The following is a 72089-nucleotide window of genomic DNA, read 5'->3' on the forward strand; positions in this document are numbered from 1 at the left end:
ACTATTCATCCTTGGACAAAATAATTTTATACACTTTTAGTCCCTGGCTTAACCGATGTTAACTAAGATGTTAACTTTGCCTCATCACGCTACCACGTCACTGACACGTCACTCCTCAGCACTGCCACATCATCACGACTTAATGCATTTTTTAGTCTTTAGATTAATAAAAAAATGACTTTAAGGATATCAACTAAATTGTGTTTACTATTTATCTCTGAACAAAATAATTTTATACACTTTTAATCCCTAGTTTAACTGACGTTAATTGAGATGTTAACTTTGCCTAGTTACGATGCCATATCACTGATACGTCACTATCACATCACTCATAATATCCACGTCTGCTGTCCATATTTTTATAAAAAAAAAAATAATAACGTCTAACACCTAGCCATGGTTGCCGGCAGCCATGTAGAGCCTCTTTTCCCTCTTCTCCTTCTCTCCTCATTCTAGACCGCTCTTGCCTCTACACCCGTCGTCGATTCGGCCATTGCCGGTCACCTCAGAACGACTGGGGGTCAGGGACCCTATACCCAACGGTTGGGGAACGGCTGGGGGTAGGGGACTAAGGTTCTGGGGTTCCTCGACCCTCAACAGCCGACGACCATGGTGGCCAGTTGCTAGACCGCTAGGTTCTCGGTCCCAGCCACGGTTGGGTCGAGAAACCCAGCCTCCCCATGACCGTGGTGGGGGAGCTCAACTGTGGAGATTTTTTTTTTTTATAAAAATATGAACAATAGACGTGGATATTATTAGTGACGTGATAATGATGTGGCAGCGTGATGAGACAAAATTAATGTATCAGTTAACGTCGGTTAAGATAGGGACTAAAAGTGTATAAAATTATTTTATCCAGGGATGAATAGTGAGCACAATTTAGTTGATATTCTTAAAACTATTTTTTTATTAGTCTAGGGACTAAAAAATGCATTAAGCCATGATGATGTGATAGTCCTGAAGAATAACGTGTCAGTGACGTGGCAGCGTGACGAGGCAAAGTTACCGTCTCAGTTAACATCGGATAAGTCAGGGATTAAAAGTGTATAAAATTATTTTGTTCAGAGATAAATAGTGAGCATAATTTAATTAATATCTTTAAAATTATTTTTTTATTAGTTTATGGACTAAAAAAAATGTATTAAGCCATTTTGAATAGCATTGTATATACTTTTGCATCATCCTAGATGGGAGCATCCAGCATGGCGGAAGACCAGCATTCAGCAGCAAACCAGGGGAGAAGGGGGGTCAAGCCCCTTTCCTCTCTTTCTTTCTCGTATTCCCTCTTTCCGTCTCTGTACCAATCTTGCCGTTTCCTCTCCTTTCGAATTCGCAAGAAAAAGGGATCCCAATATCCATCGTCGCCTGCATTTGCGCAAGAAACCGCGCTCTCGGGAGAGAGAGAGAGAGAGAGAGAGAGAGAGAGACATACAGAGGTCTCCTCTCTTCTCTCGCCCTTTAATAAGCAATCATTGCCAAAACTTGGGGGCTTTGTCTCTCTGTTATTTTTTTCTTCCCCGTGTGTTTATTGATATCAATACGAAAGTGTTGGATTTGGGTTCCTCTACTCTGTCTTCGTTCTAAAATTCTGCCCTTAATATCCTTGGCGTTCTTCTAGCTGTTAAAGCTCAATCTGCAATCCCTCCTCCCCATTCTTTAAAAACTGCAGTTAATGATTGTTATTGAAATTGTATTTTGGAGGGGCAGGAAAGATCAAGGATGCACAAGGGTGGGGTTCCCCCGCCTCCCGTGATTTCCGATTCCGACGGGCAAATCTTCACCCACACCCACTCCAATGGCTCGCCTCCCCGGCTCTATCAGCTCTGGAAAGGGAGCAACGTATGGTCTCTAAAGGCATCCTAAAAATTTTGCTGCATTGTTCTTTTGCGTGAGTTGCATTGTCAATATGGCTTTTAGAAGTTAATTGACATTGTCAATGCTGTTCAACTTGGTTAGAATAAGGTGTGATTGATAATGGCGATGATGATGATTTCTTTTTCCGTCTATAACGTGATTTATAGCTTTTACCAAACAACTATCTCTCTTATTTTCTTTGTCCTCCTTTGTGGTTTCATAATTCATACGCATTTTTCTTTTCTGTTTCTTATTTGTCTGTTAAAACAACCAACTTTCTCTGTCTATGAGGATGAAGGCATCACTAAACTGGAAACCTGGATTACAAGTATTCCCAATTAAAGAAAAGAATCCAAGATGAGTGGAACAAGTGATTTATTCTAAATTCTAGCTCCAATGAAATGCCAATTACCTAGTTAAATTATGTTGTCAGTTTGTGATACATCTGATCTGATTTTCATGTTGCCGTGTTTTTTTTGTTTTGTTTTTTTGTCCGTATTATTTTCATGTAAATGAAATACGGGCATGGTTACCTGTAGGTCTCGAGGCTATTTGGTTGTGGCATCTGTTTGTGTTATTATATCTTGATGATTTACATTTTCTAACTTATTCATTTTGTCATAGACATAAGGCTTACCATTTGGCTTCCTAACAGTTTAACTCCAATTTTTTTTACCTTGTGTGCTTAAATTACTTATCATTGAGAAAATAAAACCAAGGAATAAATATCGGAAGAAAAAAAGGATTTCTGCTTGCATGTTCATTTTTCATTCTCTGTAATTTTCTTATATTTTCCTTAATGAATCCAAGCAACTTACTCTTAGTAATCTCTTGCAGAGGTTCTTCCTTGGAGGCCGACTTATATTTGGTCCAGATTTCAGATCATTGTTCCTTACAATATCTCTAATTGTGGTTCCAGTAATCCTTTTTTGTGCTTTTGTTTCTCAAAGAATCGTCAATGAATTCCCACACCACATGGGTCGTGTTCTTGTAGTTTTCCCTGTTGCCTTCACAGCTTATGTGAGTTTTTCTTGCTTTACTAATTGGTTTGTCAATTATTGTGTACATGTACTTCAAAACTGTCTTTCTTCTTGATCCTACAAATAAGTCCATGAGAAGAGTCTCTCCAGAAAAAGGAAAACTTTATAAAATTAAGAAGTCATGCTAAGTTTCTTCAGTTGGTTCCAATACCCCGTGAATTAAAAATATATTGGAAAAAATGCAGCTATAGCTTTATGTAGTTTACAATTTTCAGGGACCATACCGAATAAAATTTTTCCCCTTTTCGAACTAGCTTTTGTGGTAGGAGAAGAAAATGATGGGAAAATAATTGATTTAATGTTCATGTACAGACCCATTTATCCCACCAATAGTATTTATGGTGTTGGGCAAAGATAATTTAAATGAACACCTCGTATTTGTATGAAAATTGTGCCAATTAATTAATTTGTTCAATATGTTTATGATTGCTTGAATGTTGTTTAGACCTTTATTTTCATTGAAAAACTTGCAATTGAATGTATTGGTTGTCAAATGTTGTCAGATTATTTTTCTTCTCTTTCTCACCTCTGGAAGAGATCCTGGCATTATTCCTCGAAATTCACACCCGCCAGAACCTGATGATGACCTCTCATGGATGTCCATAAGCTGGATTGGGAGTCAAACTGGTGGCCCATATTTACCACCACCTGTAAAAGAGGTTATTGTCAACGGGATGATTATCAGGGTCAAATATTGCCAGACATGCATGCTATATCGCCCGCCAAGATGTTCCCACTGCTCAATTTGCAATAATTGTGTTGAGCGCTTTGATCATCATTGCCCATGGGTGGGACAATGCATTGGGAAGGTATAACTAGTTAAATCTTTCCATCTTGAACATGTTTGTTTTGTGTTTCTTTATTTTCTCTTCTGTTTCTAATCTCATTTTTTTTGTTTAAAATAATTGGTTTTGTTATATTATTTATGTTTTGTGATAAAATAATTTGTTACTTCTTATCTACCTGAAATTGCATGTCTTTATATATGGTTTAAGACACTTGCTCTCTTTGATCACAATACAATTCTTCTTACTTAAAGCTTTTGAATCTTGGAGTTTTTTTTGGTGAGAAAAACAGAACTTAGTCATGGTGAACCTTCAAACCTACTTGAAATAAAAATTTGACTAATTGACTTCTCCAGCTGTTGTAGTAAATTTATATATGGTTTCTTATTAAGGTATGGTAAGGGTTTTACAAGTTTGGACGTGTTGTCTTTCCCAAGGAATGAGATCTCTTCCCTAATTAAAAGTCATATAGGACCCTAATGACCCATTGACAGTTCAAGCCCTTTGAATTAAGGGTCTAAACTTTATTAAAGCAATTACACCAAACTAAATGGACCCAATTTTCTTCACTAGGGTCAGTTCTTGGGTTTATCTAGGCCCATAAACACCTGTACCTATGCTTAAGTTACGTCTCCACAAAGTAATAATGCATAAATACATTATTGAACATTTATTTTTCTCTTTTTTGTTGATAGAAACATTATTGGACTTAATAATGAGTTTTTGTGACGCTAAGAATTCAAAAACACCAAGGTAATGCAGAGCTTTTAAGAGTGTAGGCAATGAGTCACTTAAAACATATAATGCATGAATAGCTTGTACAAAATGCAAAATGACCCTAGGGTATTATAGATTTGCTTTTTGATATTATTTTTTGACACCACCAATATAGGGAATTGGGCATCCTCAAGAGTGCCCCCTATGTTTTGAGTTCATTCGTGGAATTAGGATTAATTTGGCTAAGAATGAGATTATACTTAACAATGTTGTGGACAACATGCGTGTTTTTGTAACTTGCTTGGGAGCATAGTTGACTCCTTGCTGATTACCCATTCATAGTTTCCTTTGTACTGTTCTTTTAAGGTCAAAGGCTCATAGGATGGTTGGGGCAAGCTTTGCAAAGAAATGTGTGTTTTTAGAAGAGATAATACTTGTCTAAAGTGATGAGGCTTATTCTCACTAAGAATAATCTATCAAGGCTCCTACCTAAGCTAAATCTCCTTTTCCACTCTTGTATATAAGCTATGAGGCTTATATGATAGCTCTGTAAGGAAATTTCTTATGGCAAGATTTGCCAGTGAATTTAAGTACCACTTATTTAAAACAAGGTTTGGATCCCCTGATGATATTCCATATTATTCTAGTTCCATATGCGGAGTCAACACATAGACTTCTAAGCATATGTGGAATCATCACTCATTATCAAACTGACTTGGGTTGTTTCCAAACTCATTTGTTTCCTGGCAAATCTGGTCAAGTGATGAATTAAACCACATTGATGATGAATTCAGTTATTTAGAACCTGGAAACATGATTTTTGTGTTTGATTTTTTGCAAAAATCAAAATTGTATTCATTTTTGGAAATGAAAACAATACACCAAATGTGTTTTTGTTGATTCTCCTAGGATACACAGAGGAAAGGATAAGGAAGGATTAGGATTTGTAGCTAATCTAATATTTAATCTTCTTGTTTTTTTAGAAATTGCTAAAAATAGTTTAGGATACTTTCTTAATTCTAGTTTAGGATACTTTCCTAAACCTTGTATAGGTAATCTTTCCTATGTTGTAATTCCTCATCCCTATAACTAGGGTTGTGTTGTTGTGTGTAAAGATGAATAAATTCTCACATGGTATTAGAGCCTTCGTGATTGACTCGTGTTATCCTCTCATTTTGATTTAATTCCAGTGTGTCTTCATTGCATCATATTGTCTCCTTTCATCCTACTCGTTCAGCCAATTGATCCACCAAATATGTCAAAAATCTACAAGACTACTTCGTCCATGGCAACAGGAGAGGCTGTCTCATTCAATCAACCACCCAAAAATCCTCCTAACTGTGAGCTATCGAGAATGCATCATTCCTATCGCCTAGATGGTAGGAACTACCTTCAATGGTCACAACTTGTAAGGACTTTCCTAAAAGGTTGAGGGAAGATATCCCATCTGACTAAACCAGCCCCCGAGACTTCAGATCCCACATTCACAACATGGGATATTGAGGATTCCATGATCATGCCTTGTCTTCGGAGTTTTATGTAGCTATAAGAATCGAATTCTAACAAGGGTGAATTCTTCTTGAATTGAGGAGAATTAGGGGAAGTGAGGGGGAAGAACAGAGAGAAGTGAGGGGGAAACGAGAATTAGAGAGAAAGAGAGAGAAAGGCGGGAGAATTTTGTATTGATAATGATCTGAATGATTTGTGGAGCGGTATTAGTGTTCTTGTATATTGATTCAGCTCCTAATATTGGGCGCCAAGGCCCACTTGATCATCAATTACAAAGATAGTTTGAATTTAAAAATTTGGCCTAACTGCCTAACTACTCTTCTTGCCTAAACAATCAACTAGTTATAATCTCACCCGGTTATTGCAACTGTAATCCCGTGACAACAGCCTGAGGTAAGCAACAATTACATGTTTTATCTTTTGCAAAGGATATTTGGGAAACCGTTAAAGCGCACTTATTCTAAAGTACAAGATGCCTTGGTAATATTTGAGATTAAGACAAAAATAAGTGGTACTAAGCAAGGGTCATTGACGATAACCGATTACTATAACAAGATGAATGGATATTGGATTGAACTAGATCACTACTAGGATATTAAGATGGTGTCCAGCGAGGATGTAGTCACCCTTAATACCATACTTGAACGAGACAAAATTGTAGAGTTCTTGGCAGGTCTTAATGCCGAGTATGATCAGGTAATAATATAAGTTCTTATAAGAGAGAAACTTCCATCTCTCAATGAAGTTTTTTCTATAATCCGAAGTGAGGAGTATCAAAGCATAGCTATGCTTAGTGAATCCAGTTATGAGGGATTAGCCATGGTGACCAATAAAAAGGGGAAGGAACTAGATTCAAGTCTCAACAGGGGAAGTTTGACGTGCACCCAAGATCACAAAACCGTGAAGGGTTATGGTGCACCTATTGTAAGAAGCCAAAAGCGCACTCGGGAAACATGTTTTAAACTGCATGGGAAGGAGGCAGTACTGAATAAGATTGGAGGCTTCAGGAGCTTATCTTCTAAAAACCAAGCCTATCTCTCGAATAAGGAATAGGAGCAAGCCATCACAGGTAAGGTAGATTCAGCTACCACATCTGACCTAAGCCAATTGAATGCGGATGAAATCAGTAAGCTCAAGAGTTTTTTGAGGACAATTTAGGATGGGGACTTGCTCTCTAGCACAAACATGTACTTATTTTCACTCTGAATCTTTTACTGCCTCACAAACCAATATGAATGATTTGTGGATTCTAGATTCAGGGGCTACTGATCATATGTCCTATGACCTAAATATATTTGAAACTTATAAGCCGCTGGGAACTTCCAAAAGAATCACCATAGCCAATGGAAACTCAATTCCTATAACCAGTTAGGGGTAGGGTAACTCTTAGTCCCGTTCTTCCTATCAAACAGGTTCTGCATGTACTTGAACTATCTACCAATTTGATTTTTGTCTATCAGCTCACTAAAGATCTTAATTGCGTGTTATTTTTTCTCTTTATACACGTGAATTTCAGGCACTGGACACAGTGAAGATGATTGGTGCTGTTGAGAAGAAGAATGAGTTGTATTACTTGAAGAGAGATGGTGTTTTTCCTAAAGGGGATCATCCTATGCTTGCCTATCCATCTCAATCTACTTTTGCTCTCAATAACATATGGCTTCAACACTATCGCCTTGGCCATCCTCCTTTTACTTTGTTGAAAACTATGTTTCCTTCTGAATTCATCTTCATTGCGATGTGTGTGAAATGTCAAAGCATCACCGAGTGTCTTATCCCATTAGTAATAAATTATCTTCTATTCCTTTTTCCTTAATCCACTCTGATGTTTGGGGACCACCTAGGATTCTTAATTGTTCCTGGACTAAATGGTTCATATCTTTCATTGATGATTGTACTAGGATGACTTGGGTATATCTTTTGAAGGATAAGACTGCTATTTGCATTGTTTTACCACTTTTTCATAAAATAATCTCTACTCAATTTGGCTTTCCAATTAGAAAATTTTGCACTGATAATGCAAGAGATTACTTTAATCAATACTTACATAACTTTTTCCAGCAAACAGGAATTGTTCAGGAGTCTTCCTGCATTGATACCCCTCAACAAAATGGAGTGGTCAAACGAAAAATCAAGCATCTCCTCAATATTACTTGAGCCCTTCTCCACCATCATCACGTTCCTAAACAATTTCGGGGAGAAGCAGTTTTAACAACAATCTACTTAATCAACCAAGTTCCATCTAAACTCCTAAACCATCAAAGTCCATTCCAATGTTTATCTTCCTATTTTCCTGATATTGGTCTGCATACTCCTCTTCCTCTTACAATCTTTTTCTGTGTGTCATTTGTTTATATTCCAAAGCATCATAGGGATAAACTTGATCCTAGGCCCTTAAGTGTGTCTTTCTTGGCTATTCTTCTACCCAAAAGGGTTACAAATGCTATCATCCTTCCTCTAGAAAGTTCTATGTGTCTAATGATGTTACCTTTGTTGAATCTTAATTCTTTTTTGGGTCCTTTAGTCTTGGTCACCAGGGTAAGAATATACAGTATGGTGACTAAGGTGACCAAGGTGTTCTTCCCAACTTGGATTTGGTTCTTATGGGATCTAGTGAGAGAGAAGTAGTTGCTGCTCAATTTGACTTACTTGCTCACCCACCTAGCTCAAGTGAGCAAGACTTACCTAACAAAGTAGAGCAGCCATTGACCGTGCTTCCATCCTCGGTCAGGTTTAAAGTCTCTCCCTATGTGTATAAGAGAAGATCACAGCCATTTTGCATTCTTAGCCTGGGCTAACATCAGTTTCCAACTTGAGTACTGAAATCACTCATCCCTTGATTACTTCTAACCCTATTCCTAACGACTTGGATCTCCCTATTGCTGTCAGAAAAGGGATTAAAAGTTGTACTCAGCATCCATTGGCTAACTATATTTCCTGTCATCGTCTTTCTCAAAAGCATAAAAGCTTCATGACTTCTATAGATTCCATTGTCATCCTTAAGAAAGTTGATGAGGCTTTAAAAGATCAAAATTGGAAACAAGCTATGCAAAAGGAGATGAGAGCTTTGGAGAAAAATTAGATTTGAGAACTAGTGCCCAGACCAAAGGGGGTTACTCCAATGGGCTGCAGGTGGATTTTTAACCTTAAATACAATGTAGATGGTACATTGGAGAGATATAAAGCTCGGTTAGTGGCTAAAGGTTACGCTCAAACCTATGGAATTGATTACCTAGAGACCTTTGCACCTGTGGCAAAGATGACAACAGTCCGTATACTGTTGTCTCTAGCAACGTGATATGGATGACAGTTACAACAACTTGATGTGAAGAATATTTTTATTCATGAGGATTTAGAGGAAGAAGTATTCATGGAACTACCACCAGGATTCAATAAAGGAGACTTGGGTAAAATATGCAAACTTAAAAAGACACTCCCTGGCCTTAAGCAGTCATCAAGATCATGGTTTGATATATTTTTTAAGGCAACGAAACACATGGGATATCACCAAAGTAGGGGAGATCATACACTATTCATTAAGCATTCAATGAAGGAGAAGGTGACAGCTTTACTGGTTTATGTGGATTATATAATTGTTATAGGTAATGATATTGAAGAACAGAGAGTCCTAAAGGAAAGTTTGGCCTAAAATTTTGAGATTAAGGATCTTGGTATACTCAAGTACTTTCTAGGAATAGAAGTGGTCTATTCTAAGGTAGGTATTTTTTTTGTCTCAATGCAAGTATATTTTGGATTTGTTAAAGGAAATAGGTCTGCTAGGATTGTCACGACCCTAGGGGTAAACCAGTATTTGTTACCCGGAAGTTAACCACTTGTATTAGCCTTTAGCTGGGGGGTTAAGTGGTTAGGAGGTTAGCTAATTGTACAACAACCTAGTTTCTTTGCTCAAGGCTGCCCATCAAAGTTAACTTTCTGCCTTTAATCTCCACTGTGACTTTCAATTTGTTAAAGTCAAAAGTCAAAGGGCTCGCAGTCCTCATCCAATCTACCTTGAGGACAACGTCACAACCACCCCATTCAAGAATCCTCAAATCTACTGTAAACTCCTATTCTTGCATTACCCATTTGAATCTCATACATTTATAATGGCTTTACATTTTACTCCCATTCGCTACAGTTATTGATAGGGGAGTGGTTACTGTCAATGAGCACTTAAGACTTGTAGTCGTGGCCACACTAAGGAAACTGTGGACGCTTCCACTATCAATTAGCACCATTAGTCTCTGTTTATCCACATGGCCCTTCACCTTAATGATTTGACCCATGAGACTTACTTTTAAAGCATGGAAGAATATTTCCCCTCCTTCCTCCCCTTGAACTTCCTCTTGAATTCCTTCTTCTTTTACAACTTCTTCCTCGTCCTTCTCCCCATCCAATCCCTCCATGTTCATTACCTGTCTCTTACATTGGTGCCCAGGACAGTATTTGTCCCCACATTTGTAACATAACCCCAATTGTCTCCTCTACTCCATAAGGTTGTTCTTAGTACCATTGTTATTGTGTTGTACTTTAGTTGCTGCTTGATTAGGCCCTGTAAGCATGGACCTAAAGTTCCCTCATGCTTGCTGTTCGGCTATAAAGCTCAGCTTATATGAGATTTTGTGCTTCTTGAAAATGGCCTCCAACGTTAGTTCTTGTAATTGTGCCTTTTCAGCTGCCTGCCTCACTGATATATGCATCATCATCTTCACCATTGATCTTAGTTCCTCCCTCAATCCACTAATAAAGTTGGACACCAAGTACTGTTTTGCTAACCTTGGTTGCACAGTACATACTATGGATCTTAACTCCTCAAATTTCACTTGATACTCCACCACCGTGTCACGATCTAAGCCTGAAAATTCCTTCTTTCTAATCCGATGAGAATTAGAAGGGCTCTCGCATGAACAGAGAGCAGAAAATAGAGAAGGAATACAGGACAAAGAGAGTAAGAACGAGGGAGAAAAGAGAGAAGAAGAGAGGAAGGAAATCAGAATTTTGTAATATTCTCGATAAAAATCCATCCACGAAGGATTTGGAGAAATTATACAAGGCGCTTGGAGGAGTGTATTCTCCTGCCAAGGTGGGCCCTACACCCTTCATGGTTGTAACAACTTGCCTACACCCTAATCTCTTGCACATGGCAACCCGTGGCTAACAAAAACTAACTGTTATAACAGTAATTACAATAGTAAAAAATTAAAATGGCTATAACTTTGGTTCTTCTCGTGACATTTTCCCCTTTCTTTATCAATTTCTTGTCCTTAAGAAATACTGAGGAGGCTGACAGTCCTTGGAAATTGCTTGAGCAGATCAGGGAGATACTCCCAAGTACTGCTATCAGCCGAGCTGTCTTGCCATTTAACCAAGACCTGAATAAGAGGAGCCCCATGCTTGTACACCACCCTCCTCTCCAGTATAGCCTCTAGTTCCACCATCTTGTTAACCTTTTTAGGAAGAATAGACAACGCATGACTCACTAATTGTGTGCCCACTAACCTCTTTAGGAGGGAGACATGAAACACGAGGTGAATTTGTGACCTTGCTGGAAGCTGTAAACGGTATGCTACCTTCCCCACCTTAGCCTCTATGGGAAATGACCCATAATACTTGGGACTGAGTTTGGTCACCTTCTCTTGTGTAATGGACCTTAAATAAGGATACCTCAATCTCAAATACACCTCTTCTCCTATTGCAAACTCTCTCTCACTCCTTCTCTTGTTGGCAAACTGTTTCATTCGATTTTGAGCTAATGCCAACTCCTGCTTCAGCTATTGTGACACCTTCCTTCTCTGCTGTAGATAATCTTCCACAGTTGCCACATTAGATCCTGCCCCAACCGTAGGCAAGACAGGTGGTTTATACCCAAATAAGGCTTCAAATGGGGACATTTTGAGTGAGGAATGGTGGTTAGTGTTATACCACCACTGGGCCAAAGACACCTATGCCACTCTTTCAGTTGTAAGAAGCAAATACACTTTAGGTAGGTTTCGAGGCTTTGGCTCACCCTCTCGATTTGCCCATCAGATTGGGGGGATGGGCCGTAGATATACTCAATTTTGTTCCCAAAGCCTTCATAAACTCCTGCCACATCAAACTGGTGAAGATCTTATCTCGATCTGAAATGATGGACTTAAGAGTCCCATGTAGCTTCACCACCCGATCCAAGAAGGCCCTAACCACCTCCTGAGCTGTGTAGGGATGAGTCAACCCTATGAAATGGGCAAACTTGGTTAGCCAGTCTACCACCACCAATATACTATCTTTACCTTCAGACTTGGGTAGCCCTTCCACAAAATCCATGGACACACTAGACCATGCTTGGTTTGGAATAGGCAAGAATTGCAATAGCCCCGAATAAGCTATTGCAGGTGTCACAAGCCAGCACAAAGCCCTTAACTTTTGTCTTCATCCACTTAAAAAAAGAAAAAAAACTTTTGTCTTCATCCTTGGCCAATGAAATAGCTGCCTAGCCCCTAGGTAGGTGTTTTGAACTCTTGAATGCCCCTCCAAGGTAGATTCGTGTAGAGCTTGCATTGTCTTCCTCTTAAGTTATGCCTTGTCCCCAATCACTATTTTACCCTGGTACCTCAACATATTGTCACGAACCTAGGGTTCGTGATAGGTTAGAAGAGGAATTGGAAGGAATTGAGGGAGGGAATTAAGGGAGAACAGGATAGAGAAGAAGATTAAGGGGGAAATGAGAGATAGAGAGGGAAATTGAGAGAGAATGGTAGAGATAATTAGAATATCATTTATCATTTCAATCATGCTCTCTTCCTATAACAGTGGCTTATTTATAGCCCACTGCTCTTGCACCCATGTGCAGTCCGTTTGGCCTCAACCATGCACCCATGTGCATAACAACTGAAATTCTAATAAATTGCAAAATACCCTCTTAACAACTATTTATATCCCTATTACAATTTTGTCCCTCTATTGCTCCTAGGGTTATGACACTTACCTTCTGCCAAGGTATATCCATTAGCCTTTTTAGCCCCCACCATCAGTCTTTCCAACAACTCCTTTACCTTCTCATCTCCCTCATAACTGTCGACCACCTCTCGGTACCACTCAGGAACCACCAAGGTTGTAGCGATTGAACTCCCTTCTTCGTGGCACCTGGAAAGAGCATCGACTACTATATTTTCTTTCCCCTTTTTCTACCGTATCATATAATCCAAGCCTATCAGCTTGGCCATGCCCTTCTTTTGCAATTGTGTTTGTAGCTTTTGTTGCAACAAAAACTTCAAACTTTCACGATCTGTTTTAATTATAAATGTGCCCCCTTCCAAGTAATGCCTCCACTTGTCAACAACCATCAACACAGCTATAAATTCCTTCTCATATATGTTGAGCCCCAAATGTTTAGGGCTTAAGACTTGGCTCAGGAATGCCCATGGTCTTCCTTCTTGCAGCAATGCTGCCCTAATACTTGTCCCACATGTATCTATTTCTAGAATAGAGGGCTTGCTAAAATCGGGCAGCCCTAATATTGGAACCCTACTCATCAGTCAAGGGTTTGCTAATTACTCCATAGTCCTTCACAAACTAGCAGTGGTATCCGGTTAATCCTAAAAACCCCCTTAAGGCCTTCACTAAAGTAAGCCTTGGCCAAGACACCTTGGCCTCTACCTTTCTTGGGTTTGTACTAACCCTATTTCTTGATATGATATGCCCCAAATATTCCACCTACCCTTGACCAAATGCACATTTAGATTTCTTAATAAAAAACTGATTAGATTTGAGGATCTCTAAAGTGGTTCTGAGGTGAGTTAAATATCAGTCAAAAGTAAGGCTATAGATTAGTATATCATCAAAGAATACAAGTATAAATTTTCGAAGATGGTGCTAAAAAATTCTGTTCACGAGGGATTGAAAAGTGGCTAGGGCATTGGTGAGCCCAAACGGCATCACAAAAAATTCAAAGTACCCATGGTGAGTCTTAAAGGCTATTTTGTGGATATTCTCGGATTTCATTCTAATTTGGTGATAACTTGAGCATAAGTCAAGCTTAGAAAATAATTGGGCATGGTAAAACTCATCCAAAAGATTTTCCACCAAGGATATAGGGACCTTATCCTTGATGGTCATGGCATTAAGTAGGCGATAATCCACACAAAATTGCCATGATCCATATTTTTCCTTGACTAATAGGATTGGGGAAGCAAAAGGGCTTTGGTTAGGTTTAATGATAGATTGTTGTGGCATTTCCTTAACCATTCTTTCAATCTCATTCTCTTGGATTGGGGGATAATGATAAGATCTAATGTTGATTGTCTCGGTATTTGGTTTTAGGTTGATAGAATGGTCAAACATTCTGGTAGGGGGAAGGGATTTGGGTTCAATGAAAAGGTCCTCATACTTTTCCAGCAATTTATTAATGAAATCTAAATGGTATACCTGATCAGGCATCCCTTGGGGCATGCTGACTGTCAGGTAGATCTCTCCTTGCACCCTTTTGTCGTTATGTTCTTCCTCTATGGCAACAATTGAAAAGAGATGTGCCAACTAATTCCACTTCCTTCTGAATACCCTCTGCAGCCTTTTCCTAGAGATCATTTTGCAAGTTCCAGCCTCTTTTCCCCCTAATAATGTCATATTCCTTCCTTCTTTCTCAAAGGACACCTCCATTCGGTTAAAATCAAAGCTAATGGGGCTTACCTCCTTCATCTAATCGACTCCAAGAATTACATTGCAGCCCCCCAACTGTAGTAGTCTCAGATCTTCCTAAAATCTCTCCCCCTGCATTTCCCAACAAAAGCCATTGCAAGCTGATTTGCTCATCACCCGATTGTCGTTGGCTATGGTCACACTCAAGGGTGGTGTCCCTGTGAATTGACACTTCAGCCGTTTGGTCTTGCTTTCATCAAGAAAGCTATGGGTGCTCCCACTATCAATTAGGATCATAAGGTTGCAACCCTTAACTTGTCCCTCCACCTTAATGATTTTATCGTTGGCTACTCCCTTAAAAGCATGAATTGATATCTCTCCATTGTTCTCCTCCCTAATCTCCTTATAGTCCTTTTCCTTTGCCTCCTCTTGTTCATCCTCATCATCCCTTTCTAGCAAGAGACTTGCCTTTTGCATCGATGTCCCGGATGGTTTTTATCCCCACATCAAAAGCAAAGGCCAGCTAATCTCCTTTGCTCCCTTAGTTGCTCTCCATAAGGAACTGAACTTGACCCACCACATTTTTCACCTGGTTATTCCCTTTCACCATATCTCGGTTATAGCTCATTCCTCTTACGTTGGATGTTTCCAGAACCATCCCTTTCGGTTGCTGTCTTTGCTTCTTCAATAAGGCCTTCACTACCATCTCTTGTAACTGGGCACTCTCAACTGCTCGCTCTACGGTCTGAGGCCTCATCATTTTACCATTGGCCTAAGCTCCTCACTAAGGCCACTCATGAAGCTTGACACAAAATAAGCTTCCAAGAGGCAAGGGTTATGGTTGATCATAAAGGATCTCAACTCTTCAAACCTTTGTAAGTAGGCTCCCACACTTCTAGTTTGTCTGAGTTTGTTGAATTCCTCTATAATATCCACCATACTCTTCTCCTCAAAACGCTCACATAGTTTTTCAGAGAATTATTCCCAAGTATAATCCTCTCTCACCCTCAGACACCCTTGAAACCATGCGTCTACTACTTCATTGAAGTATGCAGTGGCTAATGTTACCCTCAGCATCCTCAGTATGTTGTACCAATTAAACAATCTCTCACACTTCCTTAACCACCACCGAGGGTTAGTTCCCTCAAATACTGGAATCTCCATCTGAGGCATGGGAAACTCCCAGATGAGGTGGATTAGGATAGTCGTTCCTATCCCTACCCATCATTCTTTCTAACTCCTTCTCCGAGTCCACCTCAATCTCCGAGGTCCTATTTCCCTTGTTCATTCTATTCCCTTGTAAAATTGGTTCAGTCCTCTCTCTAGGAGGGAAATCAGGAGAGACCCTTACCGTATTTTGGCGAGTAAACATCATCGTGAATTGCTATATATGGGCTCCCATTTCTTCCTGCAACCTCGTGATTGATCCCTTCAACCTCTGTTCCAGCCCTTCCATCGAACTCTCCAACTAGAGATGGCAAAATGGGCCCGGCCCGACGGGCTGGCCCGTTGGGGCTCGGCCTGGGACCGGGCTAGGGCCAGCAGTTTGCTGGCCCATTTAAGGCCGGGCTGATTTGGCCCGGCCCGCTTGGCCCGGCGGGCCAAATGGTGGCGGGCCGGGCTGGCCCGCTTGGCCCGCCGGCCCGTTAATCGCCCGCGGCCCACAAAACCCCCCCCACCCTCAGCCTCGCCTCTCTCTCGCCCTCGCCCTAACCCTAACCCTAACCCTCGCCCTCGCCCTCGCCTTCACCCTCGTCTCGCCCTCGCCCCTGGCTCTCGCCCTCGTCTCGCCCTCTGTCATTCTCGCCCTCGCCCTTGCCCTCGCCCTCGCTCTCTGTCATTCTCGCTCTCGCCCTCGCTCGCCCTCTGTCTCGCCCTCGCCCTAACCATCGCCCTCGCCCTCGCCCTCGCCCTCGCCTGCGCCCCTGTCTCGCCCTAGCCCTCGCTCGCCCTCGCTCTCGCCCGCGCCCTCGCCCTCGCCCTCTGTCTCGCCCTCGCCCGCGCTCGCCCTAGCCCTCGCTCTCGCTCTCGCCCGCGCCCCTCGCCCGCGCTCGCCCTCGCCCTCGCCCTCGCCCTCGCCTGCGCTCGCCCTCTGTCTCGCCCTCGCCCTCGCCCGTGCCCGCGCCCGAGCCCTTGGCCCGCGCCTCTTGCTCTCGCCCTCGCTCTCGCCCGCGCCCTTTATGATATCAAAAAAAAAAAAAAAATTTGGCGGGCCCGTGGCGGGCCGGGCTAGGGCCAGCAATTTGCTGGCCCGTTTTTAAGCGGGCCGATTTGGCCCGGCCCGCGGGCCACTTGGTGGCGGGCCGGCCCGGCCCGTTTGCCATTTCTATCTCCAACTTGCGATCCACTGCCATGATTGCTTCATGGTTGCGAGCACTCCTGAACTCCAACTGATCGATTCGGTTGGAATTCCGACATTGTCGAGCTGACGTGTCGCAATTGCGACTCGAAATTCTTCATGAAAATTCCTTCCATCATTGTCCCCATTCGAAGCTTTGTTTGGGTATAAGCCCCCCTTACTTCCTGCTATCCAAGAGATTACTAATGTGGCAGTCGTAGAAGATCATCTCCAACAAAGGCAGGAAATTTTGGGACAACCAAAGAGGGATCTAGCTATGGCCCTGAATAGAATGAAATAACAGGCTGATAAGGGAAGAAGCGAGAGGGAGTTTGCAGTAGGGGATGAGGTATATCTGAGAATAAGGCCAACCCACATTCGGGCATTGACTTTAACACCAGTAACCAAGCTGAGCCCCAAGTACTATGGCCCATTTTCTATCGAGGCTAAATGGGGTAAGGTGACATATCAACTGCAGCTACCGAAAAATTCTCGCATTCATCTGGTGTTTCATGTATCGCTATTGAAAAGAGGCGTTGATGGACAACAGGTGAGTGCAAGTTTGCCTCAGGGTACTAGCAATAACACGCCTCAGGCAGAACCTACAACTATTCTAGATAGAAGGGTGATTTACAGGCATGGAGCCCCCATAACCTAGGTGTTGGTGAAGTGGTCTCATCTTTATACCACAATACATGAGAATATCTCCCTGATTTGCTCACACAGTTCCCGAGGGTAGCTAGTCTACTTTGTATTTCTTGAGGACAAGAAATGTTTCATAGGGTGGGTAAACTATCATGTGCTTCTTAAATAAAGGGGGTGGGAAAGTAGAAGTAGCCGTAGCACATGGTAATTAGCAGTTGTATAGAATCTTGGGTAGGAACTATTCAAATTGCCCGCTTGTTTGTCCACTTGGTTGGGGAGGTCAGTATAAATACACAATGATCTCACTTGAAGAGGCATGAATGAATTGAATCCTGAATTTTCCTCTAAATTCTCTCGCTCTCTTTTTCTCTAGAATTCCTTGCAGAATTCTTGAGATAAACTTGTCAACTCCGTTGGATCTGACAGGAATTTGGCGTCTTGGCGAAGTAAGAAGCAAAGTATTGTGGCTAGGTTTAGTGCTAAAGTAGAATTCAGGGCCATGACTCTCAATCTATGTGAATTGTTATGGCTAAGGATTGTTCTAAAGGATTTAAAAGTCACTACCAATAGACCAATCAAGTTATTTTGTGATAATCAATCGGCCATTAGTATTGCTCATAATCTTGTGCAATATGACATGACAAAGCATATAGAGATAGACCGGCATTTTATAAAGGAGAAGTTGGAAGCAGGTCTGATTCATATGCCCTATATTCCCTCTGAAAAACAATTAGTTGATCTACTGACAAAGGGACTAGCTGCTAAAAGATTTGAAGACTTGGTATGCAAGCTGAGAATGATAGATATTCATTCAGCAGCTTGAGAGGGAGTGTTGATTCCTGTAGGATACACAGAGGAAAGGATAAAGAAGGATTAGGATTTGTAGCTGATGTAATCTCTAGTCTTTAATCTTCTTGTCTTTTTAGAAATTGCTAAAATCAGTTTAGGATACTTTTCTAAACCTTGTATAGGTAATCTTTCCTATGTCGTAATTCCTCATCCCTATAACTAGGGTTGTGTTGTGTGTAAAGATGGATAAAAGTATTCCATTCTCACAGTTTTTATTTTCCCCAAAAAAGTGAATGGAAACAAAAAACTGAAAAGGGTAGTAAAATCTGGTCAGAAGGGTTTGTTGCTATTCCCTTTTTTGTATGATTTTCTTTAGCTTTCCACTTATATTGGTCATCATTTTTGCTAGTTTTCGAATATATAACAGGGTTAGTTTTTTCTATGGAATTTGCCAATTCTGAGATCTGGCTGAAAGAATAAGAGGATTCATATGCCTCTCCCTTCTTAAGTATAACTGGATTAGTGTTATATGTAATTTTTTTTGTTTAATTCTTTTATTTCCCTTACCAGCAACGGAAATTTTTCATGAATGCCATGCATTCAATTATTCAGGCTGGACTGTAACAAGACACAACCATGATCATAAATCAGGTGGCTGTCTGCCATCTAGGTTGAGATACTGTGGTTGTGGGCAACATTATCTTGCATAGCTCCAAGAAGAAAAGAAAAAAAAAAATCCATCTAAGTTACTTCTAATGGATTAATATCATTCCAGTTTCCTATTTTCTGGTGATGCAACGTCTCATTGCTTTGACCAGTGCCCACTAGGGACCTTCGGCTGCTGTCTGTTAGATATTTTTGAATTGTTAATCATCATCTGATCTAAGCGCTTAAACTATTAGATAGAAGGTTAATTTGATCTTTTATACTATTATTTTACTCTTAACAGATACCATTGCTTGAATATGGTGTCATTTGATGTCTAAAAATTGAAATGCTGCATATTTGCATTTACTTGGTATTTGGCCTTTGGATGGTTGACCAAAATAAGAGTGCTTGGTGGAAACATATATAATGATTGATTTTGACTTCTTTTTTTTTCATATATTTGTTGGCACTCCAATTTATGGTTATTATTTGACATTCATGATTGACAATTTGTTATCATTTATATGACTAGGGTCCATGAGATGATTGTTCAAAATCAATCCATTGTTTACTGTTGTATGTTTTTTCTTCTACTACTTTTCTTCCATGTTCTATCCTCAGGCCTAACAAAGTTAAATCTTTCTCCTTGCAGAGGAATTACCGATTCTTTTTCATGTTCATATTTTCCATAACTTTCCTGTGCCTCTATGTTTTTGGCTTCTGCTGGGTAAACATCAGGGGTATAATGTTCGCATACCAGTGCAGCCTTTGGAAGGCTTTTCTCAAGTCACCTGTTTCAGGAATCCTTATACTGTACACTTTTATAGTTTCGTGGTTTGTAGGAGGACTCACTTCCTTTCATCTCTATTTAATTTGCTCCAACCAGGTTTCTTTAATCTCCTTAATGATTCTTGTGTTGATGTTTGTTCTACTTCCTTTGCTAACCTCAAAATCGTTGTCATTAATGCAGACAACCTATGAAAACTTTCGTTATCGATATGATGGCAAGAGAAATCCTTATGATGTCGGGTGTGCTGGCAATTTTAAGGAGATTTTTTTGTCTAAAATACCCCATTCCAGAAACAACTTCCGTGCACAGGTGGACTTGGAGTCACCTTCTGTCTCCAACAGTTTATCGTCTCATGGCCGGGGCACAAGCCAGAAAAACTTTGACATGGAGATGGAGAAACAACGACCTGTTGATATAGAGGAGTCGGGAGAGATACAGGTGCAGATCGATAGCAATGGTGAGTTAGAGAGATGTAGGACACAGGTAAGACCTGCAAGCTGCGAAAGCCAAAGTGTAATACCAACCGGGACTGAAAAAAGTCTAGAAGGCAAAGAGAAGACCGATGGAGACCATTGAGCTTGTCTTTGAACACCCACAAGCTGGGAGATGTCACTTTATCTGTTTGATTACAACAGATCTAACTTGGCTTATTGAAGTTTGTTGATTAGAAGTAGATTCCGCCATCGATGATGAGACATTTTGCTGGCAAATTGGCCGATCTGGTATATGATTCTTAATTTGTCAGAAAGGAAAACAGAGAAAAAGAAGGCTAGCAGGCTCCAACCGAAAGTACGATCCGAGTCGCTGACCATTTCGGAGCATATTGCTGAGTGAGAGTGATTCAAATGTGAAGGTTGGCTGTTAGCTTATATTGTTCTGTTTGAAACTTGGCTGCAAAAGTTTTATGTACCATACAGAAGAAAGAGCTGCCATGGTTATGGATAGCACATTCTCTTGGAAATGCTCATATATCTATGTTTGATAGGAAGAAATGAATTAGCCATCTATGATATCTTTCTTTTTACAACAACAACAACAATAATAACATATCTAGCCTTTTTTTCACTATGTGAGGTCGGCTACATGAATTCTAGACGTTCATATATTTTTGTCTTTTATCATATCTTCATTTAGATTTATACACTTCATATCAAACTTTAATGTCACTCCTAAAGTCTTATTGGATCTGTCTTTATTTTTTTTTTTTGACTAATTGTTTCATTTCATCAACTCTTCTCATAAGAGCGTTTCTTGATCCTTTTCTCACATGACCAAATTATTTTAGTCTAGTTTTTCTTATCTTCTCCTTGGTTGGCACTACTCATACCTTATAACGAATAACCTTATTTCTAATTTTATTTTTTTTTGTATAGTTGTACATCTATCTTAGCATCCTCATCTTTGCTACACTCGTCTTTTATTCATATTGGTATTTGACTGCCTAACATTTTGAGCTATATAACAAAACTGGTCTTTTAGCTATCTTATAGAATTTACCTTTCAGTTTTAATGGGATTTTTACCATCGCATAACACCCTCGATGCATTTCTCCATTTTAGCCAACCTGCCTTAATTCTATGCGTGATATTCTCGTGAATTTCTCTATCTTTTTGAATCACTGATTTCAAAATATCGAAAATGGTATTTTTTTGTATGATTTGGTCTTGTAATTTTATTATTATAACATCATCAATTCTTGCATTCTTATTAAATTTACATTCTATATATTCTGTTTTTCTTCTACTTAATTTAAATCCCTTAAGGGATGTTTGGTACAGGAGAAATTTTAAGATTCCGAGAATTATAGGTTGAGAATTTGTATTCCCATGTTTGGTACAACATTTTTATAAAAAAAATTCTGAGAAATAGGATTCTCGAGAATGATTTTTAAACAACTTTCCCATAAAACAATTTTCATGGAGGGTTGGGAATCCATGTTTTCCATGGATTTGACAATGTTTTTAACAAAGAAAAAGATTAAAACACCTATTATAATCCCATACAAATATATTATATATATTATATATATGTAATATATTTATATTAAATAAAAAATATAGATTATAATATATTTATATTATTTATTATAAAATATTATATATATTAAAGTAGATATTCATACAAACATATATATTATGTAAATATATTACATATACACACACACATATATATACATAATGTATAAAAAAATGATATTTTTTTGATTTCCTAATAATGTTGTGGATCCTAATATTTTATATAGTAGAAGGAATTTATCATTTTTAAACAAAAAATTAAACAAGGATAATTTTAGAAAAAGAACATTAATTTTCAATAATATTTCATTTAAACCAAATATAAGAATGTAAGATTCCCAGAAAAAAATATTCAACATTCTTGAGAATATTTAAACCTAACCAAACATAAAATTGCATAAATTCTGGAAATCAAAGATTTTCAAGAGCATTCACAGGAATTATGAATTTCAGAAATTTAAAAACTTCTCTCATACCAAACGCCTTCTTAAATTCTAAATTGTTTATTCACAAGTAAAGCTTAGTGTTCACTCCCTCATTTGTTTCATTCACAAATACTATGTCATCTGCAAATAATATACACCGTGACACCTCTGTCTTAATGTGTTTAGTGAGTTCATCAATTACTAAAGCAAATAAGTATGAACTTGGTGTAAAACCTTGATGCAGCCATAGATTCTTTTGTATTTAATGTGTTTTATTAGATGATGGTTGAAAAAAGAGATGTTATTTTTGTGTTGGATGTTATTGTTTAGATGGTGTTATGTCATATTATTACATGTTCTAATAAAGTACTATTGATGTTATTAATTATGGTCTTTTAATACTTTTTTTCTTTTGTTTCTCTCGATCAGGTGACCATTCAAGGTAAGAGTGGCACTAGAGAACGATTCATGATAAGAATGGCAATAGAGAATAATGCTTTTTTTTCTTTTCTTTATTCTCCAATGATTGGCTCAATTTTTTTCATCTTTTTTTGTAGAGTTGTTCTACAGGGCCCGACGGACCTATCGAGTGGCTCACAAAAAGGGGGCAAAAAGATGATTTTGCCCCCGCCCACTTTGCAAATTTACAAAGCGGGCCACTGCCCCCCTCCCCTACTCTGCGCATTTTCCCTGCCATGGCCGTCGCCTCGCCTCTCCGCTGCGTCTCATTGTCGTTGCTTGGCCTCGCCTCTCTACCATCACTGTCTTGCCTCGCCTCGCCGACAGTCGATGCAACGTCTGTCGGCGAGGCAAGGCGAGGCGGCAATGGTAGAGAAGCGACGGAGACGAGGCCAGGCAACTGCAGCGAGACGCAGCGGAGAGGCGTGGTGGGGGTCATGACATGGGAGACGCGCAGAGCAAGAAATCCATGGGAGGGGGAGGGAGAGAGCAGGGCGTGGGAGCAAAATTATCTTTTTACACCCTTTCAATAAATCCGTCGATAAGTCCATTAGGCTTTCTAACATTTTCCTTTTTTTGTGTGCGCTTGCAGTTGTTCATTTCCCTCTGAAATTATTGCCTTCACTTTCACCCAGTACTTATTAACTTTTATTGATCACTTTATACCCTTTATAGGTCTATCATCTATGACTACCTTACCAAATCATTAAAATTTTTCATTTTTTAACTTTGTTCCTTTTTTTTTAATTTATATCTCTATTTTTTATCTTTCTTATCTTTATTTTTTTAAAATACTTAAAAATCTCTAATGACCATTATGTGACCAATTCACTAATCTTTTACTACTATTTTTTTTTATTTTTTAATCTTATTGTAACTTCATCGGTCTCGAACATTTTTTTACTGCCTTAACTATTAATCATTATAGTTACGAGCCACTCTCAATTGTAAATCTCTACTATTGCTTACTATTAATTATAGTGTCATTAAACATCATTGAATCTTTATTTGTTCCAAATTATTCACATTAAATCACATTAACCCATTCAATCTCTATTTGTTTCCGTAATAAATTCAAATAATACTTCAAATCACATTTAAAATACTTTACTATCATTCTATTATATTACTATTATTTTTATTTTTCATAAGGTAAACGAAGTCTTTGTAATTTAAGGCAAATATGAGGATCATTTATTGCAATTTGCTCTAAAAATAAATTTCACATCTGGTTCACCTAGAGATGACAAATGGGCCGGCTCACCTCACAGCCCGGCCTAGTACTGTAGCAGATGGGCCGGATCGGCCCGCCTAACAAAATGAGGGTCGTGTCAGGCCAGTGATATATGGCTTGCGGTCCGGCCCACCAAAATGACCCATGGGCCGGCCTACCAACTGGCCCGGCCCGACCCACCAAAAAATAAAAAAAATATTTAAAAAATTATGTTTGTAAAATTATGTTTACTTTTATTATAATGTTTACTATAATATTTGTAAACATAATTTTACTGTAATATTTGTAAACATAATTTTACAAATATAAAAATTATAAGTAAATATTGTTTACTTATAAACATATTTTAAAAATTATTAGTTACATTTAAGAAAAAAATAAAAAAAATATTTAAAAATTATATTTAAAAAATTAAAAATAAATGACTCTCACGGACAGGTCCAGACATCCAGGTCCACGGGCTGGCCCTGCTAGGCAGGCCCACGGCCAATCCCAGCCCATTTGGGACATTTATTAAGGGCCACGTGGCCGTGTCAGGCCTAATTTTCATTTATCGGTCTGGCCCTTCTCCCTCGCGGGCCAAATTCGGCCCGGCCCGCCATTTCCCATCTCTAGGTTCACCCCCAATCCTCGACCATGTATCAGTAGCTGCGAACAGCGCATCCAAACCCTACAGTCGGAGATTTCTGGAGGAGCAAACCATCCTTTTACTCGACATCACACGGTCGCCGCCTCTCAGAACGCTCTTTGTCTCTACGCTCAGAAAACGGCATGAGCAAAACCCTAGGTGAAGCCGGAGGAAGCGGCGGCGCCGCTGCCGTCGCAGCAACCAACGATGTGAAGAAACCGGTGTTCCTTACCAAAGCTCAGAGGGAGCAGCTAGCCATCCAACGTCGCGAGGAAGAAATCGCCGAGCAGAAGCGCCGTGCCGAACAACTACTACTCCTCCATAACCCTAACCGCCCTTCCTCCGATTCCAAAGCCTCCTCTTCTTCCGATCTGCTGCCCCATGACTCTTCGACCGGCCGCCAGCACTACCGTTCCTCCCGCGACCGCCATTATGATCGTGACCGTGACCGTGATCGCGACCGGGATCGAGATCGGGAACGCGATTCCGAGCGGCGTAACCGTGAGCGGGAGCGCGAGGAGGAACAAAAGGCTCGGGAGAGAGCCCGATTGGAGAAGCTAGCGGAGCGGGAGCGAGAGAAAGAGCTTGACGCCATCAAAGAGCAGTACCTGGGCGGCAAAAAACCTAAGAAACGGGTCATCAAGCCGAGCGAGAAGTTTCGGTTCTCTTTTGACTGGGAAAACACCGAGGACACTTCCCGCGACATGAATTCCCTCTACCAAAATCCTCACGAGGCTCGCTTGCTATTTGGCCGGGGCTTTCGCGCTGGCATGGATCGCCGTGAGCAAAAGAAGCTCGCAGCAAAGAATGAGAAGGATCTCAGAGAGGAAATTCGCAAGAAGGATGGCATTGAGGAGAAGCCTGAAGAGGCAGCCGCCCAGAGACTCAAGGAAGAGGCCGCTGATTTGTACGACACTTTCGACATGAGGGTCGATCGCCACTGGTCCGAGAAGAAGCTCGAAGAGATGACTGAGAGAGATTGGAGGATTTTCAGAGAAGATTTCAACATATCCTACAAGGGATCCAAGATTCCTCGGCCTATGAGGAGCTGGGTTGAGAGTAGGTTGAGTACTGAGCTGTTGAAGGCTGTGGAGAGGGCAGGCTACAAAACTCCATCACCAATTCAGATGGCTGCTATTCCACTCGGTCTGCAACAGCGCGATGTCATTGGTGTTGCTGAGACTGGTTCTGGTAAGACTGCTGCCTTTGTTCTTCCCATGTTGACTTATATAACTAGGCTCCCTCCTATTAGCGAAGAGAATGAGGCGGAAGGGCCTTATGCTGTGGTTTTGGCTCCCACTCGAGAACTTGCACAGCAGATTGAGGATGAGACAGTCAAGTTTGCCCATTATTTGGGGATCAAAGTAGTTTCAATTGTTGGTGGGCAATCAATCGAAGAGCAAGGGTTCAGGATTAGGCAGGGGTGTGAGGTAGTGATTGCCACACCTGGAAGACTTATTGACTGCTTAGAAAGGCGTTATGCTGTTCTGAATCAGTGCAATTATGTCGTCCTTGATGAGGCTGATCGCATGATAGATATGGGTTTTGAGCCTCAAGTTGTGGGTGTCTTGGATGCAATGCCTTCAAGCAATTTGAAACCGGAGAACGAAGATGAAGAGCTTGATGACAAAAAGATTTACAGGACAACTTATATGTTCAGTGCTACAATGCCTCCAGCTGTAGAGCGACTTGCTAGAAAGTACCTGAGAAACCCGGTGGTTGTCACAATTGGTACTGCTGGAAAGACAACTGACTTGATCAGCCAGCACGTGATCATGATGAAGGAGTCAGAGAAGTTGTATAGGTTGCAGAAACAGCTTGATGAACTTGGAGATAAGACAGCTATTGTGTTTATAAACACCAAGAAGTCTGCTGATTTCCTTGCCAAAGCTTTGGATAAATCTGGGTATAGAGTAACTACTTTGCATGGTGGGAAGTCACAGGAGCAGAGAGAAATTAGTCTTGAAGGTTTCAGGACTAAGAGATACAATGTATTGGTTGCAACAGATGTAGCAGGACGTGGGATTGATATTCCTGACGTGGCCCATGTAATCAATTATGATATGCCTGGGAATATTGAAATGTACACTCATCGCATTGGAAGAACTGGTCGTGCAGGAAAATCAGGTATTGCGACAACATTCTTGACTTTACATGACACAGATGTCTTCTACGATCTCAAGCAGATGCTTATTCAGAGTAATAGTCCTGTGCCTCCTGAATTGGCTAGACACGAGGCTTCAAAATTCAAGCCAGGAAGCATTCCTGACAGACCACCTAGGCGGAATGATACAGTGTTTGCTCATTGAAGCATTGGTGAACTTTGCGATATTATAGTTAGGAGATAAAGATTTTGATTGCTGCTACAGACAAGGATCTCAATCTGATTTGAAGTATTTGGTTATGAGTTCGAAATGTTAAATATAGTCTTGACAGTGTGATTTTGATCTATTTTGTCACTCCGCCATATCATTAGTAACTGTCAACTGGGGGGGTCTTTCAAATTGTATTAGTTAAGGGTTTAGCTGTAATTTCTGTCTGGACTTTTCCTTACTGTACAATTCAAGTCTATATTTGCTGACTCATGCACCTTCATTTGAAGGGTTAATTTTCAGGTACTTTTAGCTTTAAGATATTTTTATATGCTGCAACTTACTACATTCTACATGACACGTTACATCCAAAATTCCTCTGTGAAGTTAGAAAATGCTTTTATAATGTGGTAATACTTTGAAATTTACTAAGAGTGAGTCTGGTGGTTGTGTTTTCTTTCTATTTCCTTTTTATGGTTTTCGTTCCCTCTCCTTTTTTTCGTTTTGGCATTGATATATTGTTGAAGGGGAGATGTTGGATATAACTCAACCTTCTTGGAAGGAATGGAAATCAATCTTGCTGACTTGGAGTTATATGAAGGACGGACTTAACGCTCGTCTGGACAACTGTGGTTCATGACAATTTCGAAGGATTGTTGCGACTTTAACTTGAAGGTGCTAAAAATTGGCAAAAGGGAAGGTGCCTAAGTGGTTTATTTGTTTTTTTTTTATAAGTAAAACATATTAGAAGATAACAGCTTGCGTTGTATGTATGGAGACAAGTAAAAAGAAATAGACAAACGCCTGGATATGTATGAGCTAGCAGTTTGCAAGGGTTAGAACTTAGGTCTGTGCTGGACTCGGAACTGAACTAATCTTGATAGGTTCAGTGCGTGTGTTTTTAGAATGCAGAATCTAGCTGATCTTGGATGAATCAAACCATACTAATTTGTTACAGTTCGCTGTTGTACAGGTTCAGTTTAATATCAGGCCAAAGCCGTACTTTTAGATCTCTTCGGTTCTGTTTGCTTGGATTCTTAGCTCAACAGGTCCGTTTCTAGGTCGGGCCTTACGAATTATGGTCTAAACTATTTGTTGGAAAAATCAGGAAGATGAAACCTTGATGGCCGCAAATTAAGTAGGGTTGTTAGGGTATTTCAAAGTTAAAAGGAGATAAAGAGATAAAGAATAAGGCTTAGTTTGTGATCAGCTTGTTGGGGATAAAGTTTTAAGTTAAAAGAGATAAGAGATGAGAAGATAAAGCATCAAGAAAGAAGGAGATTACAAATAACTTAGATAATTCTATCAGAAAAATCAAATTCTTTTAATTTCATTTATCATGTATTCTTGTACTTTAGAAAGATATTAGATGTACTCATATATAAATACCTGTCACGGGAAGGCATTGTAATCAGGTTGAATTGTAATTAGCCAAATCTGTTAGAAATAAGAGGGAATGTTTGTTAGGCCTAATTTTCAAAAAAATTTAAAAATTCAAACTATTCGGCCTTTGGGGGAGCTGGATTAGTATTAAAAATACACTGATACCACTCCCCGATCATCTTTTGAGAATTATCATTACATTTTTCTCTCTTTCTCACCAATTTCTCTTATTTCCATTCCTTTTCAATTCTCTCTCTCTCTTTGTTTCTCTCATTTTCCCCTTAAGTTCTCCTTTTTTGGAGAATTCCCCTTGTTAGAATTTGATTTTGACATTCTGATATCAGAGCACGATTCTTGGAGGCGATCAATTTCGAAATTCACCATGGCTAATGGCACCTGCATGAAGTAGATGGAGGTGCAATTACAATAGGTCACGACAGCAGTGACCAACATGCAAATTCGAATGGGAAGTATGGAGACTTACATGGAGACAATGGTAGAGAGATGGATTGAAGGAGCCATGGATCGTTAGAGGAAAGAAAGCCGGGAGTAGCATAACCAATTGAAGGAGCAGATGCAGATGTTTGTAAGGATGTTCACGAGTCAATAACCGGTAAAACTCTCTCTAAAATTCCCTCCTAGAGAGAAATCTAAACCAATCTTATCGGGACACATCCCGGCAAATTGAGCAGAGGATGCCTTGAAATTTGAGCCGAATTTGATGGTAATAGGTGAGAACACAATGGAGAGGAGACATGGAACTCAGGTTGCTCCTCATCAACCTGGGTTTCCGTTTCTGAAATTGGAGATCCCATGTTTGATAGGGTGAATCCTCAATGGTGGGTGGGTAGATGTGAAAGGATGTTTGGTTTTTATCAGGTGCTTGAACAATAGAGAATGACTATTGTTGCTGCTTACTTGAGCGATGCAGGAGACGCATGGTTTCAAGGGTGGATTGGTGCTAAGGAGGGATGCCGATGGGCTGAGTTTGTGGATGAAATCTGTGAACGATTTAGGGATAAGAATATGATGGACGTAGTAGAGAACTTCAATAAGCTAAGTTAAGAAGGATTAGTGTAGTCCTACCAATTGAAATTTGAGGAGCTCAAATCATTGATGTTGATATTGAATCTGCATCTAACATAGGACTACTTTGTTTCTAGCTTTGTGAGCGGATTAAATGAGGAGTTGAGTTCTACTATTAAGATGCAACAACCCAAAATCATCAAGTAGATCGTGGAATGTACACGGCTACAAGAGTTGACAATTGAGCCATTGATGAAAAAATATAGGTGGCAAATGAAAGAGCATGAATTCAGGGACACTCCAACTGCGGGGAAGGAGTGTAGGAAGTGATGGATGAAGGAAAAATCAGGGTGGCAGGGGAGTCAGTCCATCCACTGCAATTGTTCCAGTACTAATTAATAATAGGAAGTTGGCTAAGTAGAGGAGGCAGTTAGGCTTGTGTTACTATTGTGAAGATCGATACACATCGGGGCATCAATGCTGGAGGTAGCTTCTACTACTGGAAGGAGAAGAAAAGGGAAAAGACAATGATGAAGGGGTGAATTTATCGATGGAAGGAGATGGAGAGGAGAATGTGGAGATCTCACTCCACGCACTTAGGGGTCTTACCAACAGTAGGATTATTTGAATGGAGGGAAAGGTGCAAGATAGCAGGTTAATGGTGTTGATAGATAGCAAAAGCACGCATAGCTTCCTAGATGAAGGGACTGCAAAGAAATTGAAGTGTGAACTAACAAGCACCCAACCCTTGTCTGTGATTGTAGCTAATGGTCACAAGGTGATGTGCAAGTCTTCTTATGTGGGGTTTTGTTGGTAGATGCATGGGGAGACTTTTGAAGCAAACCTAAGATTGTTGAAATTGGGGGGCTGTGACATTGTTTTGGGTGGATTGGATTAAGGGGGGCTAGTCTTATAAGTTTTGATTTCTACAAAATGGGAGTCACATTTGAGAAAGAAGGCCGGGAAATGACTCTCTTAGGAGTCTCTAGGGTGTGTAAAATGATCACTGAAAGGAAGCTCAAAAAGATCCTTAAGTCCAAATGGACTCAAGTGGCCTAACTTTTTTCCATCCATGCTATGGAACATGAGAAAGAGAAGCTGGAGCTTGAAGGGAATGGGGTGCACCTACTAGACAAACAACATTGAAAGGTACATGAGTTAGATTCCCTTAATAAGCTTTTGCTTGAATTTAGAAACCTATTTGAACAACCCCAATATTGAACCCATTAACATAAGGGCATATAGATACCCCCAAAACAAAAAGTCGAGATTGAAAAATTAATTCAAGATATGTTGACACGATCAATCATTAGATCGAGTCAACGCCCTTATGCTTCCCTTATACTCCTAGTTAAAAAGAAAGATGGGAGCTGACATTTTTACATTGATTACTGCGAGCCAGTGTTCTAAAAGGCACTAGGCACTAGTCAGGCACCAGGCTAGGGCCTAGAGCCTAGGGTGCCTAGGCGGGGCTGAGGAAAATTGCTATTTTTTTTTGTTTTTTAACTTTGTGATGTAATTTGATGTTATTTTCAATTAAATCAAAGTTGAAAAGTATTAATAATGTAACATAAACCAATAATACAACAATAATTGAATGACAAGTGAAATATAGAATTAAGCATGAGAAAACAAATTGTTGTAGATCAGTTCTAGGTTCAATAAGACAAAAGCAACAATAATGCAACATAAACCATACTTGAAGAATCTAAGTATCTAACTATTTAATTGGACTTCTTCTTCTCCTTATTCTTCCAACACATGATCTTCATCAGACTCAAAATCAAATTCATTGAGCTCTTGCTCATCTTCTTCTTCTTCTGATTGGAAATCATCTTCATGAAACTCTCTCATCCTAGAACTTCTTCGAGGTTGAAGCATCTCGTATGCTTTTGATACTTCATCAACCACTTCCCAAGTAAGTCCTATACCAGGCTTAATTTCTTCATCATCTCCTCATTCAACAATCCATCCTTGTGTATTGCTAGCATCACTAGCAAGTAGCACATCAACATTTCTTTCCTTCTCCCTCTTTGCTTATTCATCAGTTTTGCATTAAATTGGACATAAACAAGATTGTTTAATCGATGCACATTCAGTTTTTTTCTTTTCTTCATATGTATCTACATAAATAAAATAAAAGTAATATCAATTTAAATGATAGATAAGTAATTGATATTAAAGAAATATTGTTCATACTTTTATATGGATAATGAAATTAAAATATTAAAAATATTTTAAAATATGCACTAACCCTTTCAAAAAAGCTTCAATTTTTTTCACAACCGAATGAACTACTGGTTAAAGAGAGGATCCTTGTAGCCATTCGTTGCAAGTTTGGAGTTTGATTTTCATAAGTCATCCATCATGTAACTACATAAGTTAACAAGTATAAAGTAAACAAATTTATTCACTAATACACATTAGGAACTAAGAAAATGATTAAAGGAACTTTATACCTGGACTATAATTGTCATAATTTTTTGCACACCCTTGAGTTACTCATACTTTTCCAAAAGCTCCCTCTTTATGAGTATACTTTGGCAACTCAACATTTATTACATGACCTTACAATTCAAAATGATCATCATCATGATAAAACATTTCCACACAATTAAAAAGCCCATCTATCACTTCATTATCAAGATATATATTCTTATTCTTAAAAAGGTAGTAGGGATTCAAAAGGTAAGCCGCCAAATGCAATGAACTATCTAGCCTATCTTTCACCCTTGCTTCAATAATCTTCAATAATCTCTATAACAGTCTGATAGTTTTTCTCAAGATTACTTAAAGTCTCCTTAATATCTTCCTTTGCCTACTTAATCTCTCTCTATAAAAAGCCCATAAAAGGTTTTCTATCTGCATTAACAATTCGAAACACCTTCACTAAAGGTGCAAAAACTTTAAGGCATAAATTTACACCATTCCAGAAAGCAATGCTCATCACAGTAGCACATGCTGCTTTCCCTTTAACAGTCTTTGACCATTTACACTCCTTTCATTCAGATTTGGTAAACATTGTCCTCAATTGGGCATTTTTCTTGATCAAACTTTGCAAAGTAAGGAAATAATATGCAAATCTAGTGACTCTCGGTTTCACTATATCCCTCTTCTTCGTAAATGACCTCATTAAAGACAAGGTCTTATGGTGTGTATAAATGAAGATTGTCAAACTTTTTGCCTGATCAATGACTTTCTTATATCTTGACATTTTTCCAATACTTTCAAGCATCAAATTGATGGTGTGAGTAGCACATGATCAAAAGATATTTGGCCTTTTCAGCTTCAATAATTTTGCCGCTCCCATATTGTTGGCAGCATTGTCGGTTACTACTTGGACGATATTTTGTGGTCCAATTTGCTTAATGCACTTGTCCACATACTCAAATATGAGTTCACTTATATGTGCTTCGTCTAATGATTATTTTAAAGAAAGAAAAGCAGTACCCATTGTTAGAATTAACACATAAGTTCATGATGCTCATTTTTTTTCTGTTTGTCCAAGCATCTGTCATAATAGAGCACTCATTTTGTGCCTACTCTTCTTCATGCTTCTTTAGTAACTCTTTCATTATGTTAACTTCTTCCTTTAATAACGGTTCCTCCCTCAACTGGTATTGACTAGGAGGTTTGAAACTCGGTTTAAATTGACCAACCACCTCAACAAACAATTTGAAACTATCATGATCAATAGCATTGAAAGGTATACCAACTTCGTACACCCATCTAGCACAATATCCCTGTACAGTCTGTGTTATCTCTTTAAACAGTGCTTCACTAATATTTTGTTGCTTTTGCGTCATTCTCGAATTCAAACAAATTTCAAGACTAATGGAGCTTGCAAACTTATCTATAGGGCCAAGAGTACGAGGCATTTTTTTGCTCCCTAACTCTTCCAATTCATCTTCATCATCCACTCTTTTCCCCTTTTCAGAAATATTAATAGAGGATCTCATCAAATCTTCCTCCTACTTCTTATTCTTCTTCTTACTCTTTGCCTCGACAATAACGTTCTTGCATTTAGCTTTATCATCTGGAGAAGATTTTGGACACGCAGAAACATTTTCGAAAATGTGGCCGATGTGTTCTTTGACTCTGTAAACTCCTCCAGACATAAATTTATCACACAATTTGCATTTAATTTTATCCATATTCTTTGGATTAATTAACATTTCATACTTCCATCCGACATCATTTGAGTTCTTAAACTGAGGTGGCATCGGACGATGCTTTCATACTCCCAATTCCATTTGACATGACTTTCTTTTTTCTTATTTTTTTTCCTGAGTAAATTGACATTGAATGATTGAATTAAAATAGATAACTAGCTAACAAACAAAGCCAAGGAGTCAACAACAACAACAATCAGCACCACTGCAACAACAAGCAGCAACAAAGGCAGCTTGCTGCATGTTACTTGTTGGCTTTGTTTGTTGCTTGCTTGCAAGTTACAAATATTAAAAATTTTAAAACATTAATAAATATTCAATTAAGTGAATAACAAATAATCAAATATTAACATAAATAATAAATTAAATAACAAAAAAATAAAAATAAAAGAGGCAACAGCAAGCAGCAGCGTTACTGCTTACTGGAGGCGGAGGGTGAGGAGTGAGGAAGATGAAACTACAAAAGACAACCAGAGTGGAATGAAGGTTGGTGGCGAGTCCACCGTTCACGACGAGCGGTGGCGGCGTGCGACGAGAAGGTTAACAGGAATGGAAAACGGTGACGGCGACTCTGCAACTGCAAGAAACGTTGGCGGTGTGCGAGCACGAGAGAGGCGACGATGACGACGACTCTACAATAGACAGTCGGTGACGGTGTGTGCGAGAGAGAAGGGGAAATCGACGAGAGAGAAGGGGTAACGGGTAAGGGGAAACAAAAACCCTAATAAATTTATAATAAATTGATTCACGCGGCCTATGTGGCCAATTAGGTCATAATCGGCCAGGTAGTTCACGTGGCTAGGCGGCCGCCCGGTACCGGTTAGCCGAGCCGGTGCCTAAGGAGGCCGATTTGGCCACAATCGCGGCAGCCAGTGTCCGCCTAACGCCTTGGCGGTCGCCTAAGCCGCGTTTTAGTTCACTGTCACCAGCTCAACACCTATACAGTGAAAAACAAATTTCCTATTTCGATTAGGGTTGTTTAAGAAAATTATTAAACTGTGAAAACCAATTGCACCGTATCGCGCAACTTTTTTAAAGGAACATTTAGAGATGGTTTGAAAAACTCATAAACCATGTGGTTTGCGATTTGATAAAAGTAATTTTAGTTTTTAACTGAATCGCCCAACTAGTCTATCAATATGAAAATTAAAAAAATAAAACTCTAAAAAAATAATAAAAATCCATGACGTTAATTGGTTATGCTTGGTGTTTGGATTTTAGTAATTAGTAGGAAGTTGATTATGTTTGGTGTTTGGACTTTAAAAGTTATGGCATGTTTTGGAAATATATTTAAATTTGCAATTTGATTTTTGATTAAGTTGTAGTTTGTTTAACCTATTTACTCGTATAGTTTCTCTTTTTTTTTTTTTTTTCCCTTGTAAAAAAGTTAATTTTGAAGTAAAAAACTCAAAATATGTTAAAATGATTAACCAAAAAAGATTTAGGCCTAATTTATTAATCTACCAAGCCCAATAAGAAGCTCACTCGGACAAATCGTGGAAATTGCACCGTATTTTGCAGTGCGATCTGGTATGGTTTATAAAAACCAAATCAGATCGCACGATTTGGAATAATAAAAAAATCGCACATATGGTTTAATGTATTGAAAAAGGGCTTAGACTAGCTAAACTACACTGTGAACACTCTTAATTCCGATAATTGAAGACCTATTAGATGAATTAAAGAATGCAGTGGTCTTCACCAAGCTAGATCTACGATAAGGGTACCATCAAATATGTATGAACCCTGATGACATCCCTAATACTGCATTCACTACTCATCAAGGGTATTATGAGTTCTTGGTAATGCCCTTGATGATCCAGCCACATTTCAAGCTCTAAGGAACCACATCTTTTAACCTTACCTTCACAAATTCTTATTGGTTTTTTTCGATGATATCATTATGTATAGCCCTTCATTTCAGCAATACATTGACCACCTAAAGACTACCCTAAAGGTCCTTAGATTTAATCAATTGTTTATTAAGAAATCTAAGTGTGCCTTTGCTCAGCCACAAGTGGAGCACCTAGGCCATGTGATATCTCGGGCAGGGGTGAGTACTGACCCTAAAAAAGTGGTAGCCATGTTGGCTCGACCAAGGCTTAAGAATGTGAAGGCCTTAAGGGGATTCTTGGGCTTAACTAAGTACTACAAGCAGTTTGTGAAGAGCTATGGAGCAATAAGCAAACCCTTGACCAATTTGTTGAAGAAGGATGGGTTCTCTTGGAATGAGGAAGTTGAGGAAGCTTTTGTGCAACTAAAAAGAGCTATGAGTGAAGTACCCACATTAGGGCTGCCTGATTTTTCTAAACCCTTCACCCTTGAGACTGATGCAAGCAACACAGGGGTATGGGCAATCTTATCACATGAGGGAAGGCCCTCGGCTTTCATTAGCCAGGTTCTAAGTCCAAGGCACCAAGGATTAAGCGTATATGACAAAGAGCTTTTAGCAATCCTAATTGTAGTTGAGAAATAGAGACGTTACTTGGAGGGGGGGTAATTCATTATAAAGACAGATCATGAAAGTTTAAAATTTCTCTTACAATAAAGGTTACACACTCACATTCAGAAGAAATGGGTGGCACGACTAATGGGGCTAGACTATGTGATTTAATATAGAAAGGGAAGGGAAAATAAGGTACCAGATGCCTTATCTGGGTGCATAGAAGAGGGGTCAGTGGCATCTATTACAACAGTCGTTCTTGATTGGCACTAGGAAGTTTCTGCTAACTATGATGGTGATGAATGGGCAAAGAAAATATTGGAGCAATTGGTGTTAGCACCAAACAACAGACCAGGGTTCACACTAAAGAGTAGGGTGTTGAGATTTCAAGGTAGGTTAATAGTGGGGAACTCGAAGGAACTAAAGGACAAGATCTTGGAGACACTACATGGATCCCCACTCGAGGCCCATTCAAGAGTACAAAACACTTACCAGCGAGTCAAGCAGCTGTTCTTTTGGGCTAAATTAAAGAAGTTTGTAGCTGAGTATGTAATGAAGTGTAACACTTGCATGATGTGCAAGTATGAGACGCTAGCATCACTTGGGCTACTCTAGCCACTCTTATTTCCCACTCAAGCTTGGATTAATATTTCAATGGACTTTGTGGAGGGGTTGCCAAAGTCAGAACGTAGGGATTGTATTATGGTAGTGGTGGACAGATTCACTAAATTCTCCCATTTTATTGGCCTAACTCACCTATTCATAGCACAAGAGGTGGCCCACTTTTTCCTAGACAGAGTGGTCCAACTACATGGGATTCCACAATCAATAATTTCTGATAGAGACAAGATTTTTACCAACATCTTTTGAAGAGAAATTGTTTCGGAGTTTGGAAGCTAAATTGCATATGTCCTCAGCCTATCACCCCGAATTGTTTAGTGCTTGGAGACCTATTTGAGATGTTTATGCTTCCTACATCCTAAAGGATGGCATCGCTGGCTATCCTTAGCTCAATGGTGGTATAATTCTTTCCACCATAGTGCTATTAAGATGACCCCCTTTGAGGCCTTGTATGGGTACAAGCCTCATTTACTTCCTACAATGGCGGGAAATATTATAGTGGATACGATGGATTCTTACTTGCAGCAGAGGCAACAGGTGCTCCGGGTATTGCAGAAGGAGCTGATAAATGCTCAAAATAAGACTAAGCAATTTGCTAACAGAAGGCGAAGTGACAGAGAGTTTGGGGTAGGAGACAAGGTTTATCTCAAGCTTAGACAAGCTCATCTGATAGCCTTGGCTCATGGCCAACACTCCAAGCTTAGCCCAGAGTACTTTGGCCCCTATCCTATACTAGCAAAAATAAGGAAGGTGGCTTATAAGCTCCAACTACCCCCTGATTCTCAAATACACCCTGTGTTCCATGTCTCAATGTTGAAGAAGTCAGCAAGAGCCAATGTGGTAGAGTACAACTCTACCAACCCTATTACCAGATCCTACAGAGGCTTCAGAACCCGTGGTTGTCCTAGACAGGAGGATCATATACTGACAAGGAGCTCCTTGATGCAGGTCTTGGTTAGGTGGTTTAATCTCCATCCAGAGAATAGCACATGGGAATACCTTCCTAGCCTACTCAAGCAATTCCCTATGGCAGTTAGCTGACTATGAACTTCTTGCTAACAAGAAGTTGTTGAAGGGGAAGGGAATTGTTACCAAAAGGCATTGTAATTAAGGGTTGAATTGTAATTAGCCAAATCTGGTAGAAATAAATAGGAATGTTTGTTAGGTAATAGGCTTAATTCTCAAAATGCCTTTAAATTCAAACTATCATGTAATTGGGAAAGTGGCCTTTGGCCCTTTTAGGGGAGCTGGATCAGTATAAAAAGCACATTGATACCACTCCCTTATGATCTTTTGAGAATTATCAATACACCTATCTCTCTCGCCAATTTCTCTCATTTCCATTCCCCCTCAATTCTATCTCTCGCTCTTTGTTTCTCTCATTTTCCCCCAAGTTCTTCTCCGTTTCTAGAGAATTTCCCTTTTCAGAATTCAATTCTGACAATACCCTACTTGAGATCAAGGAATGGTAGAAAACAATCCTCATTTATTCAAGGTTCCTCCTTACTCTTTCTAACCTCTCGGGTACAACATTTAAAGGGGTACCCAAATACATCTTTTCAAACCCAGGTTGTTTTTGTTCACTATTCATTTAAATTTTTTAGTAAAGAGTTACTCTAGTATAATGTAATAACACATTAGCATTTCAAATACAACTTAAAAATAAAGATATTAACATGCTAAGCTTTTAATAACTAAAAACCTACCAATAAAAAATGCTCTTGTAAGGGCCCACTTTCAAATATTCCCGTTAGCATAGGATATTCAAAAGGAGGTCATCACAGAGATGATATAGAACAAACCATAATAAAACAAACAATTCAATTCATTACTAGCAGCGAAAACTAAATTACGATTCAGTTACACTCTCAATATCTCATGAGTTTGGGGCTCGAAAGTCATACAAAATAATTAAGAGGATCTATTTTTAACTAACAAATTAAAAATCATTTCATCTCAAGCTTCACCAAAATGCTAAACAGGATCTTCAAGTTAGGACGTGTCTCCGTACACCACTATCCCTTGACCTTAGTCTCACTAGACTCGCCCCCAATAACGGCATTCCCTTTACTTGAAATGGCAAAGAAGATCAAGTGAGCCACAAGGCTCAGCAAGTTCTAGGAACAATGAATAATGAACATGAATCAAGAATATGGTGACACCAAAAAGAGCAATCAAGAACTCGACAATTTTATATAAGATTTGTGTTTTATGATTTGATCAATCCCAAGTTAAACGTATCATACCACCATATACTACTATGCAAATGTGCGTATAAAATTAAGTGTTAGAATCAAATCTCGTAAGCTCGCAAGCTATCAAACAACATATGTCAAAGTGCATCAAGAGCATAAAAACTCACATTCAATATGGAGCCAACTTATCGGGCTATGGCCATCTCGTCCTGTGGCAGGTGCTCTAGGATATTATTTTTTCTTTGCGCAAAATAATAGGTGCGCAAAAATAAATAATACAAAGTACCATAACATGCACATACTGAATGTGTATGGAACATATCATGCATTTATTTGTACATATATATATAGATATCATAAATTATTGCCATGCTTATACAAATAATTTATGCTCATCCCACAATATTGGGTAGCTTTTCACTCATATCAAGAATGTACACATTATAGTAATTTATTCAAGAATTTATTAAATCAATTAATAAGATTTACAATTTGTTGGGTGCTTAACAAGTATTCATATATATATATATGTATATATATATATTTATACATATACTTTGAGGTATTAAAATTTAGGACCCATATAAGATATTTTCTATTATAATTATATATATATGAATATGTGGGTAAGGATGAGGTGCAAAGCAGAGGCATTCAAATGGGCTATGAATATGTATATATAAATGCACTGCAATAGTTTATATGGGCATGCGTACTATGCTTATGTATATATATAGGTAGGTATATATATAAATAAATATAATTAAAGAAAAACAAGAAAAATGCTTCTGTATAAAAAATTCCCCTTTACAAAAATGATTATGAGAGTGAATTATTTTATCTTAGAACATCATATAAGCTGATATCATATTTCTCTTGGGTTTAATGCCCTCACTTTCTCTCTTTATCGATGCGCGTATATATATACAAGTGGGTTGGATACATTTTTAAGGGCTGTTAAAATCAAATGGTGTGCATGAATGAGGCTAACTGAATTGTGGGGCTGATAAAAATAAGGGATTCCTTTGATGATAGCAGCGATTAAGAGAGAGAGAGAGAAGACTTCAAGTATGCAGCTACACTGCCACGCATGGAAGTATATATGCATGTGTTTATATAAATGGTTGGGTTGGCTAGAACAGGGACAACCGATACAAGGGATGATTATATATATATATATATATATAAGAGTGTATATGAAAGTGGGTCAATGGGTTGGTTGGAACCAGGGTATTTGAAGGAAGCTAATCGATTAAGTATATATATATATATATATGGATATATGTGTGGGTTCAACTAGAACAACGATAGGGCTGTCATATATATATGTGTGGGTGGGGGGGGAGGGGGTTTGGCTTGGAACAAGGGGAGAGCTCCCAGACTTGTAGCTTCTCTGATGCGCATAAATATATATGTATATATGTGTGGGTTCGGTTGGAACAACAATGGGGTTGTTATATATATGTGTGTGTGTGTGTGGGTTTGGCTTGGAACAGGGGGAGAGCTCCCAGACTTGCAGCTTCTCTGATGTGCATAAATATATATGTATATATATGGGTGGGTAGGCTAGAACAGGGGAGCATTCGAACGGCTACTTACATATATGTGTGTGTGTGTGTGTATATATATATATATATATATGGGTGGGTCAAGTAGAACAGGGTCATGCGAATGGAGTGAATATATATATATATATATTTGTAAATGGGTCAGTGAGTGTAACCGTATATATATTTAAGAACACATAAACAGAGGGCAACAAAACTAAATAAAACTTCGCTGTAATAAGGAAGGAAAAGCCATTCATAGGAAAAGGATAGGGGTGATGTGAGTCCCCACTATAACCTCAATAAGGCTGTGTGTATGAGTATATATTTATATATGAAGCTTCCTTATACAATCGAACAGAACAACAAGGGGGAAAAAAAAATACACGCTTAGATAGAGATGCACTACACAATGGATTAATAACAGAGAATCAATCAAGAGGACTAAGGGAACTTGCCTGATGAAGATGCTAGCAAGAGAAGCTCCACCAGCGCAAATGAAAGGCAATGCAGCAATGAGTGGAACATAAATAAAAGGAGAAGGTGAAGTATAAGAAGACAATGAGGAGGTGACGAAAGCAATGGAACAGTGAAGAAAAGAGGGAGATGATATGTACTGGAATTAGAAGATCTGTACACAGAAAATGTTGTACAAATTGCATGCCAATTCCAAAAATTTTACCAAAATGCCATTCTTCTCATATTACAGACAAAAATATCTAGGGATTTTATTGACAATTACTACCTTAATTTATTTTCTCTTTTTTCTTTTTTTTTTTCTTATTCACTTGTCTTCCCAAATTAATTTTACATCTCCACTATGTAAATGGGCTCTAGCCCACGCTGTGAAACCAGGCTATCAACCCATACATAATAGCCCATGAACTCATTAACTAGTCAAATGTGGTCCAATATATTACTTGTTATTTTCTTCAATTTAGGCCCATTTCATTATTTCTCAATTTATTAAAAATTATACCCATATACTTATTTTCTCGATTACATGAACCACAAAATAAAATTATACAAATCTAAAATTATTTCTATGCTATCAAGGAGATTTATCATCAAGTATTAAAATACTTAGACTCACATTTAAAATACTATTAAATTGACGCTAAATATTAAAACATCTAGACCCACTCTAGGGACGTTACAATTCTAATATGAGTCCACAATCACCTACTTTAGTTTAGTTTGGGCCTAAAAACTGTTTAACTCAAGAAACTAACTGAAGTCATAGGTTTGCATATTTATAGACCTAAAGCCCAAACAATATCGAATAATGCTAAGAGTCATGATTGATAACAGTGTTATCAGTTATGTGGCGTCTCCTTATTGGAGGATGCTAAGGAGACCATGTGCCATTGTTTGATCTGCCTAACACCTTCTCCAATGAGAATGCGACACGTGAATGATAACACCATCATCAGTCATTACTCTTAGCATTACTCAACAATGCCATACTAAAACAAACTAAATTGACTCGTGGAGAGGTTGGTTTGGTTCTTAGGTCTTCCTAGTATTTTGTCCACCCCTTACGTAGAGCTGTCTAATAATTACATGGAATGAGAGAGGTGAAACGTGAGGGATCGTTCACGACCAAGAATAGTGGTTATGTGATTGGCTCTTCCGAAGAATAAATCAAGCTCTTTACTCTGTTAAAAGGGGTTGCGAGCCATTTTGTTTATATTTCTCTGAGATAGGAAACTTAGAATCCATGTGAACTAATTATCCAGTATAGTATGTGACTGCAAAAAATAGATAAAGGCATACTCCATATGTAGTAAACCCTCGTTTATTCATTATTATTCTAGCATACATACTCTCTCTCTCTCTCTCTATATATATATATACATATATATATATATATGGTTGTTAGTTGTTATATTGGCATCGCAAGTAGCAATATAGATAAGGAAGATCATCTTTTAAGATCCCTTGATCTCCAAATCATATTCCAAAGAAAGGTTTGTTGTTAAGACATAGGTCTTGATTCTTGGTATCCGAAATTACATAAATTCAAAACGAGTGAGAAGAATGTAGAGTTAGAGAATCATAGATAGAAACAAAGAGAAAAATAGAGAAATGTATTGAGATTATTATTTCTGATATCCCAATACAATCTGGATTAGCTTTTTTATATGGTTATTCAATCATTCAATTACAATTAACTGCATAGGGTGGATCCAGGCAGGTGGGCTGGGTTGGGTTGGAAAAAATTGGGGGTGAGCTGGACTAAATTTGGGCTAGGCTGTTACTAAAAAATTAAAAAAAGTACCTTACAAATTTAAATTTTGTTGTGCGTTACCTTGGGCTTCAGCTCTGAACAACTCACTAATAAATTCGCTCTTGAATTAGCAAGTTGGCGCTCAAAAATACCAACTAAAATAGACTTCTAACCAACTCCTAAGAAAATGATATGCTATAATACTTCCTCACAAAATTACATACACCTCACGAATGTGACATTTCGCCCCCTTCAAAAGTTTCTTGTCCTTAAGAAAAGTAAAGAAGTTGTGCAACACAAGGAAATAGAGCGATCAGATCAAGCAAGATTCCCAAGTATTATTATCTGGATGTAAATGAGACTGTTAGACAGGTACTTGCGTAGGAGGAACATTATTCTTGTAAATCAACCTTGTATCCAATTTTACCGATGGTTCCACCTTAAAGTCTTTGTTAGTAGTTATAAGAGGTAAAGTAGGACTAGAGAGAGCATGTGAATCAATGGTCTTCTTTAATAAAGACACATGGAAAATTGGATGCATGTTAGTGTCAGGTGGAAGTTGCAAACGATAAGCAACATATCCCACCCTAGCAATAGTAGGAAACAATGTGTAATACTTAAGACTCAGTTTAAAAAAAAGAAAGGTGAGAATAAGATTTTTGATGGAATCCTTTGACCTTGAGATAGACCAAATCTTCCACAAAAAAACTCTTATTCACTTTTTTTTCTTATTTACATACTACTTCATCTAGTTTTTGGTAGTGGCCAACTCATGCTTAATGAGTTACAAGAATTCTTATCAAGTTTGCAAGTACTGATCCACCACTACTATTAAAGATGGAGAATCCACAGTGGTAGGTAAAAGAGGTGGCTTAAAACCAAAAAATGCCTCAAAAAGGGACATATTTTCAATGAGTTGTGATAATTGGAATTATACCACCATTGAGCTAAGGCTAATCACCTATGCCAACTCTTTGGTTTAAGGAAATAGACACACCTCAACTAGGCCTCTACACACTAGTTAACCTTTTATGTTTGCTCATCTATTTTAGGATGATAGGTTGTGGACACGTGTAACATAGCTCTCAAGCCTTTAAAAAGCACTAGTTGAAAAACATTAGTGAAGATTTTAACTCTATCTGACATAATAGATTATGGAATACCATGCAATTTTACCACTGAATCCATAAAAAACCTTGCCACTTCTTGGGTGGTGAAAGGATGTGAAAGACTCAAAAAGTGAGTGAATTTCGTAAGTTTGTCCACTACTACTAAAATCACATTCTTCCCTTTTGATTTTGGTAGTCTTTCTATGAAATCCATAGACAAGTCCAAGCTCGCTCCAAAATAGCTAGCATGTGTAACAAACTAGAGAATCCACATGCTCATGTTTGCAATGATGGCAGATGTCACAAGCCAACACATAGTTTGTCATAGCCTTCTTAAGTTTTGGCTAATAAAATAGTTGTTTAACTTTTTAGTATGTTGATTTATGCCTAAATGACCACCAAGAGGTGAACAATGTAAAGGTTGCAATATTTGATTCTTGAGCTAGTCATTGCCTCCCAAAAGCACTCGTCCTCGAAACCTGACTAACCCATTGGATAGAGTTTAACCTAGTTTGCTATTTGGACTAATTGACAGTTGAACCAAGAGTTCTTAGGCCCAAACAATAGTCTCATAGCTAGCAAACACTTCTTGCATCTAGTCTAGAACTATTGAAGAAATAACAGCCCAAGTACCATGTTTAAACCTTTGTGACAATGCATTAGTTGCCAAATTTTCTTTACCTTGGTGGTATTGAATGATATATAGTTAAGGCCTAACAATTTTAACATCCATTTTCATTACACCTATGTATGGAGTCGCTATTGAAGGAGAAATTTGAGACTCATGATTAGTTCGAATTATGAATTGATTGCCCTCCAAATAATATCACCATTCCTCCATAGTTACCAAAATTGCTATCAATTCTTAAACATAAACACTACATCCCAAATATTTTAGGCTTTTGAGGCTAAGGGTTTACCTTCTTGCATAAAAATTGCCCTTTCCCTTATCACTAATATCAATTTCAAGAATAAATGGCTTTGTGAAATCCAAAAAAGCCAAGATAAGGGCTTGTGCCATAACTCTTTTTAATTTGAGATAGACTATGTTTGCTTGGGGATTCCATTGAAAACCATATTTCTTAAGCAGCTTAGTCAATGGTTTGATTATAAGCTCATAATGCTGAATAAATCACTTATAATAACTAGTCAACCCCCAAAACCCTCGTAATGCCTTAATTGAAGTTAGTCTAGACCATTCAACCATATTTGCAATTTTTTTCGGGTCTGTACTCACTACTTCTGAAATTATGTGTCCCAAATACTCCATATTTCCTTTTGCAAAGGTGCATTTGGACTTATTTACAAACAATTGATTGAATCAAGGACTTCAAATGTGGCTCGAAGATGGTCAAGATGTTAAACAAAGGTTTTATTATACACAAGAATATCATAAAAAAACACAGGTATGAAGTCTTTGAAGGATGGACTGAAAACATGATTCATAAGGGCTTGAAAAATGGCAGGAGCATTGGTTAGACTAAAGGGCATTACTTTAAATTCATAGAGGACTTGGTGGGTTTGGAATGTGGTTTTAGGAATGTATTTTGGTTTTATACTTATTTGATGGTATCTTGCTCTTAGATCAAGTTGGTAAAAATTGTGGCTCGTGCTTAATTCACTAAGAAGGTTCTCTAACAAGTATTGGAAACTCCAAGTACTATTTTTCTTTGACTCTTGGTGGATTATGAAATTAGCAAGCATTTCTTTGACTAGTTTTTCAATTTCAAGTTTCTGGTTTAAAGGGTATGGCATGATCAAACTATCATTGAGGGGTAAGGTTGTGGGTCTACAAACAAGTCCTCAAATTCAATAAAAGTAAATGCAAAGGGTATGAATGTTGTACCCTTGGTAAGGATTGGATCATGTTGCTGTAAGCAACCAGTGAGTTCTAATGTTCCAGAAATTTTGCCTCTTCTAATTCACCCATCTTCTCAGCTTGTATTGAAAACATTTGAGCCACTTGAGTTATTTTATTTTAAGGAATTTCTATAATTTTTTTCCAGAATCAATTTTCAAGCTCCCATATCAAGGTTGCCTATTAAAGTCAATTTTTCCCATCCTTCTCAAAGTAACTTCCAGTTTATTAAAGTCCAATACTATAGGATTGATTGTTTGCATCCAATCAACTCCCAAAACTGTATCACAACTAAACTACCCAACTTCAAAAACTGCAGATCGATAATAAACTCTTGTCCTTACATTTCCCATAGGAAATCAACATATTTGGATTTACTATATATCTTACTTTCATTTGCCACAGTGACTGATAAAGGAAATGTGTTCAATTTGCAATGCAAGTCTTTAACAATGTTTTCATCAAAAAAATTGTGTATTGCCACCTATCAATCATCATCATTAATTTTCTATTCTTTGTTGTCCCTTCCATCTTTATGATTTTCTTAGTAACGAGATTTCCTATCTTCATCTTGAAGTAATTTTTTAATAGCAACTTTGATTTCCTCCATTATTTCTTCCTCCTCCTCATCAATCTAATTTCAACAGTTGTCACTTGCATTGATGCCTTGGAGTATATTTTCTCCACACTTATAAAAAAGGCCTAATTGTTTCTTCTGTTCTAAACTGGAAGATTCTATAGCATTAGGCTAGTAGGAGTTAGAGGATAATTAGCCTTGAGGAAACTTTGGAAATGAATTCATCTTATTTGTTCCAGAATAGACATACAAGTTTATGTCGCAAAATTATAATGAAGTACAAACATTTTATAATCGAGTAAATTCAAAAAATAGTCTATTACAAACTAAATGCACTCGAGTATTTATAAAAATTAGTCAATTAAACTGCAATTTGTAATCGAACAAAATCTGACAGTTTTTGAATTTATTATAACCATTATAGAGCATTTAATGTGCAGTTTTTACTTTTCAAGATATGATCAAATCATTAAATGTTGATGGATGTTTTTTCAAACAATTTATTCATTAAAAATGATTTGCTAACTACTTTGTTAGCTTGTTTAGAAACAAAAAATGACAGTTAGAGACGACATTTTTTTATTCAAGAAATTCTAGCTGAAGCATTAAAGATGAAAATGCTATATAAGGAGCAGGAGAACTAATGCACTAAGAGAGAACCCAATAACTCAAAGCTATCTATATTCACAAGAACATCCTTCAAGTATGTAGCGATTCGTAAATCATAATTTAATTTAATTATTAGTTTATTATGTTAATTTAATTTAAAGGAAATATTAATATATCTTGTTGATATTAATAATAACAATTTATGTTGTTTTGAAGACATAGGAAATTAAGGTAATTAATTATTTTATTTTGAAATATTTATGGAAATAAGGAAAAAATTGAAATAAATTAAATTGAGAGTTTTTCAAAAGTCTCAAGTGTTAGTGTAAATAATAAGTGGGGGTGTGTGTGTGTGAATTTTAAAAGATGGGGGTGTTGGTGTAAATTTCGGAAAAGGAACCAAGGGTTCCCTTAAATATAATCGAGCGCATTATATGTATAAGGGAGCAGCTGGTGCGAGCAGCTACGTGTGTGTAGGTGGCTGGTGCAAGTTCGAGCCTTGGAAGGAGCATACACTCGAGGTCGGGAGATTTGTTGATTTTTCAGCAAAATCCTCCCCGAAACGACGTCGTTAGGCAGTGATGCCTTCCAGCGGCTGCCTCTGTTGCTGCCATGTGGCGTTTTCCCAGCCACTCATTTTTGCACAATTTTAAGTCCAATTCAGGCATCTCCGAGCAACAAATTCAGCAAGGAAATTTGAGGAAGAAGTGCAGTACGTGCAGTACTGAAAATGGAAGAATTTGGGGTGAAAAATCATGATTAATCAAGGTTTAATTCAGGTTTGATTAGCCGGGTGAGTAGAGAATTATGTATTAAATATTATGTACGGTTCAAATTTCATTTAGAGGCCAATTTTATTAATTTTGGCAAATTATACGATGTTACAGTTTGTATAACTTTTACCGCATTTGGTCAAGAAAAGCCCAAGGATCTCTTCTTCAAGGCAAGTTTCATACCCCCTCTACGAAGTTCCTTCCATTGTAAATTTATTTACCCTCCCTTCATTCGTTTCGGTCCGTTTATTAATTATGGAATTATGAGCCGTTTGATGTAAATTAAATTTAATAAACTAATTTCGAGGATTTTATTTGTGGATTGCCTACGGGGGTTTGTGCTACCCCCATGCCTGTGGGAATGATGCAGAACTCACTTGGGGATTAAGTTCTTAGATGTTCGAGTATAATTATGGATTTTTGGTTGTTAATAAGCTAGAGCTGTTGGGCAGTGGGGGCAAGGGTCGGCTGTGTAATGACATCAGAGTGACTATTGTATGGTTTTTCTTAGGCTGTCGGCCGGATACTCCTAGCCACTGATTGTCGATCGATGCCAAGCACTGCTGACTAGGTCTGCCGTTATGTGGTTACTGCATGACTTGATATATTCTATTTCTATTGCATGGTTTGGTAGGCACATGGGTACGGGCTGCATGTTGGGGTTTCATGTTCTGTTTATGCTTGGTCACGTACATCCTAGTATTGTTAATTGCATCTGACATAGGCATATGCATCGCGTGTGGTTTATTATGTGGGCGAAGCATCTGCCTGATGCCTAGATGTACGGGCGTCAGTGTATCTAGTTGATGCTTACTACGCCTTGCATTTTATATGTGCATTGCATGGTTACTATCTGTTCAACATTCTTGGACGGGAGTACCGTTTCGAGAGAGCCTAGGGCTCGGTTATCCAAAGGCTCGGGTGTCGGGAGCACCAACCCGAGGAGTACGCACAGGTTTGTTGAAAACTTATGTTGCCTTACAGGGCAGCGACAGGTTGGTATGGGACTTGGGTGCGGGGTGTCTTGTATGGGCCCTAAGGACCGGTATGTGCTTTCCTTATGCTTTACTGATGTATTATAGCATCTCATGGCTTGTGCGTACGTGTGGGGACTATGTTTGGGGAGTTCACTCATTCTATTTAACTTATGACTTGTCTTTTCTTATAACTTGCTGAGTCTTGTGACTCACATTTCTTTCCATCATTCCAGATAAAGGTAAAGCTAAAGTTGAGGGCGAGGATCGCAGTACCTAGCAGCCGTGTTGATATGGTGTACAGTCAGCTTTCTCCCGTTGTTTTTTATCTTTTGTTGGGATGTTGGTCCCTTTATTTTTTACTGTGCCGGGTCGTTCCTTGTATTTTCTACTTGTTGACACAGGTGTTTGTATGTATTTATGCACCGTAGGATTGTTGTTCTAGCGGGGTACTCATGTGCGTGCGTGTATATAGTTTTGCTTTCGCTATTTTATTTCCTATGTATGCATGCCAGGGTAATTTCTCATCTTGTGTTTCATTCTTTTCCCTATCGTAAGCGCTCCTGTTCAATTAGTCCGAGTGGTTGGGATATCTAGGTGGGGTGTTTACAAAGTATGCTTCATTTTATACATTCTTAGAAAAGAAATGAGAGATTGAGCCTACTTCTTCTATCATTCTCATCTCTTTGTAATCCAAGAGAAGTCTCTTTGCTATATTGTCATCTCAAACCTTCTCTTGTGCATTTCTTATTCGCATTTTCTTGTGAGATTGTAAAGGCTAAGTCCGATCCTTGTAAAAAACATTAGTTGTGTCTGATCCTGTTTAAAAGTTATCTATTTGTAAAAGTTTGTAGCTGAGCATGTTGTAAAAGTTACCCAAGTAAGTTTGGTTGACTTAATCCTTGGTGAGGAGGCAAGGTAATGGACTAGGCAAGTAGTCGAATCACTCTAAAATCCTAGCGTCCTGCATTCTTTAAATTTCTCATTATCCTTTACTTTAGCTATTTGAAAAACTTTTTAAGGATGAAAGCTTAGTTCACCCCCCATTCTTAAGTTAACCTTGCTTTACAATGATCTCAATAGTTGCTCAAAAGAAATGGAAACTATAACAAATGGATGTCAAGTCAGCCTTCGTAAATGGGTACCTCGAGGAAGAGGTCTATGTGAATCAACCCCCTAGATTCAGACAAAAGGGGCAGGAAAGCAAGGTATTCAAATTGAGGAAAGCTTTTTTTGGGCTAAAGCAAGCACCAAGATCATGTAATATGAGGATTGATGCCTACTTCACACAATCTAGATTCACAAAGTGCCCATGCTATCTGGAACAATTCCTTGGCATTTTCGGCAAGTCCAGCAAGTCCAGATTTGATTCTTGATGCCACCCAGCAGTGCCAAATCACATCTACAACATTGCCACTATGTTGCCTCGATTTGGATCTCATCCAACAAATCCTTTTAATTTTCAAAAACACAAATTTATGTCCAACAATCACATAAATAAACCATAAATCTTTGAAAGATTATATGGATGCAAACCAAGGCTTTGATACCATTATTGGGTTTCTTAAATCTAAACGTAGTGGAAATTTAAAAATTATTTGGATCAACCAAACTCTTTGGCTAATCTTGAAAGCCAAAATGAACGGATTTAGTTTACAAATATATAATCTCTTCAAGTATATAAAACATATAACGAAAACCAAACCTTTTGGTTATCCGATAAAGAATGGATGAATCTTTGTGCCACGAGGTGTTACCCATCCTCTATAAGTGATTCACACCAAAGAGAAGGTTCAATCGATGTCTGTGAGCATGCCCCTTCGATCTCCTTGCATCAACAATGCAAGATCCAATCCAACACTTGGAAATATGTTTGGTTTTTATCAAAAATCATTTTTTCTATCTCTAGAAAGCCAAAGGGGTTATGAGGCAAAAATGGAGAGCTTACTCAAACCCTAGTCAAACTAGGGATTTATAGAAAGCCTAAGCATGTTATAGACATGTTGGGCCAAGGACCAACCAATTTGTGGGTTTTTCACATTGTTTTATTTTTTGCTCATTTTGTTGATATCTCATGGACTTTTCCGCGAGTGCTAGCTCGCCCAAAAAATCCACGAATTCTTTTGGGCCCCAAAAATATTTTTCGGTCCCACTGAATTTTCATGAAACTCCTATTTGTTTGTGTGTGACCTTATAGGTTCATTATGAAGATGACAAATGGCAATTTATAGAATTATACTCCTAATAAAACTCTTAGATTATGATCTTTAATTTATTTCTTCTCATGATAAAAAAATATTATCTTGCCCTTAGACCAAGATTTACGTCTAAAAACATATCATGACCCCCATATCATAATTAAATGCAAATAACACTTCTAATGAACCTTTCCGTGACAAGTTTCAATGTTATTTGATCCCTCTATCATAATGCCCAGATATGGTCTAGAAGTATGGTAAAAATGTCAAACTTCTAATAACCAACACTATGTGTACGAATGTTAAGTCCATAACTCAAATAGTCGAATTAATAACTCTTATTAATTCTCAACTATTTGCGTTGGCCAACGACTCCTCGAGTTTTGACTTTATTATTCACATAAGGCATATACCTTTTAAATCTTACTAAGTTCAATAGATTCCATCTTGCGTACTCACTTATCTTCGTATGATTCGGATCATACTCCATAATCACCCTATTAGAGACCCATCTTATTGGACCTTGTACAATGGCATCAAAGTATGACACTTCTCATACAAGATAATTGTAGTACCTAAGGAAAAGAGATTACTAACACGTGTCGCCACGTAGAACTCCCAATTGACATTTAGTAAGAATTATCATTTGGGTGTTCTTAATTTAGGTCATTCAGTGAACTCATTCACCAATGAGCATCTACACACTTGCATTAGTGTCACTACGCAAGTAGTCAATGAGATTAACTACCCTCCTTATGAGCATGCATAGTGTGTACCGGTCTTGACAGTACTATAGAGACCCCACTCTATAGTCTTATGACCAGGAATAGTTTAAGAATGAAGTATCAGTCATTCAATCTCATTTGTATGATCTCATCAAAACTCGATTAATATTACTACATTCTTTGGGATTCATCTAAATAGTAAAATAAAAAGATGAATGTATTGCCACATATTAAAAGAGAAATACTAATATTAATTAAGATATGTTCAAGATTAATTAGAAATTACGCTAACTCACAACTCTTATGATTGACTCTCAAATTACAACTCTATCATCTTCTCCTTAAAAAATTTCCACTTTCCTATCTAACAGTTTCTCAACAGCCAAACGGTATTATCTCAGCTCATGCTGTGATACTCGTACTTACGTAATTTCTTGTAATTGAAGTGCGTTTCAGTTTTTATGATTGCAAAAATTTCTTTGTTTCAAGTATGGTGCTTTGGAGTTTGATTCGTTTGTTTTTTGTTTGATCATAGGGTCTGAAAAGCATTTGAATAAACAGAGTTGCAATGGCTTTGTCCTCTTCATATTCTACATGTACAGTACAAGGATGTAGAGAATCCCCCTTTAATGTATTTTCTATTAAAGTTTTTGCCCATAAATATGCTTAGTATCCAAACATTTCAAAGATTCCCGACAGAAAAGAAAAGCTCTTCCTCGTTCATTTGATCTCTCTCACACACACACACTGATTTAGGAAGAAGGAATGAGTATCTTCCAACATATAATAGTTTAACCTGTTTCCCTTTTTTGGGGAAATGGTAAGAGTTTGATTGCTTGTCGTGACTTGGTTTAGATAATAATGCTAGCACTAAGCCAATCCAACATATAATAATTTAATCTTTTCCCTTTTCTGGGAAAATGGTAAGAGTTTGATTGCTTGTCCTGACTTGGTCTAGATAATAATGCTAGCACTAAGCCAATTGGCAGGAAGCTCATCATTTTTTTTTTCCTATTCCAGAGATTTTCACATTAATACCTTAGAATATGAATTATTATTATTGTCTAAATGGCATTTTCAATGTAGAAGACTCTACTATGTCATGTTTAGAAGAGAGTTGTTTTTACCCGGTCTCACTTTGCTCTCGCTTTCGCCTTTTGGTGCAGTATGAACATGAGATCGCCCTGTGAACCTAACCCAAGAAGACAAATGGAATCAATTGTTGTTCCCTCCATTTGGATGTCTAGCAGTACTTGTTGCAAGGGATCAGTAGTAGCCTTATAATTAATTCTACAAATATCGTTTAGTTTTGATCTTAATTGTCACTAAACTGCTAAAGCCTCTGTCACTATTTAACATAATATCTTGATAATAGAATTGATTGATGATCCTGGCATTGTGAGTGTCGGTCGGCCACTTCTGACTGCTTTCTGCCTTTTCCGTATCACCAGTCCAGTCATTTCTATTTCATTCACTGGTTTTTCCACTTGCATCGCATGAGCTCTCTCTCTCTCTCTACCTGTGATTGATCGACTTCAAATTCGGGTCATGTTAACGTAACTACTGACAGTGAAGTGGACAGAAAGAAGCAAGAAAGCTCCCGCGTGCAGGAGATGAATAGTGGTTGTAATAGGTGCAACGGTGGCGTTTGCTTATCCTGTGGCATTCAACTATCCCTGTAGCTGAGCGCTCCCATCCTATATCAACAACTGTCAATAATACCATCATCGCAAATATAATAATTATATTATGATTCATTTGGTTATATATAGGAGGCTTTTTTTTTTTTCTTGTAAATTAGGTGTTCAGGCTTTGTCCGCGTAATTTTGAAAGAGACTGACCTTCTCCTTTGATTCGACCTCTAAATAAATCGGATGTAATCTAAAGATTATACACTTTCAAGAGAATACGCGATCAATCTTCAATAAATAAGACATTTTTTACTTTCACCAGAAATTGATCCCCTATCACTCTAAAATCCAAAGAAATTTGAGAGTTTTACCACGTTTCATTAGGTTATATATTATTACATTATCAAATTATATAATTTATTCTATTAGATATGCGAACACTACATTTAGTGCGTTAAGTTCCAACAAATTTTGTAAAATCCTAAAATATACTTCATTTATTTATTTAAAAAAATTACTCTATTAACAATATTTAAATTTATAACCTCTAATTATGTAATATTAAGTTTGATTTATACCAAAAATAGGTTATATTAAGATTGAGTTTGATTACGCAATTGGTAGGTAATAGGATACCTAGTTGATTATGCCAAAGATGATCGATTTCTTTGGATTTTTAGAATCATAAATACATTTTCAATATAAAATCATAAAATTATTTTGAGACTCTTGTGGTTTTGTAATAAATTTATAATGATTTTATATTGATGAATGTCAATTAAATTTTACAATGATTATGGGTAATTTTTATGATTTTTTCCGTAATTTCTAAAGATTCAATGAATTTATGACAATCTTATTGATTTTATATAGAATATTTATAGAATTTTAAATAAATGTAAGATTCTATTATAATTCATAACGATTTTATTATATAATTTTCATATTTTTACACTATTTTAAAAAATTATCAATAATTTGGTAAATTTATAATGATTTAATAATAATTTTATATTAAGTACCATAAAATATTTTGATGATTATAATGGGTGACTTATATAATTTTATAATAATTTATAAGATTTTTGTGCTTTTATAATAATCTTATAAAGACTATACAATTAATAATCTTAATGTTTTTTAAAAATATTTGTAGAATTTTAAAGAAATTTATAGAACACAAAGGGTAAAAGTTTTGCATAGCTTTTGAAGGGTTTAGTTTATAATAGGAAGGATGCCTTGTCCAAGCCGAAAGGGAAGGGTCAATAATACACATAACTGGCTTCTTGTAACCTGGCCAAAATATTTAAACGAAAACAGAGCTTAAGGCTACGTTTGTTTACAATTTAACATAAAATTATTTTTATTTTATTTTCTAGTATTTATTTGTAATGTAAAATATTTTTTTAAAAAATTAATTATATATGTAGCTAAAATATGCATTCAAAAACTCATGATTTTGCTACCAACTATTGCATTAATTAGCTGATTCGCCTTTGACAAGGGGAACCAGTCTTTGGAGAGACTTTGTTCAGGTCAGCTCAAAACGTAGGCTACTAAGACCTATGTTTAGGGTCTCCAAAAAATTGAGGCCTCTAAAAAATTATACTTTTTAAATATTAAATAATTTTTATCATTTTTTTAAAGGACCCCCAAACTTATTATTGACTAGGGCCCAAGTGACCCTTACATTGACTATGAAGTCCACACAGAGTCGCCAATCTCGGTTATGTTACGAAGCATTACAACGTTGGAGGCCTATCCAGGCGACTGGACCCTTAAGATAAAGCCTATTGTTGAAAACTTGGTGACTTTGCTGGCTACTGTTCTTGTTTCTCAGTTGGAAACACTCGATGCTTTTGAATCGTATCTTTACTTCAGAATCGAGGTTTAGTTTGTGTACCATTATTTCTGGGGAGATTCCCGACATGAAGTTTTCCACGCGGATTTGGTTTCACATCTTCAAAATAAATAGATTTTAAGTGTTGCAGAAGGCTCTTTCTTATAATATGGCTCTAATTTTGATGAGTTTCTCGAGTTCAACTTCAGAAAGTGGGATCCAGATTGGGTTTTCCACCAAAGATGGCAAAATAACTTGTATTCTTTTGAGGCGTTGATCCCTTTTTATGATCTATTTCTTGCCAAACTATAGTCGCAAGCCATGGTTTGATCTTTAATCATGACTCCTACTATCTTCGTAGGGAATTTCAATTTGAGGTGAAAATAGCTGTAAGAGAATCCAAGGTGTGAGTAACTTTTGAAAATGGCATTTTATTATCACTTACTCATGGTAAGTGGTAATAAAATTGGCCCTTTCGAGGTGATTGACTGACCATTGAAGCCAATTGGAGGACTGGTTGGCTATAGGATGTGTGTCTCGAGATTTAATTAATCAAAAGTTTTATGAAACAGAGTATTTGCAAAATTACCAGTGTCAATAAGGATTCGAAATACTTTGTAATAGCCAATCATTTCTTTTCCGACGATTGCGTCGTTATGAGGAAGTATGATGACATCAAGATCCTCATTTGTGAAAGTGATTATCAATATCTGCTTTGTCCAAGGTTTCTTGGTTACTACCGAGATCTCACCAAGGGGGAGGTAGATGTTTAGTTTAAGGTCTTGAGAAAATTGGACAGAGATTTAATAAATCGTGAAAGTTAGAATCATCTTTTTTAATAAAATATAAACAAAAATATAAGAGACATATTTTAACATGAAAAACCTTTCAATATTAAGAAAAACAATCACAAGACAAGTTTCAAAAAATATCTCACTATAATAAGGATAATTACAAATATCTTTATATACACTATTCTCTTTTAAGTGATATAAAAATATAGTGACCCACTCTCCAAGACTCTCACTTTGAAGTCTTTGATTTTCTTACCTCTCATCTATCTTAAAGCTTGTTTTTGTTTCTTGGATCCTCAAATTTGAGTGCATTAACCTTATAGAAAAGGGGGTATTTATATTTGAAGTTTACCCCCTTATTCTTCTCATTCTTTTTAAAAAATTCAATAGCTCAAAGATTTCAAAAACAAGCTGCTTGCTGCAATTTGGTGGGTGCCTAATCTTGGATTCCAACACTTTAATGTCAAAAACCTCTTGTGGCAATTTTGGTGGTTGCCTAATTTAGGATGGATCCCAACACTTCTCCTCCTCTAGTCTGAGTAAGGAGAGTAATGATGAAAATAATTAAATAGAGTCCATGTTGGCCAACCCGACACTTAGTTGAAATTTCTCCCGAGCTATAATTTTTGTCATTATGTTAGCAAGGTTTTTATTAGTGTAGATATTTTCTAATATGAATTGATGTTCCTCCATTGTTAACTACAGCCAATGGTATCTTACATCAATGTGCTTTATGCACGAGTGATATATCATGTTCTTGCTCAAACTTAGAGCACTCTGACTGTCACAGTAAATTACAGTCTTTTCTAGTTTCATTCCCAATTGTTGAAGGAATCTTCTTAACCAAAACATTTATTTTCTTGTTTCGGTCATGTTAACGTATTTCGCATCTGTTGTAGATAAGGCAACACACTTCTGCAATTTAGATTGCCACGATATAACTCCTTCTATAAAAGTGAATAAGAATCCTAAAGTAAATTTCCTACTATCCAGATCAGTTATATCTACATTTGTATATCCATTCAAAATTAGTTCAGACATTCCAAAACACAAGCACATTTTTGTACTACCGCTGAGATATCTCAAGATCTACTTCACAAACTTCCCAATGGTTTCTACTTGGGTTGAAAAGAAACCTACTGATTACTCCTATTGCGTGAGCGATATCTGGATGGGTACTAATGGTGTGGTAACTGGTTTAACACTTTGCATGTTGAATCTTTCTAGAACCCGCTTCACATATTTTTCCTGTGACAACCATAGTTTTTTAGCTTTACGGTCTCGTAAAATCTATATTCCCAGAATTTTCCTTACATGTCCTAAATATTTCATGTCGAATACTTTTGACAACTCATTTTTCAAATTACCAATCATCTCCGTGTCCTGTCCCACTATCAACATATCATCTACATCTAGCAAAAGAATAATGAATTTGCCACCTGGGAAACTTTTAAAATACACACAGTGATCTATGTTAGTTTTGGTATATATATGACTCATCATGAAAGAGTCAAAACTTCTTATACCACTATCTCGGAGTTTGTGTTAGTCCATACTAGCTTTTTTTCAATCTGCAAACCATGTGCTCCTTCCCTTTCTTTTCAAATCCTTCTAGTTGAACTATGTATATTTCTTCCTCCAAATCACCATAGAGAAATGCAATCTTCACATTAAGTTGCTCAAGTTCTAGATTCAAGCTAGCTGTCAAACCCAATATTGTTCTAATAGAGCTAATTTTAACAATTGGAGAGAAAATCTCATCAAAATTGATCCCTCGCTTTTGTCCAAAACCTTTCACAACTAAGTGAGCTTTAAACTTCACTACTTTGTTACAATCTCTCTTAAGTTTGAACATCCATTTGTTCTTTAAGGCTTTGCTACCTTCTGGAAGTTCCACAAGCTCATGAGTATTATATTTCTACAGGGAATTCATCTCATCCTGCATGGATCTCACCTACTGGGATCTTATCTACTGGGTTCTATCCTTATGACTTTAAACTTCATCAAAGCTCTCTGGCTCCCCCTCATTAGTAAAAAGGATGTATTCTAAACTAGGGTACTTGGAAGAAGGTTACTGCTCTCTCTCTCTTTCTCTTTGATCTTCTAAGTGGTGGTAGAGGGGGCTACTCCCCCTACTCAATAACCTCATTATCATTTTCTACATCATCTGTATGGTCATTATCTGCCCTTAGCTAGCCATCAGTTTAATTATCATCTTGAGTACCATTATCAATTAGATTGGGCAAGGTCACCATAGGAACTAGATCTAGATCAATCAAGACTTCACTGCCACTAGACACTTTCTTTTCAGCTTTTTCAATATCATCAATGGTTTGATCTTTAATGAATACTACATCGCGACTCTAAACGAGTTTCTTCTCAATCGGGTCATACAATCTGTAGCCAAATTCATTAAAACCATAACCGATAAAGATGCACTATCGTTGTTAGATATAAGCCCTTAAGACCAGTTCTAGTGACACAATAGGGCTTGATCTTGTAATTCTTTAAACCTTCTTTAATGGCAAGTTTTATGTTTAATTTGAATTGCAATATGATTTGAATTGAACATACAAATATCCTTTAGTATAATAAGGAGTGGATACCATTCTTAATTGTTAAGAATAATCGAGACGGATAATCCACAATACGTTATACTATAAATATGTTCCTGGCCATAGAGTTCCTAACTTGGATAATTAGTAACTCACAAAGGCCGGCACATTGTCTTCCTCCTTATTCGGTATAAGATATCGAAAAACAAGATTGGTGGGTCTCGTACCACTCTGTATAAGATACAGAAGGAAGACGAGTGAGTGCTCGTTATAAGAACGAGTTCACTGAATGGGACTGTTAATATTGAATCACATGGGTTTTATCTCACGGGTCAATGATTCAATATTAACTATGGATTTGCATTAGTCCTTAGACTTGAGATGACATGGGTATCTATGTGTTGGTGGATTAGGATATCAACGATATTATATGGTTGTCCTAATCAGGGATAGTCATACGTATCTATGTGCCTAGTTCAGTGACACACGAGGTATGTGTGCATCAGACATGGAATCTATCATCTCGAGATATACGAGGAGGATATCCTATGCGATCCAGTGGTCACTTGACGATAAATCCTTAGCCGAGGTAATATGACGACGGAATTTGGATTCCGTAGAGGTTGTGTTATATTAGTCAAGTGTGATTATTGGATTTGGTCATACGACGAGATCGAGAGATTTGACCTGTTGACTGTGATCTCATATCTCGTCGGGATATAGTATGATAGAGGGATTGTATTGCAGGGCATCGTAATGTAAGGTTCACATTCCCGCTTCACATTAAATTGGGTAATCATGACATATTGTTAGATATCACTCATGATTTACGAGAATTAATAATTGATTAATTCTCGTTGCCAATTTAATTGTGAATCTAGAAAGTCCCACACAATAGAAATCATTTTAAAAGAAAATGGGCAAATTTAGTAATTATGGAATTACTAAATTATAAGTGCAATTATTTAAGAAATAAGAATAATTAAATAAGTAATATGATTATTTATTTAATTATTAATTTGGATTGGGCTTTTTGCTAGCACCTAAAGCCCGGCTCAATAGCACTTAGGGTTTTAGGGTTTTTTGTCTATAAATATAACATTAAACCCAGAATCCAAATTAATCAATTAGTTGAATCAAAACGGAAATTTTAGAGAAAATTTTTGAGTCCTTTTTTCTCTCAAGTCTATTGAAGTCTTGATGATTTCGAGTGGACAGACTCGGCATCTCACATGTGGGAGATATCAGGCGAGTTATTGGCTATGAAATCAGATTTTGTTTCGAGGTAACTTTTTGTTTTATGTCTTCGATTTAACCGTAAGATTTAAAAAATGTGATACCAACAAAATCATTATTTTTATTTTTCGCTGAGTATGATCAGATCATGTTTTCTAACAGTGGTATCAGAGCCATCATTTTTCAAACTTATAGTTTTGATTTATATGTTTGTCGGATATCGTTTTGTGTTTTGAAATCATCTATTTATATATATATGATATATATATTAATCGGATGATGGAAAACGAAGTAAATATTTTGGTTTTGAAAGCCAAAAGGTTTTCTAGAATCAAAAAGGTTGTAGAACATATATGATATATACATACATATATACATACGTTTGTGGGTTTGCTGGAAACTTTAAGAAAAAAATTTGCAAAAGTTGCAGATATGGGGAAGGAAGGCCGACTATCGGCCATGGAAAGAGGGCCGCCGATGGCGGCGGCAGAGGCACCGCTGGGCGGTGCCATCACTGCTACTTGGAGGAGCAAGGGAGGGGCCAGATGCTGTGATCGGCGCCGCTAGCGGCACCCACGACCAAGGGTCGGGCTGCTGCGCAGCGCGGCCGCCGTCCCTGTCGTTGCTAGCGACAGTGGCCGTTGGGTGGCCACCAGAAAGGGAAGCCACAGCCTGGGGCAGTGGCGTGCGGGTGCGCGACGAGGGCATAGTTCGCGGCCACCTAGGGCGGCATGTGCCCGCACAACGCGGGCTAGGCCCGCATCCCCTTTGCTAGGCCGTGGGCCTGGCTCGCGAGTGCGGCCTTGGCCGCGTTCATGGGCCAGGCCTTGGCCCAGCCACGCGGCCTACATGGCTGCGTGCCTTGAGTCGGCGGCCACGCGCGTGCGCCCATGGCGTGCGTTGCCGCCCGTGGCCGCACTTGCACGCGCACGTGCGGCCTACCCTCCATTTTCCCCATTTTTTTGTTTTTAATTTATTTTAAATATTTTCCAGCAAATTAAATTTCAAAAAATATATATATATATTTTTCCAAAGCACTTAAGGTATAAATGTTATACCTATGCCCGACAATCATATAAATTTTATAATATACTTTTAATTGTTAAATAGCATGTTGTGGATGCCTTATCACATATCGGTATTTGTCATGGACTTAGGACATTACATAGATGATGTATGTGTTATGTGGATGTATGGATTGTTTATTTGACGGCTTGCGTGCCAAGATTTGCCGTTTTTTGGATAACGGTTGTAAAATTAATTGTTTAATTTTATTTTCACTTTTATTCTATTGTAAAAGTAGTTTATAGTAAATGTAAAAACGAGGATTCAATCGATGGAGGCACGACGTGGAATAGAGTCATCAAAGGTGAAACAATCGAAGAAATGAAGACCCTATATAAACGAGTTATGCTTGTAATAGTTATAAGCAATTTTCTTTTTATGCACCCACATATGCACTGCACGTTTCCAATGGCTGGAATTGTGCCTAGAATGCATGTTTGAGTCCATGACTATATCGACTACTTTATGCAATGTTTATTTTACATAGTTGATGTATGATGATTAAAACGTTGCATGTGTAAAGTGAGACCTAAAATTAGACCAAAAATCTCCCATTTTATAAAATTAAGTTGTAACCGGTTAGACCTTAAAGAGTTAAGGCAATTTAATCAGGGCTCTCCATCACAGTAGAGATTAGGGCATTTTGATTTGTGTGTTGACCGGCTATGGATACATAGGGGTTGCACACTGGTTAAAATGTTTTTAATTTCTATTTATCATTTGATGAGATGGGGATGCACAAATATTGAGACCCAAGAACCTATTATGTGAGGGGATCGATATTCAACTGTGTAGACTTATCAGCGTGATGGTATAATTTAACCATGTTCAATTGCCAAGAAACTATCATGTGAGGTACATTGGACTGGGAGCCAAAATAATATTTGGGCCGTGCATAAGATGCACTGGACAAGAGTTGTCCACTTATTGAATTTGTTATTCCAAGAATCTATTATGTGAGGAGTAATAAGTTTGATAAGAATCCAAATACCCACTGGAATTCATGCCAACGTGAATTTGTATTTTCCTTTATTGGGAGTAAGGAATCTGAAAAACTTAGTGAGAGGCACTGTTTGATTTAAAGACCAAAATTAAATAGTTAAGGAATACAAGATATCTAATAATCTATTTATTTTCTGTAGATACATCAAATGGCTTCACTGCACCCACTTACTAGAACAAAATGAGGTAGTTGAAAAGAAAAATAGATCTTTACAAGAAATGGCTAAGAATTATGCTATGTGACAAAATTCTTTTTAGTCTAAGCCATTAACACCTCATGCTATATGTTGAATAGGATTTCTATAGAGTTTATATTAAAGAAAACCCCTATGCATAATAAACCAAATATTCCATATTTTCATGTTTTTTGTAGTACATGTTTTATCCTTAACAGTGGTAAAAACTCTTTAGGAAAGATTTGATGTTTAGAGTGATGAAAGAATTTTCTTAAGATATTCTTACTCAAAGTAAAGCATATAGAGTATTTAATAATAGGACTCTAACAGTAGAAGAATCTATTCTAGTTATAGTTAATTATGTGAGGGTTGAAGTTCCAAAACCCAAGGAAGGTGGTGATAAAGAATTAGGATAAAGATTTGAAAAATTCTCAATAGATCAAAAGAATCTATCAAATGATATTATGTTTAAATGCTTAATGAAGAAAATGTAGCTCATGAAGAGAGAAAATCATTATTTCTAAGAGAGAATATGGGCAAGATGATGAGATCATAGAAGATCATTCTGAAGAAATAAGGACTAGATTATCTATTTAGAATGAATGTCAATGTGCTGCTTTATATCTCAAGTAGAGTTAAAAAGCATTAAGGAAGTCTTGAATGATGAAAATTGGATCATTGCCACGAAGAGCTAAATCAATTTGAAATAAATAAAATGTGGCAATTGGTTTCAAGACCTAAGGATCACCCAACCATAGTAATCAAATGGGTGTTTAGGAACAAAATAGATGATAGTGGAATGGTTGTTAAAAACAAAGCTAGATTAATATCTCAAGGATGCAGTTAAGAAAAATGGATTGTCTATGATGAAATCTATGCCCCTACAGTAAGATTGGAAGTCTTATGAATGTTGTTGGCATTTGCATGCCACAAGAACCTTAAGCTATTTCAAATGAATGTTAAAAATGTCTTTTGAATGGATATATGGAACAAACTCTTGTTTTTGAGAATTCTCAATGAAAGGGTCATATGTTCAAATTTACAAAAAAAGTATGTGATTTAAAACAAGCCCTTAAGTCATGACATGAAAGTCCTAGCAAGTTTATTCTAGAGGAAGAATCTAAAAGATGTCAAATAGATATAACATTACTCTAAGCCTCATAGCAAGGACATTTTATGAATCTACAAATAATCTATGTAGATAACACTTTATTCAAATCCTCAAATAAATCCCTATGGAATCAAATTGTCAATATAATGCCAAGGGAAATTTGAAATGAGCATAATGGGAAAGTTAAAAACTCTTCTAAAGATTGCAATCTAGGCAAGAAGATAAAAGAATTTATATATCTCTTCAAAAATAAATCTTTTTAAGAAATCTAATTTTCTTCAAAAGCAAATTAGTAGCCACTTAAAAGAGTAGTACATCACGCCTAGACAATCATGAGAAATGCCAAATGGTGGAAAATGAGCTATATAGACATATGATTGGACCATTGCTATATTTGATAGCTAGTAGGATGAGCATCATGTTTAGTATTTGCCTATATGCTAGATTTTAATTCAATCCTAAGAAATCCCATCTTAGAGGCAAAATAGCTAAAAAGAACACTAGTGATCCATGACAAGTTATAAGAAATTTCCTAGTGTCTTTGTTTAGAAGGAAGTGAATTTCAATTCCATTCTCTTTCACTAAAAGTGATTATATAGTTGCTCGAATCCTATGGATGGAACAAAAAGACTATGGCATAAATCCCCACAATATTCCAAATCAAATGTGCCAATACAAATGCTATAGCCTTAGCAAAAATTCAGGGAATCTTGCTTAAAAAGAAAATATCAATTGGTATCATGTCCAAATCTATTGGAAATCAAACTCTACATAAATCCCTATCAATTCTTGAGTTCAAGTGATTTCATCTGAAGAAGTTTCAAATCATAACATTCTATTTCGAAACACAATTTCCAGAATATTTTATTTCGAAACCTTTGATTCAAAGAAGTTTAGATCCTTCATGTCTCTCAAATCTATCATTGGTAAAATCAAAGGGCTTCGCCGTCAATCTCTTAGATCTCAAAAAAATTGATGAATGGTATATTCTTGATGGCATATAGTATTCATGTCTTGAATAATTTATAATGCTATTTTTCTTGTATGAAATAACTTGATTATCTTTGTGTGACAAATGAATACTTGAGTATGAAATCATGCTTTATTTGCTAAAGGATCATCTTGCTTTTGGAAGTTATCTATATGTAATGATCCTATGTGATTACAAGTATGGCTAAGATTATCAAAAGACAAATGCATGTTCTTAAAACCTATCCTTAATATGTCTTGCATTAAATCTGCCATAACTTGTTTAGATTTATGTTTTTGGATGACCACTTATTCTTTGAATATATATATATATTTCTAGTTCATTCCTCAAACTTATGATCATTGTCATATTTTACTCTTGCAAAAATCATTTGAATTAAGACAAATTGCTATTCTATTTTTATATGAAAAATGTCTCTATATCTTAAAACATCTCGTCTAAGTTTAAGGGGGAGTCTTTTTCAAAGAGAGTCTTTCTATTTGCTTGAAATGATTTATTTCACTCCTATATTGATCATTTAATGTATATGCCTCTTATATGATGAATGGCTATGCATTTGATCTAGTGCTTTGATTGTTTAAATATGAGTGATTTCTTGAAAAGATATAGATCGGCTCTAATATAATCATGAGTATGCAATATGGTATGAATTTTTTTTAATTTTGGCATCTCATGAATAAGGTTTCTATATATGGCATGTGCTAAAAAATCTTCTATAATGTTAATTATGCCATCTTAAAGGGGAGCTATCTCTAGTTTTTTTTTTTTTTTTAAAGAAACATTGAAAAAGTCTTAAGATTTATGAACTCGTTTGAAATGTTTTTATTTTGAAGTTTTTCAAACTATCGTTAAAGGAGAGTTGAAAATGGGGAGAGAGATTATCTTTTGGTTTAAGGAGGAGTCTATTTTTTTTCAAAAGCCTTACCTTTTTGATTTATGACAAAAAGGGGGAGAGATTTATTGAAATTGATTTTAAGTTTTGTCATCCTCAAAAAGAGGGAGAATGTTGTTTTACTTTTATACACTTAGTTTTGATGATGAAAAATAATATTTTATTTAATCCCTAAGTCATGAATCAAGGTTGTGGTTTTCAACATAAATCAATTTCAATATCAATTATTATTTTGTGAGAATGAAAACCAAATGAATTTCAAGTATTGAGATTTCAAAGTTATATTTTTCTAAGTCTGGAAGGTTAGCACCTTATAAGGAGACATATATGAAAATGTTTTCTTTTAAAAAAACTAACTCTCGGTAATTCAATAGCTAACATTCATTAGTGATAAAATGATTTTTAACTAATTTTTCAAGAAATAAAAAGTGTATATCTTGGAGGTGGTAAAATCGCAAAATCTTAAGTTCCTACTAAAACCCAAATTCTACTTTTTTATTTTTATGGATTTTGATTTTTTAGATATTTTTATTGAATCCAAATGGGGGTACTTTCTTATTTACATTTATGTATTAAAGTAAATTAAAGGTAAAATATAAATCAAACAAAATGAGGACATTTACTTAAACTAAAGAAATGTAAATATGTGGTGATGTTTTGTATCAATCAAGTGTGCTTCTACATGTTATCTGTTAAGTTCTTAGATTTTCCAAATGGATAGTCGACTATGTTGTTTAGTGCTGTCGACTATGCCTACATAATAGTCGACTATGTTATAAGGATAGTCGACTATGCATAAGGATAGTCGACTATGCATGTTTAATTTGTCGACTATGCTTGTTTAATTTGTCGACTATATATGGCCTTTGTCGACTATTTTTCATTATGTCAACTATCATATAAGCATAGTCAACTATTGTTTTTCTTCTGTCGACTATGTTTGTTCATGATATTCAAAATTTTCTTTGTATTTTTTATCTGTCGACTATGAGAAGTTTTGGTTGAGCAATAGTCGACTATGCTTTCTTGTCTGTCAATTATGCCTAGTTTTATTTGAAGAAATAATCGACTAACCCATTTTATCTGTCGACTGTTTGTTTCTCATAAATCAATAACAGCTAGTTTTTCAAACTCCAACGGTCATAAAACGGCTAGTTTTGGGCAAAGCTCTTGGGATGCTTATATATACACATCAAAGATGATCAAGAGAAGACTAATGGATGGAAACGAGTTGATCTAGAGATTGTAAGTCATTTTATTCGAGCTTACAGTGTTTATGCTGTCGTTGTTATATTTTTCTCTCCAAGGCTTCGTTGTTCTATCATTGTAAATTTATTATTAAGCCTTATTTTCATTGTGAGAGAACTTGTAACTAAGAGTGTTAACTCTTAGCTTCTCTCTTTCATTTGTATCGTTTTTATTTTCCTAGCTTATTATGCAAGAGGACTTGCTGTTTGAAGCAAGGGGTTGAAATTCCTAGCTTGTGTAGCTAAAGGGCCCATTTGAGTAGGAGGTTTTGTAATTTCTAGTCTTGGACTAGAGGACCTACTTGGTTTAAGTAGGGGGTTTTAGTGGATGGTTTGAAAAATCCTTAGTGAGGAGCTAAGGTAGTGGATTAGGCTTGGGTTAAGCCAAACCACTATAAATCCTTGTGTTTTATTGTGCTTGTGTTCTTGTATATATTTATCTTTCCAAGCATTTCATTATTCCTCACTCGGTTCACATGTTTATCTTTGTTCATTTGTCATTTCTATGCTTTACGCTTTAAAACTCTAAAACCTCAATCTGTATCAAAAAGTTTTTCAAGTTCTATCAATTAAGTTTTTAAAATAACCAATTCACCCCCCTCTTGATGTGTGCCATAGCATCTCTCGGTCTAACAGGACATAACAATATTGGTTGCCCTAATGAATGGACTTCCTCCATTGGAGAGTCTAGCACAACCACTACTCCGAAATCCAGGGCCGCTACAAGGGCAAGCTGGAAATGCAGCATTTACAAAGAGACTAGACACACTTGTCGTCGATGCCCTGTACAATTGAGAAATTCAGGTGATGATAATATTGGCAATGATGTAGACAATTAATAGACATGAACTCATTCAAGTATGATATAATGTCGTCACTTCTGTTATTAATAGTTGTGAGATCATTTGAAGAATAACATGTTTTTTTACTCGCATTTACAGTGTTAATGAATTTTTTGTTGACCATATAATCCTCTGTGTTTCAGCAATGCTCAAAAATCATTGTCATGCGACAAAAAAGGATGACACAACATCAATCAAATCTACATACAGAAATGAATATTGTTTTTTATATTATTCTTTGAATTGAAATTTATTCATATTTTACCAATTATAATCTTTTAGTTTCCTTCACCTAAACTTGTAATTGATGATTGACAGGTTGTGTGGTAGTATGTTGTTCAGAGAGACTGAGTCTCTATTGTAGTTTCAATGGCCAGGAAACAAGGGAGACTTTGTGGAAATTTGTTGAAATTTGAATTACTAACAACATGGGATCAAGATGATGTAATGATAATTACTTTACCCAAAAATAAAATTTTAATTTTTAAACAATAATATATTTTTGGAACTATTAGGTAACTTGAAAAAAATCCAATGGAAAAAAAAGAGCTTAAAATTAAAATCGGGTTTTGTGGGTAACACAACCCGATGCCCGGGTTTGGTTGCCAACGAAACCCAGTTTTTAAATATTTCAATTTTTTATTATTATTACTATAAATTAGTGAATTCCATTAGCACTAAAATGATTTATTTTTCCGTTTCTTGGATTAATTGAATGTATAAATCATAACAAATAGCAATATCTTTGACTTGGTGTGTGACCAATATTAACACAATCAATACATGATCAAGTGTTATAACTACTAACAACATGGGACCAAGATGCTGTAATGATAATTATTTTACTCGAAAATAAAAATGTAATTTTTAAAGAATAATATATTTTTAGGACTATTAGATAATTTGAAAAAATCCAATGAAAAAAAAAGATCTTAAAATTAAAATCAGGTTTTGTGGGAAACAAAACCAAATGCCTGGGTTTGGTTGCCAACAAAACTCGATTTTAAATATATCAATTTTTTTTATTATTATTACTATAAATTAGTGGGTTCCATTAGCACTAAAATGATTTCTTTTTCCATTTCTCAAGTTAATTGAATGTATAAATCACAATAAATAGCAATATCTTTGACTTGGTGTGTGGCCAATATCAACGACTTGGTGTGTGGCCAATATCAACACAACTAATGCATGATCAAGTGTTATAACTATTAACAACATGGGACCAAGATGATGTAATGATAATAAATTTACCCAAAAATAAAACTATAATTTTTAAACAATAATATATTTTTGGGACTATTGGGTAATTTGAAAAAATCCAATCCAATGGCCAAACAAATAAAAAAATAAAGCTTAAAATTAAAACTAGGTTTTGTGGGCAACAAAACCTGTTGCCTAGGTTTGATTGCCAATGAAATTCGATTTTTAAATATTTTATTTTTTTATTATTACTATAAATTAGTGGATTCCATTAACACTAAAATGATTTCTTTTTCAGTTTCACGAGTTAATTGAATGTACAAATCATAACAAATAGCGAGTTAGTTGACTTGGTGTGTGACCAATATCAACATAACCAATGCATGATCAAGTGTTATAACTACTAACAACATGAGATCAAGATGATGTAATGATATTAAATTTACTCAAAAATAAAACTGTAATTTTAAACAATAATATATTTTTGGAACTATTGGGTAACTTGAAAAAATCCAATCCGATGGAAAAAAAAAAGATAGCCTAAAATTAAATTAAAATTGGGTTTTGTGGGCAACAAAACCCGGTCACCGGGCAACAAAATCTCATAAGAATTCACAAGGCATAATGGTATCTCTATCTATTATCGAACCTTATGTTGTTTATTACCATGTGATAATTCATATTGAATCTCTCAAAAGCAATATAAATCACAAACATGCTTTAATGGTTGTTAAGCATCAAAACGGATTAAGGGTATAATAAATAATCAACCAAAACAACAAAAATACATCTAAAACCAAATAACATTAAATTAAACTAACAATGAATGAGGTTTCATCATTCACCCTAACTATGAAACACCTAGCCCACATGGAAAGTGAGAAAGGAAGGAGACTACTCAATTGTCCGCTGAGGGGGATGGTAGCAAGTCTCGTGGCGCCATGAGTTAGGCGAACATAGTCATCATAGCCTCATGGTTGGAACGCATGTCCTCTCGAAGTTCGTTTAATCCCGTTTGTAGGAGTTGAAATTGTTTGGATGTGTTCGCTCTATCTTGCTACAGCTAGTTCTAAGCTTCTAGAGTAGGGTCAAAATTCACCCCTCCTGGTCGTCGTCGAGTCGGTTGTAACAACCCGCCTTCTCGGGCGTGTTATGCCTTAGGAAATTTGGTCTTTTTTTTTTTTTTTTTTCCACTATCTCAAAATTTCCTAAGACTGTATCTAGTGGTAGACGGGATATCTATACTAGAAAATAAATACAAGTGGAAGCTGAATCGAACCTGCTCATGGCAATGCATATAATAATAACTAGACATGGCATTTATTACAACGTTAATACATAGGCGTTTGATGATAAATACAATGTACACAATTCGTAAACTATCCATATTACAACATAACATGGTACATTTATTCGCATCTTGAAGTCTCGCGTCACTACTCATCACCAATCTCTGAATCATCTCTGCAAGTCCCGACTGGAACGTTGAATGTTCTAGGGGCAAACCCGAGTTAGATGATAAACCATCTAAGTAAGGGTACATAATGCTATGTCATGAGTGTATGCAATGTCTTACCTTGTAGGTGTCAACTGCACCCTAAGGCTGCCTACCATTTTAGCGGCCACCTCTAACGAAGCCGGGGTGTATGGGTGCACCCTTGGTAAGACAGCGGTGTCAGTTCGTACTCCCTATACCCTCATATGCGGGTGATCAATAACATCGACGTGTATTTATGCATTTCATAATCATGACATGGGTGCAGTCTACGTGTTGGTTACATATCATAACATGTCAACATGATGTAAGCATTCTCGAAAGTAAACATTTATAACCGTACTAGATTCAAGTCTGTACATTTACAATTAAGTCGCCTCGATAGATGGGCCAGTCTCGAAATTCGAGTCGAGCGGCTACTTCTTGTCCTCAAAGACTCCTAGACATTAAACTTATTTTTAGAATATCATTTTACTATTTTTTTTATAATTTTCATAATTTCTCTTTATTTCTAAATCTTATTTCTTCAAGAATTGCATAAAAATTATCTAGTAAAAAAAATCTAATTTATCTTCACCAATATCCCTTATAATATTTCTATCATTCTGAAATTTTCATGGAATTTTCCAACTTAAATTCCTATTTTTTCCTTATTTCCTAATAGCTAAATATATAATTATTACATAATAATTATCTAATCTTTCATTTTATTCAATTTCTCTTCACTAATATTTCTTAAATAATACTTCTAACATTCTGAAATTTCCTTGGAATTTTCTGAATTAAAATATTATTTTTTCTTTGTTTCCATAATAGAAAAATCTATTTAAATAATTAATAAATTTAGCATTTCCATAAATTTCTTCACAAAATAAATCATAAACGACATTCCAGATTTAATAAAAAATTTTCAAAATTTTATTTCTTTTATTTACATTTTTCTTTTATTTTTTTCTTTTCTTTTCTTTTCTTTTGACGGGCGCGTGTGGGCCACGCGCCTTCGCCTCAACTGTGGGCGCGTGCGCCCACGCGCCCGACCCCCCTCTCGAGTCGTCTTCTCTAGTGGCTCTCTTCGTCGCTGGCTGGCGATCCGATCTCGAAGCTTGGCTTTTCTCCTCCTATCTTATAGATCTTGCTATTCTGAACACAATAGAGCAAAAATTAACAAAAAATGGGATTAAACTTACCTCGAATCGGCCGAACACCCCTCGGCTCTGACGAGTCACGCGTTTTTCGACAAAGCCTCAATTCGCCTTTTCCTCTGCTCCGTTGATCGCCAAATTTGGCAGAAATGTTATCCACAACTTGAAGATCAAAACCCCGCTCCCAAAACCTCTCAACACTGCCCCAAATCTACTGCTTACACCCTGACCGCCGCTTGCAGGCGCGGCCATGCTCTGGCCGCGCGCTACTCTACAAAAATCTGGATTTTTCGGATACATATGTTACACTCATATATACATACATACATACCTAACTACATACGTATTTATACTTATATACTTATATTTACATATTTACTTACGCATACTTATATAAATTAATTACCTATACACATACTTAATAATTTAATTTTTGGCATACACATTAATAACCTAAATATATATATATATCATTTTATATACTTTATTTAAACATAACTTAATTAAATTAAACTTATTCATAAAATTTAGGGTATTACATCAGTGGTCGAACTGCAAGCTGCACCTCTAGTTCCATCATATCCTCAGCTTCATCTCCCTTGGATTCATCCGCTAAGCGTGTCACATGCCGGTGCTGAGCAATTTGAGTTTGGGACTGACGGATTGTGTAGAGGCTAATGGTGACAGGCTTCGCCTTATCAGCTTCGGAAGATAATAGTGAAACTTGAGCCTTCTTGCATAACATCGATATGAGAGACGGGAAGTATATTTGTTGCTTATTGCCTTTGGTATGGGCCAATGCCGTAATTTGGTGAAAAATGCACTCACTGAAATTCAAATCGTGCCCCATGGCAAATGCATGAAACAGCTACATCCGTAGATGACGAATCTCTATCATATGGGAGGAAGAGGCAATGTTGTAGGCAAAAATATAATGAAGCACTTTGAGCTTGAGGTACAGCTCATTATGCATCACTGTGTTGCTACGAGGCCACTGTGGCGTAATTTCTTCATTGAAACAGAAGCGAGCAACTTGGTTCCATTCCTTGATGTCCGACACGTCTATCCCTTCGACCACTTGATAATACTGTTGTATCATTGTCGGGCTGAATGGTACCCACATCCCCCGAACGTAAGTATGGAATGCATGGTCGTCACCCTTATCATCATCTACCCCTAAAATGTTTGAGTTGAAATTTTCCAAAAATTAGCACACCAAGGTTGGATATACCTTGTGAGGCATGGAACAAAACTTCTCCCAATTCTTGGAATGGATCAGTTTGGTGACACTGGTGGGTTCGATATTCAACAGGTCAACCTCTCTTTCTTTGTGCAGAGTCCAAGTGGCGATGATGTTGACCCGTTCTTTTGCATGGACATTGTGGTAGATTTGGTATTCAGGTGGTGTGACATGTGCCCTTTTGGAAACACTAGAGCTCTCAGCTATGGCCTTACCCTTGCTCGCGGTGTGCAAATTACGGTTTTCGAGTGGCATATTGAAGCTTGAAAGTGTACCTAGCACCAATAGGAGTAGACATTATCTATGGGTACGAATATCACAATGAGACAGAGTGAAAATAAGGCTGTCAAACTGCCCCAGATAGAAACCAATCCATCCCCCAATTT

The 72089-nt window shown here is 37.1% G+C and overlaps 2 protein-coding genes across 2 annotated transcripts; both read left to right on the plus strand.

Annotated features, from left to right (window-relative positions):
- The first annotated feature begins 1212 nt into the window (after window positions 1-1212).
- LOC127810208 (probable protein S-acyltransferase 7) lies at window positions 1213-20806 on the plus strand. The gene is made up of 5 exons (XM_052349547.1): window positions 1213-1839; window positions 2692-2874; window positions 3398-3703; window positions 19591-19824; window positions 19909-20806. Exons 1-5 carry the CDS (start codon window positions 1720-1722, stop codon window positions 20302-20304), a joined length of 1239 nt encoding a protein of 412 aa, XP_052205507.1. The 5' UTR covers window positions 1213-1719; the 3' UTR covers window positions 20305-20806.
- Window positions 20807-24444: 3638 nt separating this feature from the next.
- Window positions 24445-27074, plus strand: LOC127810209 (DEAD-box ATP-dependent RNA helicase 21). Its single transcript, XM_052349549.1, has one exon. The coding sequence runs from the start codon at window positions 24633-24635 to the stop codon at window positions 26796-26798; it is 2166 nt and encodes a 721-aa protein (XP_052205509.1). The 5' UTR covers window positions 24445-24632; the 3' UTR covers window positions 26799-27074.
- Window positions 27075-72089: the final 45015 nt, after the last annotated feature.

The sequence above is a fragment of the Diospyros lotus genome, chromosome 9 (genome assembly GCF_014633365.1).
Source record: "Diospyros lotus cultivar Yz01 chromosome 9, ASM1463336v1, whole genome shotgun sequence".
Classification (NCBI taxonomy): Eukaryota; Viridiplantae; Streptophyta; class Magnoliopsida; order Ericales; family Ebenaceae; genus Diospyros; species Diospyros lotus.

Coding starts and splice junctions, on each gene's coding strand:
- LOC127810208 (XM_052349547.1), top strand. CDS start 1,720: ATGCACAAGGGTGGGGTTCCCCCGCCTCCCGTGATTTCCGATTCCGAC. Junction 3,704..19,590: donor TGGGACAATGCATTGGGAAG/GTATAACTAGTT, acceptor TTCTCCTTGCAG/AGGAATTACCGATTCTTTTT. Junction 19,825..19,908: donor ATTTAATTTGCTCCAACCAG/GTTTCTTTAATC, acceptor TCATTAATGCAG/ACAACCTATGAAAACTTTCG.
- LOC127810209 (XM_052349549.1), top strand. CDS start 24,633: ATGAGCAAAACCCTAGGTGAAGCCGGAGGAAGCGGCGGCGCCGCTGCC.